At 45.1% G+C, this 72,089-nt stretch overlaps 1 protein-coding gene across 1 annotated transcript; it reads right to left on the reverse strand.

Moving 5' to 3' along the window:
- Nucleotides 1–3,252: 3,252 nt before the first annotated feature.
- Nucleotides 3,253–47,445, reverse strand: IGFBP5 (insulin like growth factor binding protein 5). Its single transcript, XM_068246094.1, has 4 exons — nucleotides 46,355–47,445; nucleotides 13,078–13,283; nucleotides 11,292–11,411; nucleotides 3,253–8,284 (listed from the first exon to the last, which is right to left on the reverse strand). The coding sequence occupies exons 1-4, from the start codon at nucleotides 46,683–46,685 to the stop codon at nucleotides 8,153–8,155; spliced, it is 789 nt and encodes a 262-aa protein (XP_068102195.1). The 5' UTR covers nucleotides 46,686–47,445; the 3' UTR covers nucleotides 3,253–8,152.
- Nucleotides 47,446–72,089: the final 24,644 nt, after the last annotated feature.

Here is a 72,089-nt window from a genome sequence, read left to right on the forward strand (position 1 = left end):
CATGCTCAGTGATGTTGGAGGAGGAGGTCTCCCCTCCTCCTCCACAGCCAGCCACATGGCTAATTAATATTCACTGCACTGTGGAGACTCATGGTGGGACTGTAGTGTTGTCCAGATCATGAACAAATCGTTCATTTGATCCGGATCTTTTTTGTGAGTTGAACCACCTGGATCATCACAATGAAAGATTCGGATCACAGTGGATGTCTGTCTGGAAGAAACAGGAACATACAGAATGTACAGTGCAGGGAAAGCCCTGTCCTGCTAGTCATGTCACCCAGTCTGCTTCCCTAGTAAAATGATTCAAATGATTCGGTTCAAAGATCCGGATCTTTTCAATGATCCGATTCAAATGATCCGATTCCATAAAAAGTTCCTGACTTCCTATCACTAACCTGGAGCTGCTGCTTTGAGAGCCGCATAATGCAGCTCAATCTGACGTCCAACTTCAACACCACCATGCGTTGTGTTAGGGGCACGTTATGCGACCATAACATCCCCTAAAACGCAACGTCTTGGTGGGAAAGTAGCCTAAATCTGTCTTACTTTAGCAACAAGGGTCATTAAAAACATTAATTAAAAAAATGGTATACATAACTTTATTAAATAAATGCTTTGTCATGACAAAAAAAAAGGAGACAAAGATCGGATGAGTAACATAAATTATAAGATGAATAAATAGCATACAGCAATCTTCACTTTTTTTTTGTAATAAAATGTGAGATTTTTTTTCTTATTTTATTAAGTACAAAATGTTAAACAGAGAACTTACAGTTTCCATCGTGTTCAGATATTCCACAAACTTTTTTTTAAAACTATATATATAATTTTTTTTTGTTTTTGTTTTTGTACACCGGTTAAGATTATGAATAACTGTAATGTAAAGATGAATTTAAAAAAAAAAAAAAAAACCCAAACTAAAAAACAGAAATACAGGGTCCTGAAAAATGTACACAATGAAAGGTTAAACTGCAAATAGTTTAAAAAATAAAGGCGGAGTTAAAAAGATGGGTTATGGTGTTTTTCGAAATACTGTGTTATTGCGTAGGACTTTGGGTATCTGACACAGTTAAAGTGATTGAGTATAAAGAAGACAATTCAAAATCTGTCAAGTGGATGGCAAACTGATTTGATATGAAGTCCATTGGCTGAAGAATCGTGAACATTTATTTAAAAAAATAGTGCAAAAAAGTACTCCTGAAGTAGTGGTTAAAATAAAAAGGACCAACATGTCTATATTGCTGCATAAAAAAATGTGTACCAACTGGACATATTATTCAGCAAGGATAAACACATTTGGAATTTAAATTAAACATTTTTATATACAGTTTTTAAATTAGTGACATCAGCCCCGTCTTCTAAATTTTCTTTTTCTGTTAAACTTGCCAAAGTACAAGGAATACGGACATTTTGCATCCAGAATTTAACAACAAAACAGTCACACATTTTGATAACCCTGAAGTACTTGAAATTGTTATCTGACTGAAAACTATTTTGTTTATCATGGCAGAAAATGACAGTGCCCATTGAAAACAAGGTACTGTGTTCCCTTTTTAAAAGATACCATTCAGAATGGCATACAGCAGGCGTGCCGAATAGGTCGATCGCGATCTACCAGTAGATTTTGACCGCCTCCTGAGTAGATCGCGGCCGCGTGGTCGCGTCCTGTAAAATTTTGCTGTCAGGCAGCGGCGGCTGTCAAAATATTCAACCTAGCAGCCGTGGCTATTGTCATTTGTTGCCTAGCCGCACCGAGGAGAGGCGCGGCTGAAGTGGAGAGGAGCAAATGGTGAGGCAGCATCTCCTCCCCCTTCACGCTGTAAGACATGTACATCGATGTGGCCACACCCCCCACAGGCCCTGCACTTACTTGAGACTCCGGAGAGAAAACTGAGACTGAACGGGAGGATTTCCTGGCAGGCACATATTTTTGGTCTTGGTGGGGGGTCCAGGAGAGGGGAAGGGGGAGATTTGTTGACTTTGTATGCCAATATCTATGGTTGTGGTGCAATTCAAATTGCAGAGTCCAAGAGATCTACCAACATTTCAAATGTTAAACTTAGCATTTATAATAGAATACAATACAATAACATTTCTATAGCGCTTTTCTCCCATAGGACTCAAAGCGCTTAGGCTCTCTCAGATTCAGTAATGTTGGTATATTACTATATAAGACTTACAGTATATAGTAATATACCAGCATTTTAAATGCTAAGTTTAGCATTTGAAATGTTGGTAGATCTCTTGGACTCGGCAATTTTCAAAGTAGCTCGCGAGCTGAAAAAGTGTGGGCACCGATGGCATACAGCATCTGTTGTTTGAAATGGCCTAACAAATCAAGGTTAGTTTAAATTGTAAAGTTTTACATTTATATATATTTATTTGGTATTGATTTTTAACTGGGGCTTTGTTGTTGTATATGACAGTCACAGATCAGACATCTCTAAGCTCTTTTACATACACTTACAGGTAACCAACTAAACTAGAACAAGAAAAATATAGTAAATATTCGGTTTTTATTTGGGTGTTTGGAAGTATAAAATTAACATTTTAAAACATGACATTCTGTTTTTACTGGCCATCATAGTTCTCCCAAGCTAGTACTAAATCAACTGGGCTATGGGTTAAGAGTTGGATGTCAATGTGTGCACACTACTGAAAAGTAACAACCTGAAACGTAACATTTTACACCCATTATATAATTTTTGGTACTCTAGATTATAAAAACTGCTCCATTCAGCTATAGGACAGTTTATCAAAGATACTGTCCCATGATAAAGTTAAAATATGAATGCAGAAAAACCATCATGTAAATGTGACTGTATTAAAGGGACTCCGAGCACCTCTCATGGGCATGCCTTTAAGAAAGACGACTACCAACAAAGTCGTGCTATGACCACTCTGGAGGAGCCTCTTGCAATGGCCATGCGTGTCACTTCCTCTTCCTGCTTCATTCAGTGATGCACTTCTCTAACAGAGAAGACAGGGGTGACCCGGAAGTTATAACATATCCAAAGTAGCAGCCGTGATTTTTAAATTGAAATAGAACGAAAACTAATTGGTGTAGAACGGCAGGCATCAAATGAAAGAGGAAAGCACAAGCTACAGAAAGGTATGCATCTTTAAGTACTTTGCAGTACTGGTCGGAGTCTTAAAGGGAGCAAGAGACGAAGCACCCTCGTGTATTTTACCATATATATCAGTAGGAACATTAGAGAAAACACCTACCTTGCTTTCTGTTTTATTCTGCACTGCACAGCCTGCTTCTAATCAGCCCTGATAAAATCTCTGACTGAGCATGCAGTCTGGCTTTGCTCAGGAATCCTTATAGCTGAGTCTGTGTTCTCTCATGTCTTTTCAAGTCCAAGCCTGCCCCCTTGTGGCTCTGCTCAGGAATCATTATAGCTGAGTCATTATAACAAAGACAGACTGAATGCTCAGTCGGGGATTTTATCAGGGCTGATTAGAAGCAAGCTGAACAGTGCAGAATGAAACTGAAAACATGGTAGGTGTTTTCTCTAATGTTCCCACTGATCTATATGGTAAAATACATGAGGGTGCTTCGCCTCTGGTTCACTTTAACCTCCTTAGCGGTAACCCCGTGTGTGACACGGGGTAAGCCGCCGGAGGGTGCCGCTCAGGCCCTGCTGGGCCGATTTACTTAATTTTTTTTTTGCTGGACGCAGCTAGCACTTTGCTAGCTGCGCCAGTACCCCGATCGCTGCTGCCGCGCGCCCGATCGCCGCTATCCGGTGCGGCGCGCGGCCCCCCCCCCAGACCCCGAGCACTGCCTGGCCAATCAGTGCCAGGCAGCGCCGAGGGGTGGATCGGGTCTCCCAATGACGTCCCGACGTCGCTGACGTCATTCCGCCCCGTCGCCATGGCGACGGGGGAAGCCCTCCAGGAAATCCCGTTCTTTGAACGGGATTTCCTGATCGCCTATCGCCGGAGGCGATCGGCGGGGCTGGGGGGATGCCGCTGAGCAGCGGCTATCATGTAGCGAGCCCTCGGCTCGCTACATGATTTAAAAAAAAAAATAATTAAAAAAAAACTGTTGCGCTGCCCCCTGGCGGTATTTTTCATACCGCCAAGGGGGTTAAAGGCATACCCATGAGAAGTGCTCAGAGTTTGTTATATAAAATTTTAAAAGGACAATGAAACACAAGTAGGGCCAGGAGCAAGGTTTTTCAGTGTCTGTATAAAATGTATATTATTTTCAATAACTGGATTGTAAAGTATATCAACCAGACCATATTACTTATTAACATTCATCCTTGTGACTCACAAACATTATATGGCCTACAGGGAATAAAACCCTTAACATACATTTCCTTTCGACAAACCTATATGACTGCTACCATCATGGGTGAATAAGGGCAAAAAATACTATTCTAATGCAAGATGTTGTTGATCAGTTTTATAACAGATAAAATTCAATAAATATTCAGGCAGAGGAATTTATACTACATTCAAAAAAATGCACAAAAATTCTTATTTTGATAGACACTTTCCAAAACGTATCTATAATTTCTTTTTACTGTGCGGAGACAGAATTCTATGTGCGCATCCAACTAACAGTATCAAGTAAGAATCAGTTTTCATGTTGTTTTTTTTAAAACATTGTAACTGCAGTTTTCTTGCAGTTTTAGTTTATTTATCAAAAATATTTCCACAGTACAAAAAAATAAATAAAAAAAATATAGAAAACATGTTGGAAGAGAACAGTAGCAATCCTCACCAACAACAAAAGAACTAGGCAGAATCTTTGAAAACACAACCACAACTGTATCTCTTGTCCCAACGGATTGCTTTAAAGATGTGATTTAACTTTTATGTTTTTGTTAGGAAGGGGAGGGGGGCTGGGGGTGGAGAGGAGGCGGGGTTTGAGTTGTGCTTTGCATAAAACCAGACGCTAAATTTCTAGTACTTCAGGAGCTTTAATAGGTTTTCCACAATGGCATGACTTGTCAAGTTTTTATTTATGCTCGTTTAGCTTATCTAAAAAAAAAACCCCAAAAACAGATATATTTTTTTTTAGACAATTTTAGATTTTGTTCTAGCATCTCAGTCACATGGTGACAAAAGGTGTTTTTGTCAACTGTAAAAAAAGCTGTAAAACTGTAAAAAGCAAAGCGGAGTTGGATTATATTCTAGGGTAACTTTTTTTTTTGCATATATACCAGCTAGAACATAAAAATGTACCTGCAGAATATCATAAAAAAGTCATTATTTAAAGGGAACCAGAGAGGAACGTTCCTAAAAAATAGAAAAAAGCTTCTATACATACTTGGGATTCTTCCAGCCCCATAAGCCTGGATCGCTCCTACGCCACCATCCTCCGCTTCCTGTATCGGCGGTAGCGGGTCCCGTCACTTCAGGCGGACGCGGCCAATTGTCCGCATCACAGGGGCTCCCTCCATACACTTACGAATGCGGCTGCGCAGTAGGCAGCCTCACGCATACGTATAATGGAGGGAGCCCTGTGTGATGCGGACAATTGGCCGCGTGTGCCGGGCGACTGGCAGTAATGATGGGACCCGGTACCGGCGGATCCAGCCAGCAGAGGACAGCTGCGTGGGAGCAATCCGTGCGCATAGGGCTGGAGGAAGCCCCAGGTATATATAAAAGCTTTCTCCCAACGTCTCTGGTTCCCTTTAATAGGAAAAAAAATTACACAATACAAAGCTATTTAAGTCATGCTAAGGTGGAAAACTCTTTTATCGTAGAATTCTCAACAGGACTCTATATAATTACCATATTTTGTGATTATTTTTAAAAAAGTGTGAAACACCTTTGACCTTCCAGCTGTTCATGTCCCAGTATGCCAGTACCAAGACTTGAAGGGCTAGTTTCCAAGACTAATTTAGAATGATGAACTTTCAAAGGAGCCATGCCACTGGTCACTAGCAATAACACAATCAGCAATATAAACTTTGACCAAAAACAAAAGAAAAAAAAAAAAGTTTTTGTTTTTCTTGTTACAGGAGTAGCAATAACAAAGCTTTCAAGAAATGTGTCACATATAGCAAAGAACATTCAGATAATGGCCAAGCTCAAAGAAAAATAACATTACAAGTCCACTGAACAATCCGACCACACAGTCTTGCAGAGTCAAGTTCGGTCAGCGTTTTTACTTTTTGCAAAGTCCACGTGCTAACTCTTTGTCTTGTGTATTTCCATAAAGAGGCTGAAAGGCAGCAAAGGAAGGAATGCCAAGCATAACCATCAGCAACGCAAGGCTAAAAGAGAATACAGCTGGTCGTCCACTGTGGCCTTCATGGTAGCAAGGACCTTCTGTCCACGTTATCATTGTCATTCCAACTGCTCAATACGTTTTGAAGTCAACAAACCAAAGACAGTTATCTTTATACCTTCAAGGTGTTGGGTTTTGAAAATGAATGAGTTTTATTATTTTGCTGTTTTTCTCATTCAACTAAATTATACAGCGTCTTGGAGCGTCCGGTTTTATTCTTCAAAAATAGTGTTGACTGTAGTCAACATATTTGCCCAAAAAAATATACCTTTCTGCTCTTTGCCAATCTACCAAATTGTGCCTGAACTTTGGAGGGCTCAGTCTAAACATTTTGCAACTTAAGCATAAAAAAAGTGTGAGAAAAGTTCCCCTGTGGCTTTGTAAGACTTAGAAAAGTGGTATCTAAAGCATTCAGTTGTTCAAAGCCTGAGTCATCCAACCTCTTTTTGCTCAAAAGCCAGAAGCTTAAGTTCTGACTCGATGAAGAAATAAGAGATCAACTCCATCATTTTCTGATGCTTAAAAAAGCAATTTTCAACTCATCCTTGTAGCTTATATTTTTCAACGAGCTATTGAAACGTCATCAAGAAAAAAAAAAAGCACCAAAATAATCTGGGGAAAAAACAAAAAAGGCATATGGGTGAGCAGATTCCAAACCCAACTACTAAAGTGCCGTGTAGGCTTCGAGTATTGAAAATGGAGATTAACCAACAGGTTATGCCACAGAAAATGTGCAGGCAATGATTTTGGCAGCAAAATGGGAGGGGAGGGGGAGGAAATGATATAATATTCTGCAAAGGCAGAATATTGAAACTAAAGAAGAAAAATTAATTAACATGAAAAAATTAAAATAAAATCACAGCTTCTCAGCAAATAAGTCAGAACTCTTTGCTATAAGATAAAACAATCAAGAGCTTTATTAGTGAATCTACACACCCACCTTTGACCAAATAATTAGGCAAAATGGTGCCACGGTTCGGGCTGAGAACTTAATTAGCACAGTCAAGTGTCAAGTGTAATAAACCATGTCCTTATCGACATGGAGTCAATAAAAAAAAAAATAAGAACTTGAATCAGGATTGCAGAAAACTCACCCATTACTATCAAAAATACTTATTTCTGGAGTGCATTATTACAAGTGTCCTATGCCCCCCCCCCCAATAGGTGAAGATTTAAAGTGACAGGTAGGCCATTCCTGAAGGTACAATCAGTTGGTGAAAATTGAAACAAGATGGTTCCTCTTGGTTCCTTTTCACCAACATCATTCAGACTCTGTTGGCACGAACTAGCATTCGTTAACCTGTTTATTTTAGAAGTCAAGTGTTACATTTAGCTTTTTTCCCCCTTGTTCTTGAGGGAGGAATGGGGATGGATGGACTGAAATTTAGGGACCACTAAGTTGCTACTTTAAGGTTTTTCTTCCCAACAAAACATACGTTTCTGCCAAATATTAGACGAGAGCTGCATCCTTTCTCAGTCAGTGGATACCAGAACAGGAACAGCATGAAGCCTATCGAAGCTTATTGGGACTTCCCATTGTCGAAAAAAGACAAAAAAAAAATCATCGAAATGCAACAGATTTTCCGATTCTCCAAGAGAGAAATCTCAGCTTTTTTGTTTTACTTCACGTTTCTGTTGCATCGAGCTTCACTCTTTTTTGTTAAATCAAATTCAACAGACGTTCACCTTTTCTCAACTTGTTCAGCATAGTCTTTTTTATATAATGTGTTACTTTCTCAAGCTTTCGATCATTTTTCCATTGCCGATGAGATGAGGAAAAATATAATAATAGGATAAGGAGAAAAATAATTCCCTCTAGATATCCCAGAAAACGTAACAAAAACAGAGAGTGATCGTGTCCATCTGGCTGTCGCAGGTTCACCGAGATAGGAGGTGGGATCATTCGATGTTGCTGCTGTCAAAGCTGTGACACTGCAGGTCACTAGTGGTGTAATCGATGTTAGGAAGTTTGAGTCCGTATTTGTCTACGCACCAACAGATTCCACGCTTGCGACCTTTGGAAGGTTTGCACTGTGAAAAAAAAAATATCACTTTCAGAAAACAGCTAAAAAATGTAGCTACGTAAAAGTACATGAAAACTTGGACTACATTTTGCTATTGTTGTAAAGAAAACCGAAACAATATGGACTATCCATCATGGAATGAGATTTATATCTACTTTATTATGCACATGCATAATTTGCTTCCAATAGGTAATGTCTGGTTTCTATGAGTTAAAGAGAAGCTGAGGAAAAAAAAAACTCAAAAGATTTGTAGAGGGAAATGACCTCCTCAACCCCACCGATGCTTGGCTGGACCATCTTCTTCCCGCCACGCTCTTGTCCATGTACAAGCGTGGTCGAACTGTGCAGGTATGAGTACGGTCCGCGCCTGCACAGTAGCACAAAGCCACTCGTGCACAGGGGGAAAAGCCATGTACAAATGACTCTGTGCTACAATACAGGTGGGGACTGTACTGACACATGTGCAGTGAGGCCGTACTCGCACACAGACAGGAGCGTAGCCATGAGATCAGATCCACCAAGCTCGTCAGGTATGCTTAGAGGGACGGGATTGGTAGGGTCCAGGAGGACAGGGGAGGCCTCTGGACTATCCAGAGATTTCCCTCTACTGAGGTAGGTATCTCTCTTTTGGTTTTTTTTTGCTCCACAGGCTTTTGCATGGGCTGGAGAATCCTTGGCTGAAACAAGTACTTTTGAGGGATTTCGGCCAAGAATCTGGCACATGCTCAGCTGCTCTCTGTTGTCTTTTACAAATCTACCAGGGATGAGCAGAAACTTCGCCAGTGCGAATTTACGCATCGTAGTTCGCATCTAAGCATCGTAGTTCGTAGGCGAAGTTTCAAATCTACGCGTACGAATTTACGCATAGCGAAGTAACGCTGCGAGTAGCTTACGCCCACTACGCGTAGTTAACATGTGTACTGCGTAGTGAACTACGAATGCATTACTCGCGTCTATTTTTCCCGTGTACAATTGTATGCTTACAAATTTACGCATTGGAAAGTGAAATGTAGGCATAGAAGGGGTCCTGGTATAGGCATTTGGAGAGGAATTAATGCGGAAAATTTTACGCACATGGGGATAAGCATCAGCATACACTACGCTTCGCACTACGCGTAATTGCGTATTTTAACGCGTAGACATGCATACGAAGCAAATATTTGATTTCGAAGCCGTAGTTTGGTGAAGCGTAATTGCGTAGTTCCAGCGTAGCGAAGTTGGCTCACTACGGCCATCGCTGAAATCTACCATGGTAGATCACTAGATTAACTCCCATCATAGCTCCTCCCCTCTCAATAGGACTTAATTTTCTGCGGAGGAAAGCTACGTTCACGTATACACGGTGTGTTGCGCATCCTGAAAAACAGGACAGACAAAGTCGCATTGCGCATCGTAAAGTGAAGCATACAGTACGTAGAAACGCAACTGTGAACGTGCACGCCATCTGGTAAATGCACAAGGGTGCTGCGCTTTATTTCCGATGGAAACCGCCCAACCACATAACTTTAAACGTACTACTGAGATATCATTGTGTTGTGTGGCGATTATATTGGAAGTTGAAACGCAATGTGCATAGTTCAAAAGAACCTTTATAGCTGAAAAGAATGTCTCTTCAGCAGGGCTTCCCAACTGTGTCCTCAAGTGCCACCAGCAGTACATGTTTTGAAGAATACACAGGTGAGGTAATTAGTGTCTCAGCAGAGCTGATAAACTACATCTGAATGTCCACAAAACATGCACTGTTGGTGGTACCTGAGGACAGGGTTGCTGCTCCTCAGCAGTGATGGGCCGAAATTTCGCATATACGAAATTTCGTATCGAAATTTGCATCGTAATCGCAATGCAAAATTTTAGGGAAAATCGTAATTGATTTCGTATGTCATAGTAGTATTTCATAATTTCGTGTAATTTCTTGCGTAATTTTTGTGCAATTTTGCAAAATGTGCCGACTCTGGCAGTTAATTGCAAATCCCCCATACATGCTATTGCTACCAAAATTGGTACATATGTTAAGGAGCATATTGAGTACAAATCAAAAAAAGAATTTTTCAAAAAGACAAGTTATTGAGAAAATCTATTTTAAAAATGCAAAGAAAAAAGTTTTTTAAACTGTGATTTTTCGAAGTTTAAAAACCATTTTTCTTTGCTTTTTTTAAATCGGTTTTCTCAAAAACTATATGTTTTTTTTGAAAAATTATTTTTTTCCATTGTACCCGCTATTCCCTTTAACATAGGCAGCAATTTTGGTGTTAGTAGCATGTATGGGGGATTTGCTATTGACCTCTAAAGTCGGCACAAAATTATGCGAAATTTCGCTAATTTTTATACGTAATTACAAATGACTATGAATTCTATTTAGTTTGCAAATCGTACCGGTAATTACATATTGGTGTAATTGCGAACATTTCCGCGAAATTTTGCGAAATCTGAATTTTGCTGATTACGCTCATCGCTGCTCTACAGTACTCTTTCTAAATCGGGGGGAACAATCTCAAAATACGGTTTTGGACAACAACGTATTTCTGGTGAAGTATCAAACACTATCCCTAAGTATATTCAGTTGACTTTTTTCCTAAGTTTACTCCTAGGAGATATTTTCAAACCTTGACGATACTTTTTGATCACTTTTAAATTTTGCGAAAAAGTAATTTTAAATAGAAGATGAAAAATGATCTAGGAGAAAACCAAGGAGACAAATTGAATAAGGGCCTGCAGGCCCTTATCCAATTAACTTTTCTCTTGAGTTAACTTAGGAGGTAATTTTTCATCTTATCTAAACAACAACTTTTCAGTACTTTCGATTGAAAAAATACTAAAAAGTAGGCAAAAACCTAAATATCAAACTTATTTTCAGTAACCTCTTGCTCGATGGGCGCTTATAAGGTATTTTATTGGTAAGGTTCGGAAATATCTCCTTGGAGAAAACTCAGGAGTGAAGGCAATAGTATAGGGGCAGTAGACATCTGCTAATCTGGCCTGCAAGGTGCTGTCCACTTTTCTGAGATTTTTCTTACTTGTTTCCTTTTGAAGAATCCTTTGCGGTCACAGTTGGGAATATAGAATGCCTTTGGGTACACACGATGGGACATCTTCATGTCCTGCATGATAGTCTCCATCTGCCTACGGCAAGGACCCTGGAAATGAAGGAGGTGAAAGTCAGACAGTGCTATAGATTGATTCATTCTTAATGTAACTGGCTTTAAACATCACACTGGATTCACAACAAATGTTACGCTGACGTTATTGTTTAAAAACGGGAGAACCTCCTCATTCTTCACTGTGAAACCAAAGAGCTCCAACCTTATTCTTCACCGTGCGTCCAAGTAGCTCCACCCTGCTTCTTAACCATGCACCCAAAAAATGTCACCCTTATTCTTCACTGTACAACCAAAGAGCTCCACCGTTATTCTTCACCGCGCACCCAAGGAGCTCCACCCTTATTCTTTGCACAAAAGGAGCTCTACAACCTTGGGTGGATATTAAACTGAAGCCCTATCTTCTCTGACTTGGACCTCTGCCCCGCCTTTTCCTGTTCCCATCTTCTCTGATTTGGACATCTGCCCCCACCTCTTCCTGTTCACAAACCAATAAAAGCACCAGAACTGTCAACGGAAGTGCTTTAACTTTCTTATTGAGGTCAAGAAGGGAAAACAGAGGACAAGGTCATTGACGTCAAGACCTCTATTTCGTGCTCTTGCATGCAGAGGAGCATGGTTGCAATCACAAATCCGACAAGCATCAGCTCTTGTTGGATATCTTTCGGGGGTCCGCATGCAGCAATGGTGGGGGCCAGGAGGTCGTGGAAAACCACAGTTGGATCCAGAGGCTTCCCTTTTCTTATGGTAAGTAAGTATCTGTCTTTTTACATTAGGCTCTGCTGAGGTACAATTTAACCCTCTCTGCCACAGTCTGTGTCCCCTGCCAGGAATGTAAAAATACAAAAAACTGTCCTTGCCCATTCCTATCCCCGTTATCCAGGTATATATTTTCTATAACAAATGACAAATACAAACAACAATTGCATATCCAGCCTGTTCCCACCCACTTCTTAAGCCACCCACTAGATCATACTCTATGCCCCTTTATGTCCCCGCCCACTTCACAAGTCACCCACCAGATCAGACTCTAAGCTTCTCTATGTCCCCGCCCACTTCACAAGCCACCCATCAGATCAGAATCTATGCCCCTCTATGTCCCCGCCCACTTCTCAAGCCACCCATTAGATCAGACTTTTTGCCCCTCTATGTCCTGCCCACTTCTCAAGCCAACCCACCAGATCAGAATCTATGCCCCTCTATGTCCCCGCCCTCTTTTCAAGCCACCCACCAGATCAGACTTTTTGCCCCTCTATGTCCTGCCCACTTCTCAAGCCACCCACCAGATCAGAATCTATGCCCCTCTGTGTCCCCGCCCACTTCTCAAGCCACCCACCAGATCAGACTTTTTGCCCCTCTATGTCCTGCCCACTTCTCAAGCCAACCCACCAGATCAGACTCTATGCCCCTCTATGTCCCTGCCCACTTCTCAAGCCACCCACCAGATCAGACTCTATGCCCCTCTATGTCCCCACCCATTTCTCAAGCCACCCACCAGATCAGACTCTATGCCCCTCTATGTCCTGCCCACTTCTCAAGCCACCCACCAGATCAGACTCGATGCCCCTCTATGTCCCCGCCCACTTCCCAAGCCACCCACCAGATCAGACTCTATGCCCCTCTATGTCCTGCCCACTTCTCAAGCCACCCACCAGATCAGACTTTTTGCCCCTCTATGTCCCCGCCCACTTCACAAGCCACCCACCAGATCAGACTCGATGCTGTACTCCGGGGAAGCGCTCTGTGCTTTGCTCTCCACGGACACGATCCTCGACGCCGACTGCTTCTTTTTCTGGTAGATGTTCAGCGCTATGGCTTTGTGCTCAGGGACCCGATTCCCCTTTCGTGGCTTTGGGGGGTAGTTTTCGTCTGTGTCAGAGGTGGTGGGGTCTTCCTCTCTGGATTCTCTCTCTAGAAAAATATTGGAACTTTTGAGTCCTCACAGAATACAACGCTACACAAACTAAAACAAGCTGATCAATTAAAACCAATACTGAACTGTCCATGCTGGAAAACACGGCAGACATATGGAGCAGAGAGATATTATTCCACAACTAGTTGGGATTGGGCCAATCCGATTCAGTCAGGAAACGCGATTGGCCCAATTTCAAGCTCCATACAATTTGCATTACAATTTCATTAGTATAGAAGTATGACAGCGCTCCTCCACTTGCAGTGTTCTCCCCAGAATTTTTTTCCAGCCGGGTGGCATGAAATAGTAGCCGGGTGGCTTGAAAAGGTAGCCGGGTGGGGCGAGATGAAAATGCAGGGCAACTCTGCTTGCAGCATAGGAGGAGGTGAAAATGTGAGCCGATGACAGCCGGGTGGTCACCAAATCTAGCCGGGTGGAGCACCCGCCTAAAAGAGCCTGGGGAGAACACTGACTTGTATATTCAGATATCTATAAAATGCTCCACATAGTGCATTACTGTTATAGCAGTTCACCACCAGTGCTCCACACAGAATCAGAATCAGAATCAATTTATTTTTTGCCAAGTAAGTTTGCACCTACAAGGATTTTGTCTTGGCAGTTGCTTAACAAACACAAACAAAAAACAATACAAGGACAGACCGTGTGTATATTACAAGTTAAGGACATTATAAGTATAGTGGCAGTAAGCAATGTGAGAATTGTTCATTTACAGTTCTGTGCTGATTACTTTCAGTCCTAGCAGCTCTAACGTGGTTCAGCATTAAGTATGGCTACCGCTTGAGGGAAAAAGCTGTTCCTGTGTCTGGAGGTTTTGGTAGCGATTGACCGGAATCTTACTCCTGAAGGCATGCGCTGGAAGATGGAGTGAGCTGGGTGAGAGGGGTCAGAGGCAATTTTGGATGCTCTCTTTCTGCACCTGCTAGTGTAAAGATCCTGCAGGGAAGGTAAGCTACAGCCAACTATCCTTTCCGCTGATCGGATGATGCGCTGCAGCCTCCCCTTTTCTAATGCTGAGCAGGAGCTGAACCATACAGTCATAGATGATGTTATGGTGGATTCGATGATTGCAGTGTAGAACTGCACCATTAGATTTTGAGGTAGGCCAAACTTTTTCAGCTGCCGCAGATGGTACATTCTCTGTTGTGCTTTCTTGACAATAGTGGCAGTGTTGTTGTCCCATTTTAAGTCGTTTGAGATCGTGGACCCAAGAAACTTGAATGACTCTACTTGGGTTATTGTGGATCCATTTATGGTTAAGGGGAGGTGCTGGGGGGGAGATCTCCTAAAGTCTATTATCATCTCCATGGTTTTGAGAGCATTTAGTTCTAAGTTGTTGCTGCTGCACCAGGAGGAAAGCTGTCCCACCACATGCCTGTATGCAGACTCATCCCCGTTTTGAATGAGACCAACAACTGTTGTGTCGTCTGCAAACTTCAGAACCTTAACAGATGGATCTGTGGAGATGCAGTCATTGGTGTAAAGTGAGTACAGCAGTGGGGAAAGCACACAGCCCTGGGGTGCACCAGTACTGACTGTCAGAGAGCTTGATGTGAGTTTACCAAGTCTAACACGCTGTCTTCTGTCGGTTAAGAAGTCGGTTATCCATTTGCAGAGGGATTCAGGTATGTGTAGCTGGGAGAGCTTGCTGTGCAGCAGTGATGGAATTATGGTATTAAATGCAGAGCTGAAATCTATAAATAAAATCCTGGTGTAGGTTCCTGGGTTATCTAAATGCTGTAGTACATAATGCATACACATGTTCATGTAGTCCACACACTAAAGGTGGCCACACACCATACAATTACCAGATCCAATTTTTCACCAATTCGATTACTTTGATCGGTTGTCTCAAAAAATCAAGAGCTTTTCTTTGTATTTTATCGATTAATCCGATCAAATTTCCCATTTTTTTTTCAATTTTTGGAGATTTAACATGTTGGAAATTGCAGACCAACTTTGTCAAGAATTGTATGGTGTGTGATGGACTGTCAATTACTTGATGTACAGTTCCAATCAATTTTTTTCTGATCTTTTAATTATTTTATTCATGATTGAGGAAAATTTTTACATAGGTGTGTGGTACATTGGTCAGATTTTTGAATTGTTACAATCAGTCAGAAAAAATTGATTGCTATTCTTGAATTGAACAAATATTAAGAAAATTGTCTGGTGTGTGGCCACCTTAAAGGGACTCCGAGCAGTGCAGAAACTATGGAAAGATGCATATCATTTTAAAGCTCTCTTTCTCCTCTTTCCAATGATATATAAACCGCCACCCTACGCCTGTTAGTTTTCGCTATTTTCGCGATTGAAATTGCCGGGGCCGCGATTTCAATCGCGAAAATAAAGAAAACTAAAAGGCGTAGGGCGACGATTTAGGTGTCGTCAGAAAGAGGAGAAAGAGAGCTTTAAAATGATATCCATCCTTCCATAGTTACTTGTATTTTACTGGACGACACTTTCCCCAGTGTCAGCAGCTCCATTCAGCAGAATGGAGCTGCTGACTTTAGGAAAAAGTCGCCCTGTGTAATACAATGTAACTATGGAAAGATGGATATCATTTTAAAGCTCTCTTTCTCCTCTTTCTGACGACACCTAAATCGTCGCCCTACGCCTTTTAGTTTTCTCTATTTTCGCGATCGAAATCGCGGCCACGGCAATTTCAATCGTGAAAACTAAAAGGCGTAGGGCGGCGGTTTATATATCATTGGAAAGAGGAGAAAGAGAGCTTTAAAATGATATGCATCTTTCCATAGTTTCTGCACTGCTCGGAGTCCCTTTAAAGAGAACCAGAGACGAAGCACCCTCATGTATTTTACCATATAGATCAGTGGGAACATTAGAGAAAACACCTACCCTGCTTTCTGTTTCATTCTGCACTGTTCAGCTTGCTTCTTATCAACCCTGATAAAATCCCCGACTGAGCATTCAGTCTGGCTTTGCTCAGGAATATTTATAGCTCAGTCTGACTTCTTTCATGTCTTTTCAAGCCCAAGCCTGCCCCCTGATGGCTCTGCTCAGGAATCATTATAGCTGAGTCATTATAGTAAAGCCAGATTGAATGCTCAGTCGGGGATTATATCAGGGCTGATAACAAGCAGGCTGTGCAGTGCAGAATGAAACAAAGCAGGGTAGGTGTTTTCTCTAATGTTCCCACTGATATATATGGTAAAATACATGAGGGTGCTTCATCTCTGGTTCACTTTAAGTCCCTTCAAGCATAGGAGCTCACCAGATATTACCCACCTCAATTGTCAGGTGGGTCTAGCGGACTGATGGTTAACCTTGGCACTCCAGCTGTGACAAAACTACAAATCCCATCATGCCTCTGCCTCCCCGAGTTATGCTTAGAGCTGTCAGAGTATTGCAATGCCTCATGGGACTTGTAGTTCCACCACAGCTGGAGTGCCAAGGTTAGCCAACACTGGTGTAGCGTTTTTTGACTCATACAAGGAAGTTGCTCCACAGTGCATAAACATTTCTGTAATCCAGCTCTCTCTGGACATAAAAACATCACAGCGTAAAATGATAAAAAATACCAAAAAGCTCCTTGCGTTCATCAGCGAAGTCACATGGACAGAAGACTCAAAGCGCAACATCCAAATAGGCCCAGTGATGTTCGCTCTGCTATCATGGGTCAGATTACGGCACGGGAGTTCCTTTAACACGATCCAACACCGGCCGGTTCCCGGTTAGCAGAGCAGACACTACTGGGCATATTCTGACTGCAGTTTTTGGTATCTTTTTTCGTTCCTGAGATATACCCAGGAGAAATATATGCAAAATAGCTATTTTGCTAGGAGTGTCAGAAGAAAGTCCCCAAATGTCAGGAGCAAATTCTTCCTCTTTAATTTGAAAGTGGCCTTTGACATGATAGCTGCAACCAATAGCAAAGCTCAGCTCTATCGACCAGTGTTAGCGGTGGATCGCCACAATGCAGTATAATGTCGTGCATCTGCTCTGCTCTCTGGAACAACAGGAAATGGACATCAGCTGATTTCACTGTAGGAATCCTCATCTGATGTACATGAGGGTCACTTTCAGGGATGCTTATGCAGCTATACAAGGGTGCGTGGATGTTAGACTGAGGCCACATACACACATCAGACCATAGTCTTTTGAAAATGAAAGATCACAGACCAATTTTACCCCCTTCCATGTAGTATGAGAGCCATACCTTCAGTGTCTTTTCTATGGAGTTGAACTCCCCATCAGAAAAAAATCTTTGCAAGATGCTGCACACACAGATGCTGTACAGACACAAAAGATCAGAATCTGCAAAAGATCTGTTCCTGCCAAAGATCCGTTCCTGCAAATTGCATTCATAGTCTATGAGATCTGCAGATCATCATACACACCTTGTTTAACTGACATTCATCTGCAGATCAGACAATCATCTGCAGATCTGAAAATCCATCCTGGTGGATCTGATCTGCAGATGAATGTCTGTTAAACAAGGTGTGTATGATGATCTGCAGATATCATAGACTATGAATGCATTTTGCAGGAACGGATCTTTGGCAGGGACAGATCTTTTGCAGATACTGATCTTTTGAATGTCTACAGCATCTTTGTGTGCAGCATCTTGCAAAGATTTCTGTCTGATGGGGAGTTCAGCTCCATAGAATAGACTGTGTAGGTATGGCTCCCATACTACATGGAAGGGGGTAAAATTGGTCTGTGATCTTTCATTTTCCAAAGACTATGGTCTGATGTGTGTATGAGCCTTGAGGCCTGGAACCCACTAGCAGCCCTTTTTAAGCACAAGTGATTTTATAAGCGCTTTCTAATGTAATGCTATGGGGGAATTTTTTTTTATTATTCACATCCCTCAAGTGGGATCACACCCATTGCCTTAGCAAGAGCTTTTCAAATCACAAGCGCTTGGGCTATATTCACATTATAAATCGCCAGCGCTATCGCAATCGCTGGGCGATTTTTTGAGAGTTTATTTAAGCGCTTTTCCCTGCGTTTTGCGCTTAGAAAAGCGCTTTTGCGGAGCGATTCGTTTTTTTCACTTCCTGACGTCAGTCAAGAAGTTAACTATTTCACCCGGAATTTAAGAAATACAATGTATTTATTCATAGAAGCGCTGGGGAAATCGATATACAAAGCGCTTTTTCACGCGCTTTGCGATTGCCCTATACCTTCCATTAAGCCAAAGCGCTCAGAAAATGGTACATGTATCGCGTTTGCGATTTCAATTATATCGAATCGCTTACATGTTAACACTCTCACAGGGAATCATTGCACAAGCGCTTTTGAGACGATTTCTAAAATCGCCAGCGCTTAAAAAAAACCCGCAAATGCTCATAGTGTGAATGAGCAAAAGGCTTACAAAAGGCTTAAGCTACATACACACAGGGCACAATTGTCCCCCGTTGCATGCGTGCACGTGAACAGGGAGCGACAGCTGTCCACACGTCTCGCCAGAAAGGCAGAGACGCGGCGGAAGCTGTTTGTGAATGGAGCATAGCCCGGCCAGATGCTCCATTCACTTGCGTAGGTCTCCTGTCGCTAGCCTGCGTACTCACGCGGGACTAGCGACAGTTCCGGTGAAGTTGCGGCGACAGCTGTAGCCGGCGATTGAACATGTCAGCTCCGACGGGCGACGGTTCGGGGCGCGCGTTATACACACGGGCGACCTGTCGCCGCAACACGTGCGTGCCACGTGGTTGCGGCGACGGCCGTACCCTGTGTGTATGGGCCATTAGAAAAGTGCTGCTAGTCGGTTCCAGGGCTTTTGGTAGCAAGCATGATGTCAATAGGCTGTGTGCTCTATAAAGTCCTGGCGCTCTAAATAAACAGCCCCGGTGTCCAATTACACCTTGAGGCCAGAAACCTTGTACTTCTACTAGCACTAGGGGGAGTATGACCCAACGCTTCTGACATTTAAAAATCATTTTGAGCACAATAGGGCCTAACTTGGAGAATAGGTTTGCTATTGAGAAATCCAATGCTGGTTAGGAGACAAGTACAGGCAGCTATTACTGCCAAGGGCATGCTGGACCTTGCAGTGCTCCAACTGGTTTGGTTGGCTGATGACTGTCCTGGAGCCATTTGTAATAACAACACAGGGGTTTCTGTGTCACTGAGCTGCAATTACGGCAGGTCACTGTGTGGGTGTCGATAGCAGTGGCCTGTAGGTGACCTCCAGCTGGACAAGGATGAACTTTAACCTCTGCCCCAACAAAACTGCTCTTACTTGCACAAGAGAACCAATTCACCCTCCCCCCTCACTAAAGACCCCGAAACAGAGAAGGGACTGGTTAAGTACCGTTAGACACAAACTCATAACCGCGTTCTGTATGCCATGGCATGGTAAAGTAACTGAACACAAAGCATTAATAGTTTGTTTTTTGTTTTTTTTGCTAATTTAAAAACAAGAAAATAGACTCTTAACCACATGATCAGCAGAATCAATTTCTTGTAAGTGAGAGCCAATATCTGCAAACCACAAGCTCTGTGCATGCTGCTAATGTTTCAGCATGGCATGCAGTATATACATTTTGTATAGGAAAACTACCAGTGTTTCCCCCCAAAATAAGACACCCTCTGAAAATAAGCCCTAGCACATCTTTTGGAGCAAAAATTAATATAAGACAGTGTCTTATTTTCGAGGAAACACGGTACCATGTAAAATGCCACAACAGGGTGTGAGTTCCACTCTAAAAGGACAATTGCACAATAGTGGATGACCTATTTCTGTCCTCCTCAGTTATATTGGCAGCTACTGAACTACACAATTCAGCAAACACTGTAGCACTTGTGCTAACACTAAAGTTCCAATGGGCAACCTGAAAGTTGTGCTATAATGGGAATGTATCCTTCGAGCTGTAGTGTTACCATGGCTACAGTGTACTAAGCAGGCACCCTTGAAGCTGTAGTGTTACCATGGCTACAGCGTACTAAGCTGGCACCCTCAAAGCTGTAGTGTTACTATGGCTACAGTGTACAAATTAGGGACCCTTCAAGCTGTAGTGTTACCATGGCTACAGTGTACTAAGCACCCTTCAAGCTGTAGTGTTACCATGACAACAGTATACTAAGCATGGACCCTTCAAGCTGTAGTGTTACCATGGCTACTGCGTACTAAGCTGGCACCCTCAAAGCTGTAGTGTTACCATGTCTACAGTATACTAAGCATGGACCCTTCAAGCTGTAGTGTTACCATGGCTACAGCATACTAAGCTGGCACCCTCAAAGCTGTAGTGTTACCATGTCTACAGTGTACTAAGCAGGCATCCTTCAAGCTGTAGTGTTACCATGGCTTCAGTGTACTAAGCTGGCACCCTCAAAGCTGTAGTGTTACCATGTCTACAGTGTACTAAGCAGGGACCCTTCAAGCTGTAGTGTTACTATGGCTACAGTGTACAAATTAGGGACCCTTCAAGCTGTAGTGTTGCCATGGCTACAGTGTACTAAGCAGGCACCCTTCAAGCTGTAGTGTTGCCATGGCTACAGTGTACTAAGCAGGCACCCTTCAAGCTGTAGTGTTACCATGACTACAGTATACTAAGCAGGGACCCTTCAAGCTGTAGTGTTACCATGACTGCAGTGTACTAAGCAGGGACCCTTTAAGCTGTAGTGTTACCATGGCTATAGTGTACTAGGCAGGTACCCTTGTACCTGTGTTGTTACCATGGCTACAGTATGCTCTATGTCCCAGGATAAACACTAGGAGATACAGATCACCATCACTAGACAATACTACACCGTCCTATCAGCACCGTGGGAGTTGTAGTGCCGCCATGGCGGTAGTATATTACAAGTCCCAACAGCATGCTGGGAGCTGTAGTGTCACCACAGCTGTAGTATATTTCAAGTGAAAGAAGCATGCTGGGAGTTGTAGTGCAGCCATGGTGTAAAATTTAACAAGTGACAGCAGCATGCTGGGAGTTGCAGTGCCACTATGGCTGTAGTATATTACAGCATGCTGGGAATTGTAGTGCCGCTATGGCTGTAGTGTATAACTGCATGCTGGGAGTTGTAGTGCAGCTATAGCTGTAGTATATTACAGCATGCTGGGAGTTGTAGTGCCACTATGGCTGTAGTATATTTCAGCATGCTGGGAGTTGTAGTGCTGCTATGACTGTAGTATATTACAGCATGCTGGGAGTTGTAGTGCCACTATGGCTGTAGTATATTACAGCATGCTGGGAGTTGTAGTGCTGCTATGACTGTAGTATATTACATGTCCTAGAAGCATGCTGGGAGTTGTAGTGCCCCCTGTAGAATCCTGCTTGGCGTTCCTGGCGCTCGCGTCTGGAAATGTGAACGCTGGTAACATGGGCCTTCCTGCAGAGCCGGCAGCTCAGGTTCCAGTCACTTTGTACCGGAGACTATTTCTGTTTGAACATAATCCAGAGGCATTAGCTGCATCCTGATGTCCTCTCCTCTCCCACCTCTGTTCCAGGGCACAGAGATATTCTCATCCAGGTCAGGCCAGGTCCACCCAGTCATGAGCTCATCCGCAACAGATCCCATGTCGTGTTGTGTTCAAAACAATCAGAATTAACAAGATGACCAGAACAATATTTATACCATCCTCCCCTCCGCCCTTTCCATAGAGCAGCTGTCTGATCACCCCTCCTCTCCCTGTACTTCAGCCACCCTCTTTCCCGCCGTGCAACCTCCTGGAGGACAACCGATAACGCTCCATTTCCAGTCTCAAGATTCACACACAAGGACAACCCAGGCGGAAAAAAAACGAATGAAATAAACGATTGTATCTATCTTCCTTCTCCTAAAAATGACTTTTTAAGATATCCCACCGCTTTATTTTATGTTTAAATCGACTTTTTAAGTGATAACTGTTTTATTGTTTTTGCTCAATGACACAGTCATTCATTTATGCTAGAGCTAAAATCTATGAACTATTGACCCTTTTTATCTCTTTCCTGCTTTCAGACGCCATTTTCTGCTAGGAAAGTGTTTTATAGTTAGAATTCCTTATCAGTAAGGGTCACACTGTAGTCACTTCCTGTCTGAGTCGGGACTGAGTCAGCCACTTACATACCTGATATTTAACTCTTTCAGGCAGAGAAAGAAAAAAAGGAACACAGCGTAGTTATTTGCGTGCTAGGCACTGTACATACACGTCTATCTCATCATGTCACATGTCACCTTGGATATCCTTTAAACTTGGACAAAATGATCATTTGTGATCTGATCACACAACAGGGGTAAAGAGGCACCCAAGTATGGATAAAAGTAGGTTAAAAAAACAACAACAATATAGATATAGATAAATATAGATACGTGAGGTGGCTTACCTTACTAACAACAGTCACATGTGACAAACAAGGTTTATTATTGCACAGGCAACGTGTTTCGCCAGTGCAATCCCACTTCCTCAAGGCCAATACAAGTGCCAGGACAGCTGTAGCCAATTGTATCCTTATTTATGGTACTTTTTCAATTGCAGAGTGCTGAAAAGTTGTTTTAAAAGAAGATGAAATATCTCTAGGACAGTGATCTGCAATCTTGGCTCGCCAGCTGTTAAGGAACTACAAGTCCCACAATGCATTTGCCTTTATGAACCATGACTGTGGCTGTCAGACTCCCACAATGCATTGTGGAACTTGTAGTTCCGTAACAGCTGGAGATCCAAGTTTGCAGATCACTGTCCTAGGAGAAAACTTAGGGGAAAAAAAGTGAATTGAATAAGAGCCTGGTACACACTTTCAATTATGATTGGCCAATCACTGACCAATTTTACCATCTCCATGTAGTATGAGTGCCAACAGATACTGAATGCTATGAACAGATTGTATAGGTAACCTTTCATACTACATGGAGGTGATAAAATTCACCAATCAAAATTGATCCCTTAAAGTGAACCTGAGGTGAGAGTGATATGGCGGCTGCCATATTTGTTTCCTATTAAACAATACCTGTTGCCTGGCAGGCCTGACAATTTATCTGGCTGCAGTAGTGTCTGAATAACACCAGAAACAAGCATGCAGCTAATCGTATCAGATCTAACAATAATGTCAGAAACACCTGATCTGCTGCATGCTTGTTCAGGGGCTATGGCTAAAAGTATTAGAGGCAGAGGATAAGCAGGACAGCCAGGCAAATGGTATTGCGTAAAAAGGAAATAAATATGGCAGCCTCCATATACTTCTCACTACAGTTATCCTTTAACCAGTATACTATCCAGAATCAGAAGCGGCATGTAATACAGTTATTTTCATTAATGTATTGGTGTAACTATGCATTTTAAAGAGACACTGAAGCAAAAAAAAATTATGGTATAATGATTTGTATGTGTAGTACAGCTAAGAAATAAAACATTAGGAGCAGAGACATACGTCTGATATTGTTTTCAGTACGGGAAGAGTTAAGAAACTCCAGTTATCTATGCAAAAAAGCCATTGAGCTCCACAACTTCCAAAGAAGCTTGCTATCTCAACTGTCAGTCACTGTAATTTATTTTTCTTTCCAGAGGACAGGTCAACACTTCACTGGGCTGCTCTGTAAAATCATTTAGAATGCTGAGTAGTGTGTACACTGCAAATATTAGAGAATAATGCAATGTTATAAAAAACACTATATAACTGAAAATAACAACATGAGAATATTTTCTTTGCTACTAATGCTCTAGTAATTATCTGTACCACACAACCAATTCATTATATCATTATTATTTTTTTCGCTTCAGTGTCTCTTTAACAGAACATAATTGTCTTTACATTGCAGCATGGGGCAGACACATGCTACTCAATGTGCGCAAAAACGCGCACAGAAATGCACTGAGCGTTGCTACAGAACCGGTGAGAACGAGTCTGTACCGCCCTGAACCACTCTCCACCTCAACTATCAGTTTCTACCAGTAACTCGATTACCAGCCCTCTCCCCCCCTCCCCTCCGAAAAAACCCAAAATACAATTACGCCGCACTCACAATAGACCTCCCCTCTACAGCTGTGCAGATCCAACAATGCTGTCTACAGCTGGGATTAAGAAGTTCAATAATGCAGTAAAAGGAGGAGATGGAACTCAGACAGCACAAATCACTCTGCACAGAAACAGGCTGTAACCCAGAAGGCACTTTAGAGGAGGACGGTTGAGTAAACAGAGTCATTCCTAGTGGCCACCTGGCTGCACCCAGTAGAGAGAGAGAGAGAGAGAGAGAGAGGGCAGCAGCTGCAGGTTCTGGCCAGCTGGACACTCAGAAATGCGTTCCAGAAAACAGGAGATGTTCACTTGTCACGGCTATCAGCACCAGGCCAAAAACAGAACCGAGAACGCAAATGCCACGCATATACAGGGTTTCCGCTTTCCTTAACGTGTACCCAAGGCGGGGTAAGAAAACCGAGATACTTACCTAAGAAGGGGGAAGTCTCTGGATCGTTCAGAGGGTTCCTGTGTCCTCCTGGCCCACACCATTTATGTATGCAGACCCCCAGAACATTTCCAACACGAGCTTGTCAAGTATTTTGGCGTGGCCACGCTCCTGCTGTGTATAGGCGTGGCCACACTGCACCTGCGCCAGTACAGCTGTGCATGCACATAACACTGAAGCTTTGGCTTAGAGCTCAGACACAGGTGCACTCGTGCAGGTACAGAACGGCTCCATTGCGCAATGGAGGCGCAAGGTTGCAATTTTTAAGAGGGTCCCAGGCGGGCAGTAGCAGCGGTGGTCCGGAGGAGGATGTGGGACGCTTCTAGAGTATTTAGAGCAGTGGTCCTCAAACTAAGGCCCGCGGGCCGAATGTGGCCCCCTGTGTCATTTTTATCGGCCCCCCACACACAAAATGTATTACTTATAGATGCGGTCAGCTACATCTTTAAATATTGGTGGTCCACATATATAATAGCAGTGCTGGCACTACCCATCCACATGGAAGCCAGAAAGCAGTCATTTGCTGGTTTCCAATCAAATTCCACATTAGGACGGCGACACTGCTATCCAATTGGACTGCACGTTGTCGCCTGGGTTTACTTCACTGTCTGGCCCGCAAAGACTTCTACATCATTTTATGTATACTCCAGCCCCCCAGCAGTCTGAAGTACGTTGACCCGGCCCTCAACCCAAAACGTTTGGGGACCCCTGATTTAGAGGCTTTCCTCTTCTCAAGCTAAATACCCACCGGCAGATATGGCCAGATCGGGGATCGCCGCAGACGAATGAGCGGGTACCCTAATCCATCTGGCGGAATCGGCAGAGGCGGAAGCGAACAATGATGTAAATGATCATTTACACAATGGCGTGAAAATAGCCATTTTCTAAATCCTACCATAGTTATATCTCTATGTATGTATCGTGTGGTGTATGTATTGTGCTAATTTAGGGGGAAGCCAATTAACTTATCTGTATGTTTTTGGGATGTGGGAGATAACCGGGGTGCCTGGAGGAAACCCACGCAGACACGGGGAGAACATGCAATCTCTGTGCAGGTAGTGCCCTGGCTGGTATTCAAACTGAGGACCCAGTGCTGCAAAGCAAGATCGCTACTAACTACTACACCACCGAGCTGCCCAAAGAAATGGCGGACCAGTGATTGGACAGTTTGATCTGGCATCCCTGCGTTGCCACGACAGCCACTCAATCGATTGTCAAACTGCCTTCAGCTTAGATTCTGATTGGGTGAGTATTGCAAGCTGGTTAATGGTTTGCTACTCCCGATTCAATGTCCGACAGGGGATTAAACAAACGTTTGGCGAATTAGGACACTACGGACCCTTGCACAGCCCTCCGTCACTTGCTGTGTCTTGTCGTGGATGGAGGACTTGGACAGCATTCTCCATCGGAGCTCTAATCAATATGGCATGCATGCTGCATAGCCGACCAGGCCCACATCTGAAGCCCACTTAACTAGAAGCACACTAACGCTTTAACTAAAAGGCCAGGCGTTTTCTGCGAGACACACAGGGCTTGTCTGGTATTATAAGTGTCTGCAATAGGACCATGGTGCTCAACACGTAATTGCGGATACAGGCCAGGTCCACTAACAAGAGAGGATTGTGTGCCTTGTGGCTGCGCGTGGAACAATGTGACTTTTCTCCAACGGGATTGGCCTCGCGGATAGGAGGCGTAGGGGTTGGGGGGGGACCATGCTGGGTCTCACCCCACTTTCTCCCACAGGGACCGTAAATCTGAGCACAGCAGGGCAACTGACAGCCAGAGAGAGTTCAGGACTGCAGGGGGAAAAACTCTGGAGTGATTTAAAATCTAAAACAGAAGCTGCCTGCCTCTGCAGTACAAAGTGAGCTGAGGGGCTGGGGAGACCCGTCTTATCCAGAGGGGTGTCCCACCGTGCTGTGCCAAATCCATTCAGAGACTTTATAGAGGAACTCTGCAGTGCAATCAACTCATAAAAAGATAGATCCCTTGCCGGAGGGAATTTTTGGCAAATCCTTTTCTTTTCTTTTTTTTTTAAATACTCTCTTTTTCTCTTGTTTACTAAAATCAGCCTGTCCTGCTCCCGCAGCAGATCTGCACTGGGCCCTGATTTTGAAGGATGCTTAAAGGACACCTGAAGTGAGAGGTATATGGAGGCTGCCATATTTTTTCCCTTTGAAGCAATGCCAGTTGCCTGGCTGTCCTGTTGATCCTCTGTCTCTAATACTTTTAGCCATAGACCCTGAACAAGCATGCACGAGAAGGTGTTTCTGACATTATTGTCAGATCTGAATGGATTAGCTGCATGCTTGTTTCTGGTGTGATTCAGACACTACTGTAGCCAAACAGATCAGCAGGGCTGCCAGGCAACTTATTATTGTTTAAAAGGAAATGAATATGGCAGCCACCTGATCGCCTCTCACCTCAGGTGTTCTTTAAAGGGAAGTTTACTCATGCAATCTTGATTGGTCAATTTTACCATCCAATTTGATAGGCCAGTCACTGCCTAATTTTGCCACTTGCATCGAGTATGAGGACCAACAGATTTTGAATACTATGAACAGATTGTGTAGGTACGCTCACATACTTTGTGGAAGTGATTCAACCATTGGCCAATCAAAACTGGATGTGTGTACAAAACCTAAAACTTGCTACATACCTTCAATTTTGACTGGCCAATCAGTGACCAGTTTTACCACCTCCATGTAGTTTGAGAGCGTTCCTGCATAATCTGTTCATAGTATCCAAAATCTATTGACCCTCATGCTACACAGAGGTGGTAGAAGTGTGTGTGTGTGTGTGGTGTGAGTGTGTGTGTATGGGGTGGGTGTGTGTATGGGTTGGGTGTGTGTGTGTTTGGTGGGTGTGCGGTGTGTGTGTCTGTGTGTGGTGTGTTTGTGAGGTGGGTGTGTGAGTGTGTTTGGTGTGTGTTGGGTGGATGTGTGTAGTGTGTGTGTGGTGTGTGTGTGCGTGTGTAGTGTTTGTATCTGTGTGTGTGTGAGTGTGTGTTTGGTGTGTGTGTGGGGTGGGTGTGCGTAGTGTGTGTGTGCGTGGTGTGTGTGTGAGTGTCTGTGTGTGGTGTGTGTCTGTGTGTGGTGTGTGTCTGTGTGTGTGTGGGGTGTGTGTGTGTCTATGTGTGGTGTGTGTGTAGTGTGTGTGAGAGTGCCTGTGTGGTGTGTGTGTGAGAGTGTGTGTGTGTGTGTGTCTGTCTGTGTGTGTGTGTGTGTGTGGGGGGGAGGGTAGCCGCCAGGCCATAAACTACTCACTTGGTTCTAGGCATCTCCCTAGGTTGTGTTGCAGATGATTCAGCTCTGGTCAGCGGTGGAGGTGAGCAGCTAGGAAGGTGCTACAACTCCATTCATGGGTTTCCACCGTCATCCTTGACATGAAACATACTTGGGGGAGAAGTTTCCTTTAATGACTTGTTTTTTTACCTGGTAGATAACGTACCCCAGTCCTATAGGGGTCTTCGAGGTCTCTGTTGTTGATCAGCATCAGAAGATCAGAACTGTGTTTACAAACAACTATTTTAAGTTATTCTCCTGTCTGGCGTTTCTATATATACAAGGCTAAATTTGGGAGCGAGAAGGTCGGACGTCCTTCCGCTCCGCTTACTGCTTTTAGCGAGCAAAGGGATCGGAAGCAGAAGTCTGTATTGAAGGGGTTGGGGGGGCACAATTCATGCAAAACGAGGTGACAATGACCTGAAGAAACTGAAGGATTGTCCTCTACCATCCCAATAGCTTTGGGGGCCACCAACTCCACCCAGCAGCGAGCTGTTAAACGGAGACTGGGACATCACATACAGTGGGGATAAAGCAAAAAAGGATTAAAGTGTAGCTGTCGGGCATAAAATAAAAAATCAATTCTTTATTTTTATCTGGCAAACAAGTAATAAGGATGATAACTAGGCAACCCAAAAGTTAAAATCTCTATCACTTTTCTTGTTGATAAATGATCATTCCCCAGTTTACCTGACTCTTATTTGGTACACACAAAATTTGGTACACAAAAAGGAAGCTGCAGGGCATGCTGGGTTGTCCTTTTTTGCTTCTGTACATTAGTTAAGTCTGAGGGGAAATAAAGAAGCAAAAAAAAAAAAAAAAAAAAAAAGGACAACCCAACCTTTGTGAATCAACACCATAATTTGTACCCTCTGATCACATGCCTGCCCATTAACTACTTGATTTTCCTGTACGATCGACCATTCAATTTCATCATTTTATCAGATTGAGGGATTCCAGTCTGCTCACTCTAAATGACCAATATCTGATTGAATCAACCAATTTACTCGATTGGAATATTGGTTTATCGTAAAGGAATCGGCTACAGTTTACATGATTTCGATCGACACGGAATTAATTTTTGGTTTCGGAGCATAAAAGCACAACATCGGTCAGCTGGACTACTGATGGAGAATCGCCTAGGATCTCGCTTGCAGTGTATAGGACACTAGTCGATCAGCTTTCAATCAACCACACTGTGGTTGATCGCTCAAAGGAGTTGATCACTCAAATCACTGGATGGAAAATATGCACAGGAATGACTTCTCATTTCATTCTGGAGGCCACCATCCTGGGTTTAGAGCTTTTCCGCTACTCTACTTTTAGTGCTGATCGGCCAAAAAGTGGGAATCAACGGGAATCAAGAAATGCCCGACAATTGTAAAAATGGTCATCTTTTGACCTTATGGGGACTTTTATAAACTTGGCAAGAGTAGGAAAGCCAATATTTTCCACCATACGCTGCTCACTATGGATGGTCAGTAATGTCCATTTCTGATTCCGCGGGAATTCCGATTTCCGCTAATGCCAATTTTCTAGTTCTGTTTTTCAATGTCCAAGGAGTATTTTTTGCATCAGGAATGCAAAAAATGCAAAAAAATAAAAATCGGAAAGGGAAAAACGGAAACTTGCAATTGATTTAAAATGACCACGGTAATCCTATTTTTTTTGCCAAAAATTCTGCACTCTCCGATTGGTCCAACGCTTCCGAGTTCTGATTGGGCTAAAATTACCCAGTTGCGGTAAACTGGACGTTCACGGAATTTCGAATTCCGATCGGAAATGCGGAAATTTCAAATCGTAATGAACATCCCTGCTGCTCACGTGCGGACCACACCCCCGCAGTCCAATTTTAACGTTCGAAAGTTCTGAGCCACTAAAAACGAGGAAATGTATTGGGTTACGTTGCTACGGGTTATGATCCCTCCTATCTGCGAGCTGCAAGGATGGCCCTGTGGCTGTGCAGACAGGGGGACTCAGTGAATCCTCTATGTGTTACTCTATCAGCAAGTTTTAAATAGCTTCCTTGACACCCGGCGGGTCGGGTCACCGAGAGAGAATGGTGAAGGCCCATTCCGCTGTGGATATCAGCTGTGGAAACATGACCTCTGCAGCATTCTCAAACAAAACTGCCCCCCTTCCCAATTGTCTTTCCTCTGCACACACACACCTGCTGCTTGCCCCTTCCCCCTGAGGACACCCCACACTCCATCCTCATCCTGCAACACCAGCACTACAGGGATGATCTATTTATTCTCCAGAAAAAGGGGGAGGGGGGTGGGAGAGAGAGTTCAGTGAAAGCAGAGAACCAGGTGCCGGCAACCTGTATCTCCCCAATCTGCTGCTCACACGAGCCTACGTCACAGTGCGCTCGCCCCACAGTATCCAGTGACTCGTCTACATACAGAAATACTCCTCCAACACGGCCGGGGAAAGGGGATTCTAAGTATTCCGTGGTCTTTGTACCATTTGGAATCAAATATGGTGTTTTTAATTACGCTATACGCAGCGTCCCAAATGTTGGAGGAAATGGGTTTGCAATAAGTGTATTAGTGATATACAGTAGGTAGGCTCTATATAGTATAGAACTTTGTTTTGAAAAAAGAAGTGGTGGGACTACTCTAAATATAGATGGGAAACTGGGGGTGGGTGTGGACTCCATTGAGTAGAGGACCAATGAAAACTCTCCCTGGTGCTCAAGAAGGCTTCCCATTGGTCTTTTGCAAACCAGTTGTAGCCTGATGCTTGTGATGAAGCTCTGGGGTCTGTATATTGGCGTTTGTTCGGCACAAAGGACATGAAGGGCAGTGCCGACGGGGAACCCCGAATCTGATGGTGGCAGGTGCCGAGTGGGTGGGCGGCAACGTCAAAATGGAATGTACAGACCATATGAAAAACTTAAAAATCTGATCCATACAAACAGAAAACAGATCCGTTTTTCATCCGGTGAAGTATGAATTAGGGCCTAACGAGTCCCCTCTCCTTCCTCACTGCCAAGCACCGCCGCTCAATGATAGAAACACATGATAGAAGGATAAAGGCGCACTATTTATAGATGCTGCAGGCAGGCCTGTCTAAGTACAAGTTCCCTTAAAGAGAAACCGTGACCAAGAATTGAACTTCATCCCAATCAGTTGCCGATTACCTTTTTACATGAGAAATCTTTTCCTTTTCACAAATGGATCATCAGGGGGTGCTGTATGGCTGATGTTGTGGTGAAACCCCTCCCACAGGAAACTGTGAGGACCATGGTCCTGGCAGTTTCCTGTCTGTGCACCTCATTGCATTCTGGGAAATAGCGGTTTACAGCTGTTTCCAACTGCCAAAAAAGCAAGCAGCAGCTACTTCCAGTGACATCACCAGCCAGCAGTAAAAATGTCACCATGTGATAAATGTTCGAATGTAAATCAGGGAGAGGAAAGATTTTAGAATAGGCAAACACTGACTAAATCATTTATACACAATTATTGTAAAAAATGAAGCAATTTTTTTTTATTACATTATTTTCACTGGAGTTTCTCTTCACTATCGCAAACAATGTAGGCAGTTAAAATCTGACAGAACCGACAGGTTTCAGGCCAGTCCATCTCCTCATGGGGGATTCTCTGGGTTTTCTTTGTTTTCAACAGCATTTCCTGAACAGCAGTTGCAAAGTCTATCAAAATAGTGTGCCAGTGAGTAGGGAGGCTGGCTGGTATCTTACTACTTTGGCAGTCAAACTGCTGTTCTGGAAATGCTGTTGAAAGCAAAGAAAACCCTGAGAATCCCCCATGAGGAGATGTACTGGCCCAAAACCTGTCGGTTATGTCAGATTTTAACTTCCTACTTTTTTCTCTCTATAATGGTCCTTTAAAGAGACACTGTAATTTTAAAAAAACAAAACTTGGGGTGATGTCGGCTGTGGTGCAGATGCAGTAGCGCCTATATTATTTATCCCTGGCTCCAGCACAGACCCAGTAGCAGCTTTACGATCAGGCAGAAATAGTCGAGCCTGATCGGCAGAGTCGCCTGCACAGTAGAGCGGACCTGATTGGGTTTGGCTGTTTCCGCTTGAGTATGATCGTAAAGACGCTACTAGGTTGCGCTGGATCGCGGTAGGTAAATATTTACCTTGCTGGTGTTCGGGGACGACATAACTAAATCGGAGGGACGGAGAAGGAAAGCCTTATTAGGATCCATAGGCTTCCCCCTCCCAAGTTAAGTACCCACCATGGAACGTTTGGGTTATTACAGATTTTCTTAAAGGGAACCAGAGACGAAGCACCCTTGTGTATTTTACCATATATATCAGTGGGAACATTAGAGAAAACACTTACCATGCTCTCGGTTTCATCCTCACTGCTAAAAAAGTGTCTGTTATCAGCTGTGATAAGAATCCCAGACTGAGCATTCAGTCTGGCTTTGCAGGGAATAATTATAGCTGAGTCATTATAGCAGAGCCACAAGGGGGCAGGCTTGGGCTTGAAAAAACACCAGAGAAGACAGACTCAGCTATAATCTTTCCGTAGCAAAGCCAGACTGAGTGCTCAGTCGGGGATTCTTATCAGAGGTGATAACAGTCAGATTAAACAGAGAACAATGAAACAAAGAGCAGATTAGGTGTTTACTGTCATGTTCCCACTGATTTATAAGGTAAAATACAAGAGGGTGCTTCATCTCTGGTTCTCTTTAAAGGTGGAAAATTCCCTGCTTCCCATAACACCAAACTTGATTTTACAGAGCCACACCAATCCAACATACATACATCCAGCCCATTTTGGACTTTCTAGTCCTCATCAGTGCACGGCATGGATTACTATAGTTGTCATAAATCCTGATTAGTATTTACTTCTGCACAGGGCCTTGACTAATGTTAATATAAACTTTAGTGTATTCAGTGTGCTATCTTTTTTTTTTTTTTTTTTTTTTTTTTTACACCCTCTTATTTTATATGGTTACTTAATAAACTTCCAGGTCTGCAGAATGGCGTTCAAGGGATCTCCTGCAGTTATTTTTCTTTTTACAAGGCATCAGACAAAGAGAGTGACAGGCCTGCTGAGTGGGCTGGGGGACGCTGGGACTGGGAGGGACAGACATAAAATTCAGCTCTGGTTTTTCGGAGGTGGCTTTTATGCAAAGTCCTCAGTTTAGGTTGCAGAGTAGCAGCCCTGGCAACAATGAAGGCACATTCTGCCATATTTGCCTCAGGATTAAAATTCCCGACAGCGCCGCCCTTTTTCAGCCGGCCCAGAGCCCATCAGGCAAGGGGTTAAACAAACGGTGGGGTTTCTCTTACAAATCCTTGTCTCTCCTCCTGATCTTCAGTCTCTCTCATTTTCTTCGGCCTGACACAGCACTTTTCTTACCCTCCCCCCTCACCTTCCTCCCCTCACTCTGCGCCTTCTTCCAGTGAGACCAAAAAAAAAAAAACAAAAAAAAAAAAAGAGGTCTAGCTAAGAACTTGCCACAGTTCTCAACTTTCTGCTACAACTTGTTTTACTGTTCACTTTGCGACAAAACGAGTACAAAATACAAGCTTTGATAGCAAAGCATAAACATGCAAAGCCTTTTTCTACATGTTGCCACTCGGTACAATTATCCAACAACATGGCCTGACTTACCATTGCTACGCCGATGGCTCACAGCTATACCTGTCCTTCAAACCTGGTGGAACAGACCCTACTCCAAAAATAAATTCTTGCTTAGCCGAGCTACAGGCATGGATGAATGATAACTGGTTAAAACTAAATGCTGACAAAACTGAGGTCCTTGTTGTCCAAAGCCAGTGCTTCCCATCAAAACAGCTCTATCCTAAAGCTACACCAATCAGGATTGGGAAGTCAGACATAAATAGCTCCAACCTTGTGCGCAGCCTTGGCGTACTAATCGATGGGGAATTGAGTTTCAGAAACCAAATTTCCTCCGTAGTCAAATCTTCCTACTTTCATCTGAAGAACATTGGAAAGATTAAACATCTGATTCTCTCAGAGGATCTCCCAACCTTAGTTCATGCAATTATCACATCACGGCTGGACTACTGCAATGCCCTTCATGCTGGCCTCCCCAAAAAGGACCTGCTCCGCCTGCAACTAGTGCAGAATGCTGCTGCCAGATTGCTAACAAACCAGCCTCGCCACTGTCACATTACACCGATCCTTCGCTCACTGCACTGGCAACCAGTAGAATGGAGAATACTCTTCAAGATTGGACTGCTGACATTCAAATCCCTGCACAATCTGGGCCCTGGGTACATGAAGGACTTGCTGAAGCTGCACCACACCTCTCACAACCTCAGATCAGCAAGTTCTATAAACTTGGTCACTCCCAGAGTGCACCTCAAAAAATCTGGAGACAGAGCATTCTGTCATGCTGCCCCTACTCTTTGGAACTCCCTGCCACACCCAGTAAAGACAGCACCATCCCTGGAGCTATTCAAATCCAGACTGAAAAGCCACCTGTTTAGCCTGGCTTTTCCGGTCTGAGCCATGCTTATGCGCTTTGAGTCCTACGGGAGAAAAGCCCTTTACAAATGTTATTTGTTGTTGTTTTTCTAGGAAATGTTTTTCACACTATAGTTTACCACCTACCTTAAAGTAGAGTGACCAGACGTCCCGGATTGCCCGGGACACGTCCCGGATTCGGGGTCCGCTGTCCCAGGCTTAATGAGGTCCCGGGAAACGTCCCGCTTTCAGCAGCGGGACGTCCCGGCCTCGGGACTCTGGCCACTCTCTCCTCAATGAACTGGCAGCGGCGTCTATAGACGCCGTGCCAGTTCATTGCCCGCAGCCCCGCTCCAGCCTCCTCTTCCGGTGTCTGTTTCCGACACCAGCAGGCGAGCAGGGCTACGGCAAGATGGCTGCCGGAGCCCTGTACTGGAGACCTATTTGTGTCACTAGTACAGGGCTTCGGGCGCCATCTTGCCGTAGCCCTGTCAGCGCGGGAGACCAGAGCAGGAGGAACAAGACAGTCCCGGGACGGAGCAGCGCGCCAGAGGCCGGACACTTCTGCCAGGTGAGTAAATGCTTTCTTTTCCAGGTGAAATGTTTGCCCGCATTGTTTCTTTTCTGGTGAAATGTTTGCCCGCATTGTTTCTTTTCCAGGTGAAATGTTTGCCCGCATTGTTTCTTTTCCAGGTGAAATGTTTGCCCGCATTGTTTCTTTTCCAGGTGAAATGTTTGCCCGCATTGTTTCTTTTCCAGGTGAAATGTTTGCCCGCATTGTTTCTTTTCTGGTGAAATGTTTGCCCGCATTGTTTCTTTTCCAGGTGAAATGTTTGCCCGCATTGTTTCTTTTCTGGTGAAATGTTTGCCCGCATTGTTTCTTTTCTGGTGAAATGTTTGCCCGCATTGTTTCTTTTCTGGTGAAATGTTATTGTTTGCCCGCATTGTTTCTTTTCTGGCGAAATGTTTGCCTGCAGTGCGTTTCTTTTCTGGCGAAATGTTTGCCCGCAGTGCGTTTCTTTTCTGGCGAAATGTTTGCCGCATTGCGTTTCTTTTCTGGTGAAATGTTTGGCCGCAGTGCGTTTCTTTTCTGGTGAAATGTTTGCCCGCAGTGCGTTTCTTTTCTGGCGAAATGTTTGCCCGCATTGCGTTTCTTTTCTGGCGAAATGTTTGCCCGCATTGCGTTTCTTTTCTGGCGAAATGTTTGCCCGCAGTGCGTTTCTTTTCTGGTGAAATGTTTGCCCGCAGTGCGTTTCTTTTCTGGTGAAATGTTTGCCCGCAGTGCGTTTATTTTGTACTGACATGTTGCCCGCATTGCGTTTATTTTGTACTGACATGTTTGCCCGCATTGCGTTTATTGTCTGGTGAAATGTTTGCCCGCATTGCGTTTATTTTGTACTAACATGTTGCCCGCATTGCGTTTATTTTGTACTGACATGTTTGCCCGCATTGCGTTTATTTTCTGGTGAAATGTTTGCCTGCATTGTGTTTATTTTCTGGTGAAATGTTTGCCCGCATTGCGTTTATTTTGTACTGACATGTTTGCCCGCATTGCATTTATTTTATACTGACATGTTGCCTATTGCGTTTATTTTCTGGTGTCCGGGGTAACTGTTACTGCATTTATTATTTAATGGTCATAGATGGCTATGTTTGCTGCTTTGTGGTTACGGTATACTATTAGCATCACACAATTTCTGCACACCCATGATACAAAGTCTCGTTTGTCCACATCATGGCGTAAACACCGCTTTCTTATGCCTCGCTGTTACATCATTACGTTAGCTCCGCCCATACAATGTCATGGCCACGCCCATTTTTTCAGCGCGGCGCGCTGCGCGCGCCGCAGCCCCCCTCCCCCAGTCTTCGCCGCTGCGTGCTCCTCACTCCTTCCCACTTTTCACCGCGGCGCGCTGCGCGCGCCGCCCCCCCCCCCCCCACGCCCCCCCCCCAGGTTGGACCCACAAAAATATGGTCACTCTACTTAAAGTGCACCCGAGCTGAAGCTCGGGTACAAAATAAGATACTTATCAAAAGAGAGGGAAGCCTCAGGATCCTATTGAGGCTTCCCTCGGTCCTCAGATGTCACCCGTTGCTGAGTGCGGCCCCCCCGAAGATTAGCGACGTGCAGCTGCTCTTCCTGCAAGCGTGGCCGCGCAGTAGCCGTGGGAACCTACCTGCATACAGTGAGTCAGAGCCGCGGGCTACTGCACAGCGAAGCTTTCAGGAAGAGGAGCAGAGCGGCCCCCGATGGGACCGCACCCAGCAACGGGGGACACCGGACCACCAAGGCAAGCCTCAATAGGATTCTGAGGCTACCCTCTCTTCAAGTCGGTGTCTTATTTTGAACCCGAGATTTGGCCTGTCAAAAAAAAAAAAAAACACTTAAAAACTTACCTGGGGCTTTTTACAGCCCCATGCAGTCATGCTGTGCCCACGTCATCCTTTCTCATCGCGTCCCCACTCACGGCAGCGTTCTGCGCATGCACAGTATGAAAAAAATCACTGCTGCACATGCGCAGAAAGCTCCCGACTACAGGAGCGCGATCAGGGTGCATGTGCAGTGGCCTCCGCCTGGCTGCGACCGGCTATCTTTGAGGGGGTCGCCTCTGGAAGTAGACACACTGCAGGTTTATTGCAGGATTTGTATCAGCTGTAACAAAGAAAAGTTTTTCTGTAAAGGTTATTATGCTGTTGCTGATCTTTTAGATCAGAGAGGAAGTTCTGAGTTCAGGTCCGCTTTAAAAGATCACATACCTCCTCCCCCCATCCCCCCCGATCGCTTGTTCTTTAGCGGGATCTTATAATCCGGCACTGACTGAGTTAACAGACACCGCCGTAATTTTCCCATCAAATCTTTTGAGTTTTTGGCAAGCTTCTGACTAATCCTTGATTACCGATACGGAGTGGGAGCCTGAGGCTCTGTGGTGTGTTATTCAATCGCTGCTCACACCACCGCAAGAATATGACAAGGAAAGGGAAGCCGCGGTGGGAAACACAAGGGACGGGTTCTGGGCAAGGAGCTGGAGGCGACACCGGTCCGGCATTACCTGTAATCCAGGACTGGGTGGGGGGGGGTCAGAACGGCTACCTGACCTTGTAATCGGCACCGCCAGTTGGCAACCCGTTAAGGAAATCCTTACATTAAACAGAACTATGGATAAGGAGAACCTGGGAATTGGCCGGCCGCAGATATCCTTGAAACCTGCCCCGTGGGTGACCCCTGCGAAAAAACGACCTAAACCGGTGCTGTGTCCGACCCTACGGCCCTAACATTTTAAGAGGATCTGTAATAAAGAAAACTTCCCCTGGGGGGTACTTACCTCGGGAGGAGGAAGCCTCGGGATCCTAATTTTACCCTGTCCTCTTAGCCCTCCGGGATCCGGCACTGGCAGTCCGCAAGCAAAAGCGATGTCAATATTTACCGTCCCAACTCCAGCGCAGGCACAGGTGCAACATTCCCGTGGGCTCTGCGGAAATAACTGAGCCCGATTGGGTCTGCTCTACTGCACAGATGCCAGTCGTATGCACCTGCGCCATGGACTGGATCGGGCTCAGCTATTTCCCACTGGAGCCCATCGGAAAGCCGGTACTGCGCCTGCGCTGGAGCCGAGAAGGTGAATATTTCAGGCGCTACGGTGCCTGCGCTACAACCGACATGCTTTTCGACTGATTTTTCGGGAGCTGAACCCCAACTCAACATTTAGGGAGTGTAGGTGGCTGTAGAGATATTTGGGGTGGTTATATTAAAATTCCCACTGAGCATGCCTGTTACTCAGTGAGTAAGGCAGCACTAGGTCAGCACAATCAGACACTGTGGCAACACTGAAGTAACAGGCATGTGGAAGCAAATACCTCTCTATTTCCTGTTTCCTGTCACACCAGAAATAGGCATGCAGAGAGTGCAGTCACAACACCTGATCTGCATACTGGTTCCGGGTCAGTGACTCAGGAAATATTAGAGGCATCTGTCTGAAGGGCTACCCACAAGGAAATTCAAAAGTGTATTTAGGTGTTTTGTGAGTAGTAGCGGGTGGAGCCAATATGGAGATCGGCACAAAGAGGAACAGCAGATGAGGAGTGGGAGGGAGGAGCCAGTGTAATGATGTACAAAGAGGTGCAGCACGTGAGGACCAGTTGGAAGAGTCAGTGTAAAGATGTGTACAGAAAACCAGCAGATGAAGAGTGGTGGGAGGAGTCAGTGTAAGGATTTAGAGAGGAGCCACAGATGAGTGGGCGAGGGAGGAGCTAGTGTAGGGGTTTACAGAGAGGAGCAGCAGATGAGAAGCGGTGAGAGAGGCCAGTGTTTGCAGTGAAGACTAGAAACAGCAGATGAGGGGTGGTGGGAGGAGCTAGTTTAGAGGTTTACAGGGAGGAGCCAAAGATGAGTAAGAGGAGCCAGTGTAAGGGTTTACAAAGAGCAGCAGATGAGGAGGGGTGGGAGGAGCCAGTGTGTGTAGTTTACAATGATGAGCAACAGATAAGGATTGGTGGGAGGAGCCAGTGTAGAAATTTGCAGAGAGAAGTAGCACACAGAGTGGTAGGAGGAGCCAGTGTAGGAGTTTGCAGACAGAAGTAGCAGATCAGGGGTGGTGGGAGGAGCTAGTAAAGGGAGTTGTAGAGAGAATTAGCAGATGAGGGGTGGGAGGAGCCAGTTTAGGGGTTTGCAAAGAGGGGCAGCACATGAAGTGTGGAGGGAGGGGGCCAGTGAAGAGATTTATACTGAGAAGCATGACCACGAGGACTAGAGGAAGGAATGAGTGTAGAGGAGCAGCAAATGAGGATTGTTGATAGGAGCCAGTGTAGGGATTTGCAGAGAGGAGCAGCAGATGAGGTGTGGAGGGAGGAGCCAGTGTAGAGGTTTGCAGAGAGGAGCAGCAGATGAGGATTGGTGGGAGGAGCCATTATAGTAATCTACATCATTATGGATAAAACAGCAAACTTTCCCTACAGTGCCAGATGTGCAGTATGTGACTGCTGACTCTTTGGGAGTAAAACAATCAAAATAAATACTGTAATACATTTTTTGCAATTAACTGCTATAAACTATAGTGCAGGTGTAGAGAGGCCCTTACATTGCTCAGTTTGTCCAAATTATGAAATTACATAGCATGATGCAGCATACACATGGTTAAAACCAATAGTAAAAGCAAATCTGCTTCTAGTGACTGCAGAATAAAATAAATAACATAAAATGCGAAAAAATACAAATATAATAAAATTTTAAAAAAAAAACCTTATTAAATGCAATTAGAAATTAGGATTAGAAAGCACTGCGTTTCTGGGCTGGGACTGCAGGGGGCGCCTGAGTACACAAGTTTGCAGAGACAGCGCATGAAAAGTTACAGCCGCAGAGCTGGGCTCGGAATGTACAGTAACTATGCCATATGCACAGAGAGAGCTGTCAGATTTTCCAAAGCACGCCATCAGCAGAAACAGAAGGAGAGCATTTATTGCTGACTACAAGCAACACAGACAGGTCTTACTGCAGAAATGTTTTAGCGAGAATCCATTAAGATTCGAAAAAAAACAAAAACGATTTGGACGGTATCGTAAGAGGGATATGACCACTTTCAGATTTTTACTGCTGTCCTATGTACTTATCTGTGAGAATTCCCATCACTTGCTCTCCAGCATAACCCCAAAAGTCCCCAATTGGAATAATATTTTAAAAAAAGGAACCCTATACTTACCTCTTCCGGTTCCGTCTGTGTAGCGCAGAATCCCCCATTTGAATCCCCCCCCGGTTACCGAGTACTCCTGAAGACAGGCGGGCGTGAGAGAGGACGCGAGTGCGCGAGAGAGGGCGCTCGCGTGTGCGCAGTATGGAGTGGCCCGTCTTCAGGAGTCCTTGGGCTCCCGAAGACTTTCCGATGTCACCTTCGCCTGGTAGAAGGAGCAATATTTGACCAAATTAGCCAAATACTGCTCCCGGGGACAGCACTGCACCAAGGGCACCAGGAGAGGAGAGCGAAGGCTCATTAGCGAAGGCTCCCTCTTGTTAGGTAAGTATCTGGATTTTTATTTTTTTTTTAACAGCGCGGTTCCCATTCACTTCAATAAACCAAGATAAAACTTTAATTTAGCTACAAGTGGTTTTATTAAAGAAACGGTTCAATGTAACTTTTTGAGCTGTCAGTTGAAGGTAAACTGGGTGTTCCAGTATCATGCTTGTTCTGCCTTAATTATAAACCCAACGCATTATCTATAACTTGCATGACCCAATCATTTGTTTACATTTTATTTAATTGTTTCCATTGTGGAGAGTGCAGCAACGGAAGAGAGACTCTCTGAAGGGGCAAACCATTGATGCTGAGGCCTACAGAAATAAAGAACTCCAACAGGTAAATCGGCATGAAGATCTACAAGGTCTGGATGCTAGGCAATGGCATCAACTCTTGACCCCACTTCAATCAAAGACCGGTATTCAATCTTCAAGACCCCCCCCCCCCCCCCCCCATCCTACCTCCACACGGGTGGCAGCAATGTTTACTAAACTGCTTCTTTGGGCCTCGGTAGTAAGTTCCTTTAGCTTCATTTACGAATATAGGACAAGACATGTATGTATTTCCTCCTACATTTAAACGTGGCTTTCAGAAAATCACGTACGGTCACACTAGCCCCTGAGGTCTCCGGTTAGAAGCAGGTAGGTCACCCTGAGTTGTGGCAGGAGCACACAAGGAAACATTCCATACCCCATCCACCTCCTACAAGAAGCCAGGAAGGTGAAAACTCACCAATTTGTCTACAGTCTGTTTAAAGCACCACAGCTGATGGAAACGTCAGCTACTGATGACTCAGCAAAGACGTCCGCAACGAGAGACAGAAAGTGAAACAAAGAGACCAGAGAGCTTCCTGTACGTAACATGACCAGAAACTGACACAGGGACCTCCCAAAAAAAGAGTTTACTCGAGGTCACAACTCTCACTAGATTAAAAAAAAAGTAAAGTTCTCAAGGCGGTCATTATATTTAGCTTATCTTTGGGTAAGAGAAACCAAGCAAGCTATGGAGAACCATCAAGTTGGTGGTTGACCATGGAGAATATTGAGGGTAATGCTGCTCACTGTGCCCTAATTTTTTGACAGATGTCTACACGCACCAAAACATACCAGGTCAGCTCGGGCGCTCCATGTAAAAAGGACCAGTTGAAGTTCAACTCCACCCAACATATTTTTATTTGGGGGGGTGTTGTTGGAACAAGAAAGAATTAGAACCCCTGCCACTTAGTGCCTGGGGTGCACACTAGGTGGCTGTCACAAAAAAAAGATAGACAGTGACTTAATCGTTAGTTTTAAATGGAGTGAGAAAGAGGGTAATACTGTTAGTACGGCTTGCTGTTTTGGCCTTGTTGGGGGTGCTTACCCCCAACAAGGCCAAAACAGCAAGCCGTACTAACAGTATTACCCTCTTTCTCACTCCATTTAAAACTAACGATTAAGTTTTGGGTGGAGTTAATATTTCACATTTTTTAAGGTTACCAGTGTTACCATAAAATCACAATACAAAAAAAACAAAACTTCATTATCTATGTTTGAAGGATACCTTAGCGGTCACAAACAGGGGAGCACACACGGCAGGGAGCGGTCCCCATGCCCACCGCTCCCCCTGTTCTCTTCTAAAGTTCTCGCAAAGTTACTTACTAGTTGGCGAGGTTGGTGACTATCACACAGGCACTGTACCGGCAGAGCACATCCTCGACCACGCACGCGAGAGAGATCTGCGCATGCGCACTACATAATCGTGATGTCGTGCACATGTGCAGAACGCTCCTGGCCACGCAGTCAAGGATGCGTTCCCCCAGGACAGCGCCTGACCACTAGTTACCGACCTCGCCAACAAGGCAGTAACTTTGCAGGTCTTTTAGAAGAGAACGAAGGGGAACAGAAGAAAATGGGGGAGCGGTGGGCTACTTGCACTTGCCTGCTCCCCCGTTATTCAAATTTGTGACCGCTAAGGTATCTTTGAAAAAGATTAGAAATAGTGCTCAAATGCAGTCACTAAGAAATTCATATGTAAATGACATGAAGTTTCTTAGAGCGAAAGTCAATGAAATTTCCACAAATCACATATGGGGCCATATGCAATTCACTTATTTTGGGGAGTTTTCTCCAAGGTGATATTTTCACAACTTAGCAAAGAAATACTCAAAATAATTTTGACAGGACTTTTTCATCTACTTTTTTGTACTTTTTCCATTGCAAAGTGCTAAAAAGATAACTTAAATTCAATATGAAAAATGAACTCCTAGGAGAAAACTCTGGTGAAAAAGTGAATTGTATATGGCCCATGATGTGCCATATTTTCCTAGTACCTTCAGTCCATCCCCGCCCTCTGATTCCACATCAAAAAAAATCAAGTCATGAAAGCAGTTCTTTTATATGAATTAAATAGAACATTCAAATGTAATTACAGTTTTTTGTTTTTTAAAAAAAAAAAAAGAAAAGAAAAAAAAAAACAATTACAACACCTTATCTCAGCCTCAGTAACCTACACCTGCCTTCTTTACTCCAAGTTAGTCTGAACTCCTCCCTCTTTTATTTACATGGGCATGTAGGGGGGGGGGGGGGGTGACCGCTCTGTCAACAGAAGCCACACCCTCCTTTCCTGGGGACTGATAGCCTATCCTGGCTGTGGGTCTCTAGCAGGGAGGTGTGGCTTAAAGCTGACAGGGAGGGAGAAAGATCACGGGGAGGGGGGGGGGGGGGGGGGGGGGGGTTTCACTGGATGTAGAATAAGCCTATCAAAGTTCCCCATTACAGTTGATCTGTAGCTTTCTAGTTACAGCAGGGACTGTTGTCAGATGTGTTAGCGACTGTTAGACTTCCTGTTTTATCTGATACAGTTGAATGTTGCATAAGTGATTCTGTGCCAGTCATACATCCCTGGGTCTAGGAGGGCAAGCTGCCAGGAATAGCGTAGGTGGAGCTGTGGGCCACAGTAAAAACTTAACCCCTTCGTCAATGTCAGAGTCCACCGCCTACCCCATGCCCGTATGCCAAGATACATCAGACAATCCTGAACTATAAGTCTAAGGATACCTTGCAGGGTGGTATCCTGAACTTTGTAGTTCAAAAAAAGTTGGTGAGATTTCAGTTTTGCCCGAAACCTGATGCAGAACCCATCAGTGATGTACAAGAACGAGACTAGGCAAGCAGAAGGCGTTGAAGCACCACAAATATCTGCATGGCTTGCCTGCCTAACTGCAGGAGTGTGCTAGATTGCCCAGGTTTAGTATGACTCCTAAAACTATCAGCTTAATTACATTTAAAAAAATGTCTGCAACAAACCCCTAAAAACATATGTTGAGTGGGAAAAATAAACCTAGCTGTCTGGCTGGGCCTGTACTCTGGTACTTGCAGTACTTCTATAGAATGAAGGTTGGCGTCTGCAATACGACATGGAAAAAGGAAAGAATTTAGAACTCAAGTCAGAGCTACACAAAAATAAACAGAGGATTGTAAAATATGTTGGCACGCTGTCAAGCCTCCGCTACGGCATTTCAATTTTCTTAAAACCTTTACGTTCAGGCGCCGCCTGGCCGGTTCATTTTTGAGTTCCTTGACTTCAGGCCTTCTTCTCAAACCAACACAGTGGCTGCAAGCACAGGTGCAGTAATTGGCCTCATTTTTAAGAGGCATGTTGATTGCCTCACCTGTGATGCTGTAAAGGGAGCCGGATAGCTGTTGGGGTCAGGAACCTAAACGGCAGATATTCAGGGGGAAAAAATTCCCTGCCTAGCGCAGGTGGTCATAAGAACACTTAAAAAAAGTCTCTTGTTTTATGGTGGGGGGAGCTAATAAACCCTGACTTTCAGCAAGTGAAAGCCAAGAAAGCATCATGGGCAGGACTGAAAGGGGCGTGGTCCCACATGGGATTGGTTGATGGGAGTCTTATAGGACAGTGTCACACGTGCACGAGAAGCTTTTGGCAGTAGAACCTCAGAGAGCTTCTGCCTCTCAAAGAACTACTAGAAGCTCTCTAGATATACTCATTTGTTACTGGTACAGTACTCTGCAAAAAAAAGTCCTTCACAAGTACCTATAGAAAGTCATAAGGTATAATAATATGGGGAATCCAGTTGTTTCTGCAGAATGTGCCTCAAAAGAACTTACAGAGGCTCAGCAGGTATACTTCTGTGGATTATTGTGGAGCTTTTACAGAAATATACCTCAGAAGGGCTTACAGGAGCTTGGTAGGTTATTGTGGAACTTCTATAGATCTGTACTTCAGAAGAGTTTACAGAAGCTCAGTAGATAGGCTACAATTATGTTCCTTCAGGAAGTCCCTCACAATAACTCATTAAAGCTATTTAGGTATAGTTCTGTAGGGTACCATGATGATTCTGCAGATATTCCCTAACAACTCACTCTGTAGAGTACAATGGTGTTCTTATAAGAGAACCCCCACAGAGACTTCCAGTAGACATAATTCTGCAGGAGACAATGATGTCTACACAGAAGAAACCTCTGAAGAACATACAGAATACCAGTAGATCTACCTCATCTGGGAGCACAGCTGTCCCTCACACTTTGCCATGATAGAGGCACCAAAAAAGCTCTCTAAATGCAGCATTATTAGAGAGCTGAAGAACAGCTCTGTGGCCCCGTCTCACTCCATCCATGACAAGTACCTACATGTGACAGGACCGCAGAGCTCACACTTGTCAACGCTTCCTAAAAACTTCCACTAACTCCCCCCCCCCCCCACTTTGTAAGTGCTGTTTTCCAAGAAGCTGTCTGGCATGAGCCAAAGAACATTTTAGGGTGGACCTCCACAATCCACTGCACAGCCCAGTTATGCACTTTCTCAAATTAGCAGGTTCTTATCCAATCCTTCTCTCCACAGCTCAGCAACTTGCAATTTTCTGCTGGGTTCTGCTATCAGCTTTCAGCCTGACAATGACCCTTGGGTCAGCGGCGAGAGGGCGGTGGAATGTACACATTGCCAGGTCATTATAACTGGGCTACAGGTGACGGCAACGAGGAGGCAAACAAACTGGGAGAAAAAAAACAAAAACATCTAACGACCTTATATAAAAATATCTGCTCTGCTAAAGGTGGACAGAAGACCCTTCCAAGTTCCACCATGCCTTCCACCTCACTCATCCCTCTAGTTCCTACTTCAGTCGTCTGAGAATCGCTAGCCTCCAGACACCCGCCTGCCTCCTCGCTCAGCTAAGCACTGCAAGGACAGGCAAGCAAGAGTTAAACTTGACTTTGCAAAAAGTTAACTCCAGTGTCCCCAGAGGCGCCCTTCAATCATCTGCAGAGGAGGCTGCATGCCACAGAGCAGAAAAATGATGATGCAACCCTCTCTCTTCAGAATACTTTTCTCCTAACCCAAGTCACAACACAAGAGGGGGCTGGAACTGTGCAAGTAAACACAGCTCATCGGTGGACATGTGCAAACCCCAAAACTAATCTGAGAATCAGCTGCAAGATGGGATTGTTCCATGTGCAAAAAAAAAAAAAAAGTTATAGCTGAAAACTTTAAAACTTCTAGCTTCAAATATGACCCCCCTGGCCCCCTCCATGATCCCACAGCATTGCCTGACTTCCATGAATTATTATAAATGGGCAATATTTATTAACCCCTTCATTCTTGGCTAGCAGTGGCTCTCCTTAGCAACAAGCACAGTATATGCAGCTGAGCAACTTGCCAGATCACCATTTTTTTTACAAGTAAAAATTAGCATCGATCTCCACTGACTCATCCACTTGACACCTCAGATTGTGCCTTGACATGAACTTGGAGACAGTAGAGAAGAAGAAAAAGAAAAGGGTGTGATAAGTTTCCAAACTTAATCTGTGCAGGGAGCTGATTCACTATGTATGAAAAACTGCAGAAAGAAAGAAAAAAAAGCTTGCTTAGCTGGGATTGGCACAAATTCCGACCCTATGCCTAGTGGACGGGTCGGTCGACTTGGCAGAAACCTATGGTGGAGGTGAAACAGCATTTAAAATAGTAATATAATGTGATAAAAAGGGGGGCTTACCTATTTTGACCTGATCCCTGTAGACCTTCTCGTTGAGGCAGACCCCTCTCCCGTGCAGCAGGGCGTACAGTGGCTTTTCTTCGCCTTGCTTGGGCAGGCAGCGCAGCGCGCCGGAGCAGCGCTCTGTGTACACACCGCACGACTGCCCCTCCGCCAGCGCGCAGGTCATGCAGCAGCCGCAGCCCGGCTCCTTCACCAGCTCACAGCCGACGGGCGTCGGGGGACACATGGACATGGCTTTCTCATCGCAGGGCTCGCAGTGCACGAATGAGCCCAGGCACTGGCACACCCCCAGGCACAGGGTGAGCAGGAAGCAGGCAGGCAGGAGCATGGCTTACAAAAAAATAAAATTACAGCTAAAAAAAATAGCCCCAAAAACTATAGAACAAAAAAGGGGCACTAAAAATCCCCCCAAAAATTGCACTTACCCTGCTCCACGTGCAATGTGGCTATCAGTTGCAAAGGCAGTGAGGGGGGAGGAGGTGGTACTGCGCTCCGGCTACTGCAGGCGTCAGTCACCAACAGACCCAGCAAGGTGCTGCTGCTGCTGTCCCTTTACTGTCACCAGCAACTGCTTGTCTGCTTTGCTCAGGACCTGTTGCTGTCTCTACAGTCTAAGAACACGCAGATCTCAGCAACAGGTTGGAGATATATAAACAATTTAAAAAAAATTACAAAAATAAAATGTCTATTTTACTACAATCTTCCTTCTTGTGAGAATCAGTAATCCAGCAAACAATAAGTCTTGCAAAGGGTTAATTCCTCACGCAGGGCAAAAGTGTTGCAAAAATAGGAAACAGCAAAAAAAAATAACAAAAATCACCTCTGCAGCTTTTTATGTATATATATATTTTGTTTTCTTAAAATAGGGGACACTGCTTGTTCTGCCCTTTAAAAAAATGGATGCGTTTAGAAGAAGTAGAGGCAAAGCAGAGAGTTAAAAAAAAGCCTGACTTTTGTATAATCTCCCAACAGTCGTAGTCTGCAGAAGAGTTGGTGGAGAGACTGGTGAGTGTAGAGCAAGCTCTTTCTTTTTAAATAGGCTTCCTCCTGGCTGCCTGCCAGGCTTTAACTGCAATACGATATCACACGACAGCTAGATTGAAAAGCTGCCAGATGCAAGGCAATATAGAGAGCGAGCTCGATACGACCAGGTCTCTCCCTCTCGCTCTCTCTCTCGCTTTGTGAGTTAACCAGTTTTGTCCCACAGCTGAGCAAAAAAACCAACAATGGAAAAAAAAAAGTAAAGGGTGACTTTTAACTTTTAAAAATGCCCTCTGCAGCCCCTCCCAGAGTCTCTCTCCTCTCTCTCTCCCCTTCCCTCTGTGTGGAAGGAACTTTTACAGACGTTTCTTAGAAGTCAGTGACTGTTGTAAAAGCCCCCTAGGAAAAAAAAAAGTTTTCATTCACTTTTTAAAAAGTTTTGGGACTTTGCTGGTTTGTTTGTTGGGAGTTGGGAGAAAAGTAGGCATAGAAGGAGGGGGTTGAGGGAGGGTGTGCTGGGAGCAATGCTGTAGATAGGGATATATATTAAAAAAAACAAAAAACAATTTAGGAACTGGACTGAAATAGATAATAATAGTAAAAAAGTTTACTGTAGTTAGTGAGTATGTTTTTACTTTTGCACTGTGAGGCTGAATAAGCCTATCAGGGGCTCTATGGCAGCCAATGAGAAATCAGCTCTTAATGCCACGCCCACTGCGTGCTGCAGAAAGAAAAAGTCTGATTGGTTGTGGAGGGGGCACTGGGCGCTGTGGATGGGGCTTATTGAGGTTGGAGGTCGCAGAGGATCCAATAAAGGCACGCTGGGCTTATTAAAATTACTTTTTTTCCTCGCCGTGGACAGTGCAATCACCGCTATGCTTTTACCAACCCTCACTATGGTATGATATGTCCCAAGTAAAAAAGTTGCTCCAGTAGCAGAAACCTTAACCACAAATGCAGACGAGGTTTGCAGCATCAGTAGTGCTTTCCCCATGACTTCCAGCCCTGAAGAACCCTAAAGCCAAATCCTAAATGACTGAGTAGCTACTTTGGGAGGAAGGGGTTAAGCGCAGATGGAGAACGGGGCAGCAGTGAGATCCGGGCAGTAATGAGTTTGGGGTTTGTATAAACTTTTGATTGGCAGCTGCTGAGCTCTGCTCTTATGGTCTGCCAGCTGTGAAGACTCCAATGCCTAGACGCACTATCCCCCGAAAAAAGTCCTCATCCTTCTCTCTCTCCCTGTTCATTACAGCAGCTAACGTGTCAATTTCCATGATGCCTCCCTGACATCTTTCCCATGGCCGCCGGGCATCTGAAAATAGTGCCTTTAATATTGCATTATTGGCAGCCGCGAAAAGTACTCAGCTGGCACAGGAGATAGTGCGCAGAGCCCCGTGCCAACTTTTAGATGGCAGAATTAAGCAGGTCCCTGTAGGTGGGTCTGTATACATTTCAATAAACAAGGATTTCAATGTCTGAAGCCCAGATTAAAGTTCCCCTCGGCTCCCATTCCCATGCATTGCCGACGGTTTTGTGTGCTCTGGTTGTTAGCAATGTGAAATCTCTACTGAGAACTCATTAGAATTCTATTATGATCATGTCCAGGTGCCAGGGCATGCGAGGGGCGTAGCCTCTCCTATGTCTTTATCTGGTGTAATAGCATGACTGTTCTAATGTCAAGCTGTGAAGTCTTGTCGGGGGGAAAAGGGGGGGGGGGGTGCTGCTTTCTGTACAGAGCCTGATAGAAAAGTGTGTCAAGTACAGTAGTTTTATGTCACTACATAGTGCAGCATTTGTATTACAGTCATGTTGTGGGTGTATTGTTCTGTGTAGAAAGTCTTATAGAATTGGACTAAAATCATGGTTAGTATGGTCATGGTCGGGTCTTCGGGCTATGGTCATGTCATTGGACTATGGTCATGGTCGAGTCATTGGACTATGGTCATGGTCGGGTCATTGGGCTATGGTCATGGTCGCGTCATTGGACTATGGTCATGTTCAGCTCATTGGACTATGGTCATGGTCGGGTCATTGGGCTATGGTCATGGTCGCGTCATTGGACTATGGTCATGGTCGGGTCATTGGGCTATGGTCATGGTCGGGTCATACATAGTGCTCTACATATAGAGTGCAGGAGACATATATTATGGCCATGTCCAGTGGTCGGGCCATACTATGTTTATACAGTAGTTTTAGGTCACTACATAGTGCAGCTTTTGTATTACAGTCATGTTGTGGGTGTAATTTTCTGTGTAGAAAGTCTTAAGGAATTGGATTATGGTCATTGAGCTATGGTCATGTTCAGCTCATTGGACTATGGTCATGTTTGGGTCATTGGACTATGGTCATGGTCGGGTTATTGGACTATGGTCATGTTCGGGTCATTGGACTATGGTCATGTTCGGGTCATTGGACTATGGTCATGGTCGGGTCATTAGACTATGGTCGTGGTAGGTTCATTGGACTATGGTCATGGACGGGTCATTGGACCATGATCATGGTTGGGTCATTGGACTATGGTCATGGTCGGGTCATTGGGCTATGGTTATGGTCGGGTCATACATAGTGCTCTACGTATGGAGTGCAGGAGAAGTATATTATGACCGTGTCCATTGGTTGGGCCAAACTATCCATAAAGGGTGATAGAACTGTATGACAATCATATCTAGTGGTCAAGTCATAAGTGGTGTTTTATGTATAGAATGTAATCTAACTGTATCACAATGATGTCCAGTGGTTGGGTCATACACAGTGTTCTATGTAAAAAGCAAAGTAGAAATATTGGGTGATCATGACCAATGGCCAGATCATACATACTGTTTTATAAATTATAGTAAGTCTGAAGCATTTTTAAATAATAAAAAAAAGATACTTACCTAAGTATCTCTCCCTTGCACATGTGCAGTACAGAGCCACCTGTCTTCGAAGCCTCCTGCAGTGGGAGATTTGAATTGGAGAGACAGCACTGCAATGAGGGGACCAGTAGAGGAACAGGAATGCGCTATAGGCCCTAAAACCTTCCCTCTCCATAGGTAAGTATCTGTTTTTTATTTCAAAAACGCTTCAGGTTTGCTTTAAGCGTAATAGAGCTTTATTATGGCTTTGTTATGGTTGGGTTATACGTGGTGTAATTGCATTGTATTATGCTCGTGAAGCTACCGGAACTAGATACAGTAGGAATATCAGTAACTAAAACTCCCAGTGCCCACACCTCATCGAGGGGTCCAGAAATCCAGTTTGATTCCACTTTGGTGATCCCCTCTTACTTTTATTGGAGAGTGACTGGCCAACCGCAACCCACCTGAGACATCGCCTGAGAGGCATCGGGGCTGAGCGCAAAATACTAGTTACCTTAGTGGTGACCCTTTCTTGAGAGTACATTTCACCCATTTCCTCAATCTTTTACACCATACTAAACTAAATTGTCTCTTTGTCTAATCCTCGTGGTTTTTTTAGGGTTTATCTTTCCAGTGTATTACAACCATGTCCAGGGGTCTGGTCATACAATGTTCTAACTATAATTTAATGTGAGATTTGCAATTCCACAATTTAGATACTTAGCTCAGGAGGGGGTAGCACCCCCCCCCCCCCCACCCACCACAGCCTCCTCCGCTTGAAAATAACAATACTGACATCCCCGGAAATGTAGAATTTAACAGACTTGTATTATGATAAGGTCTAGAACAGGGGTCCCCAAATGTTTGTGGTCGAGAGCCGGGTCAACATACTTCAGACTGCTGGGGGGCCGGAGTATACATAAGATGATGTAGAAGTCTTTGTGGGCCAGACAGTGAACCATACCCAGGTGACAACCTGCAGTCCAAGTGGACAGCAGAGTCACCTGATGTGGAATTTGATTGGAAACCAGCGAAATTACTGCTTTCTGGCTTCCATGTGGATGGGTGGTGCCAGCACTGCTATTCCATATGCGGACCACCAATATTTAAAGATGGAGCTGACCGCATCTATAACTAATACATTTTCTGTGTGGGGGGGCCGGTAAAAAAGCCTCAAGGGGCCACATTCTGCCTGCGGGCCTTAGTTTCAGGACCACTGGTCTAGAGGTTGGATTATATAGACTGAAATAGAATTGTGTTATGCTGATGTCCAGTGGCCGGAACATACATTCTTCGAGAGTGTAATAGAACTGTATTAAAGTCATGTGCAGTTGTTGGGTCACACCTAGAGCTATACATAACGTGTAATAAAATTACATTGCAGTCATATGAACTGGTCGGTCATGTTGGAGGTGTAGATCTTTATACAGAGTGTCATAGGATCATGTTATGATTGTGTCTGGAGTTAGATCAGTGCCTTCCCGTATTGTGGTAGGTTGGGTAATGCCGTGGATTCAGTGCTAGCGTCTGCATTGGCCACAGTGGGGTGCATGGATTTGGTGCTGTCATTGGAGATATTATTGGCAGGCACCTGGAATCAGTGCCATCATCTGAAGAAGAAGTTCATCAGAGGAACGTTCAGTATTGGTTAGGTTTATTGGTTATGGTTATGTGTAGATTAGAAGTAATAGGGTAGGGAGAGCTTTGCTTTAGTAATTGGAGTTAGAAGGTTAAGCTTGGCCATCAGGAAGGTGATCCTTACTTGATAACACTGGTTAGCATTTAGGTGGGAGGTTAGGATTAAATGACGGGAAGGCATTGACGGGAAGGTTCGGGTTGGAAAACAGGAAGTCATCAGCATTCAGAGAGGAGGCTACAGGTAGACAACAGGAAGGTACTCATGATGATAGGGCAGGTTGGGGTTAGACAACAGTAAAGCGCTGATGTTGGGGGGGCTTATGGATTCTGAACAGGAAGATGCAGATGTTGAGGGTGGTTAGAGTTAGGCGATAGGAAAGCGTTGATATTGGGTGTGGCTGCAGTAGGCAAAGGGAAGGTGATGATAAGTTGATGTTGGGGGTGGTGAGGGTTAGACGATAGGAAGGTGCTGATGTTGTGGGTGGTTAGTGTTAGACAATAGGAAGGTGGTGAAGATGGGGTGGTTGCGGTTAGACAATAGGAAGGGGCTGATATTGGGGGTGGTGAGGGTTAGACGATAGGAAAGTGCTGATGTTGGGGGGTAGTTAGGGTGGGACGATAGGAAGGTGCTGATGATGGGGTTGGTTAGGGTGGGACAATCAGAGGGGAGGGCGCTGATGGGGATGGTTAGGGTTAGACAAGAGTAAGACACCGATATTGGAGTTGGTTAGGGTTGGATGACAGGAGGATGATGAGCCAACAGAGCCCAGAAAAACCCCCAAAAACAATTACAAGGCAATGTTCCGAGGAAAATGTGGTTGGTCCTACGTACCCTGTTGGTGGTATAGTGCCCCTTGTATAGAGTTGGTGTGGCTGGAGATAGCTTAGGCAAAAATGAGGAGCTAAGATTTAGCAGACGAGAAATTTTACTTTTCTAGTCGCAATCCTTTAACAAAATCTTTGTTGCGCATCATTCATTAATGTAATGCATGCATGTAATTAAAGAAAAACTTTGCATGAAGGTGGTTTTTAAGTCTTCCTCAATCTTGTAAGAACAGCAACATGGAATTGATAGGGTTGTGACAAGAGGTGGTCAATGAGATGCAAAAAAGTTCATACAATTTTTTTTTCATTTTGTTGAGGTTAAATGGAAACGTTCTTTGTTTTTTTTTGTATTTTTCAGTTCAGTTGAGAGGTTCTTTGTTGTTTTGTTTTGTTTTTTCAGTTCAGTCGGAGAGGGTTAGCGGTTAAGTCTTCTTTCGGGCTTTTAAGGCTGTTGTGTCCTTGTTGCTGTGTTTTCCTTCCACTTCTTTTCACACAGATGCAACAAGGCTGAAAGTACCCCAAATGGAGACGGAATCCAGTCTTTGGCCGCTGGCGCTAGAACAAGTTCTCCACTAATAGGGATTTTCCCAAACAACACGTTTGGGTGACCAGGGCTGTGGAGTCAGTACAAAAATCTTCCGACTCCAACTCAGACTCCGACTCCTCAGTTTATGAAATCACGACTCCGACTCCAACTCCGACTCCGGGTACCCAAAATGGCTCCGACTCCGACTCCTCGACTCCGACTCCTTAGTCTAATACTTAACAGAGATGTGGATTTTGTACAAAAATCTGCCAAATCCGACTCCTCAGTTTATGAAATCTCCGACTCCAACTCCGACTCCGGGTGCCCAAAATTGCCCCGACTCCGACTCCTCGACTCCGACTCCAACTCCGACTCCACAGCCCTGGATAGATCCACTTCCCCTTTCCTTTTTTATACATAGGGGGTGCATGTCTACTGGAGAACTTTAAAGTACCTCCAAAGTAGGTTTAAAGTACCTCCATCCAAAGTGTGTCTAAACTTCCCCTAGCCCCCCCCCGAAGTATCTCCCAGCTTCCCAGTGCCTACTTCTCTCCCCCCCCCCACTTCCACCTGCAAGTTGTGTACCAACTTCCCATTGTCCCCCCACAGCTTGTCCCAGCTGCCCAGTGCCACCTCCCTCAGAGTGTGCCTTAGCTCCTCAGTACTACTCCACACCCAAGTGTGCCTCAGCTTCCCACTGCTCCGGGTTCTCAGAGCCCTAAAGTGTATGCCTGCATTCTATCACCCCTATCTCCTGAGTGTCCTCAGTTTTGTAGGGCTCCACATAATGGGGTTGATTCACTATAACAAATAGCGTGCCTTATCAGAGTAGCACAGCGAGCGCTACAAACTTATGCCTACTAATTGGCAATGACGAGAGCTCCACTCGTCCTGCCCTGAGCCCCTGCAGATCCAATCACTTTAAAGGACATTATCCCCGCACTTTGATTGGCCCAATAGGCTGCCTGTCAAGTTTCCTGTCAAGTGACAGGCAGTTTATTGGGCCAATCACAGTGCAGGGATAATATCCTTTAAAGTGATTGGACCCGCAGGGGCTCAGGGTAGGACAAGTGTAGCTCTCGCCATTGCCAGTTAGCAGGCATAACTTTGTAGTGCTCGCTGTGCTACTCTGATAAGGCATGCCAACCCTGACAAGGTGTGTTAACTCTGATAAGGCATGCTATTTGTCTTAGTGAATCAAGCCTGATGTGTGCCCCACATTCCAGTGCACTCTGTAGTATAACATAAGCTTTGCAGTGCAATGCAGTGGTACCCGTCCCATGTACAACACCCAGCTTATCACTCACCTGCAGAGTTTGGCAGGAAGGAGTCCTCCTCCATCGGGAGCCAGAGAATTACTTCTTGCCCCGGGCATCTTACAGAGGTGAAGTCACAGTTGTATGACAGAAGCTAAGAGGGTGACTGGGAGGCACCAATGTGAAATAGGAAAGTAGTTCCCGGCCGGATTCCTCAGCACACTTCCATGCTAAACTCTGCAGAAAGCGGAGGTGTTGACTTTATGGTGATGCCCAGAATTTGGAGATGTTATGGGAATCTCAGCTTTAGGAGTATGTTTAGGTTGTCTCGGAGGTCATCGGTATTCATAGCATGGATGGGTTAGCTGAATCATGCTTATTCGATCTTAAAGAGAAACTCCAGTGAAAATAATGTAATTAAAAAAAAGTGCTTAATTTTTGCAATAATTATTTATAAATGATTTAGTCAGTGTTTTTCCTTTGTAAAATCTTTCCTCTCCCTGATTTACATTCTGACATTTATCACATGGTGACATTTTTACTGCTGGCAGGTGATGTCAGTGGAAGTAGATGCTGCTTGCTTTTTTGGCAGTTACACCCAGAAATAACACCCAGCTGTTATTTCCCACAATGCAATGAGGTTCACAGACCAGAAACTGTCAGGACCATGGTCCTGACATCACTCTGTGGGAGGGGTTTCACCACAATATTAGCCATACAGAGCCCCTGATGATCCGTTTGTGAAAAGGAAAAGATTTCTCATGGGAAAGGGGGCATCAGCTACTGATTGGGAGGAAGTTCAATTCTTGGTTTCGGGTTTCTCTTTAAGACGCACATATACTGAGACAAGCATATGCCTTATACCGTTATAGTCACATGATTGCTGCAACATTAACTTGCAGGTCTGTGCCCAACGTATCTGACTGTGTTTCCATTTTCACCTATCTCAGTGGGTAAGACTCCTCCTGGCTCCATACTAACAAAGCACCACAGTACAAGCCAGTGGTGTAGTTTGCGATTGGAGGCAGTTTAAGCCAGTGATGTAATGCCACTTTGGACCCGCCTCCAGAGGCGAAACAAGGCTAAAGAGAAGGTGCAACTGGTGGTCAAATAACCACAACTTTATTTAGTGTTAGATAGTGGAACTTGTTGGCAGCATCAACAGAATTAACTAAACTGCAGTCTAGTAAAACAACCACAAGATGTCACTGTCTGTAAAATGTGATGATGATCTCTATGGCATAGTTATTTCCGGTATTCACTCTGTGTTCCTCTCTGTCCTAAGTAAGCTTATCTGATGGTGGTGTATTTTTTATCCCTGTATGTTTTTCTTTAGTAAAGAGCTCTAACTTGTTATACTGGGTGCCTATCTGCATGTACAGAACACTCTGCCCTCAGAACTCAACTTTGTTATTTCTTTGTTTAGTTTTGGCCAGGACAGGTTTGTCATCTCGGCTGAAGATGAGCCAAAGCTACTACCTTGCTTAGGGCCCCATTTCACCTAATCCAATATTGATGGAAGCTGACATATTTATTTCCTTTTAAACAATACAGGTTGTCCTGCTGATCCTCTGCTTCTCATAATTAGCCACAGCCCCTGAACAAGCATGCAGCAGATCAGGTGCTCTGACAGAAGTCTGACTGGATTAGCTGCATGCTTGTTTCTAGTGTGATTCAGACATTATTGCAGCCAAATGGATCAGCAGGACTGCCAGGTAACCGGTGTTGTTTATCAATAAATATATATGGCCGCCTCCTTATCCCTCTCACTTCACTTTCCCTTTAAGATGCAAATTCTTCATCATAAAGCCACTGCAGATAGGATTTGAAGAACCGCGACTTGTACAAACCAATCAGGTGTGACCTGGGCATTGCAGTAATTGGTAGTGAGAAACATTGCAGCTGCAATGTTTGAGCTTGCATTCAAATTTAATGCATATTGTATTTGTGACAAAAAAAAAACTTCAGACAGACTGGGAGTGAGCAAACGGCGGAGGTGGCCTTGTTTGTTTTTACAATTTTTTTTTAATAACTCATTTAAGATAAGGTTCTGTGAAATGGCTTTCTGGGTGGGACTGCAGCCTCTTGTCACTTGATCTCATGCCCTTTTAGAAATGGAGGCGGAATTCGGACCTTTTGGAAAGCAGCAGCTGATCGTTTAGTCATTTTCAGAGAAGGCACAGGATAGGTTATCCAGGCACAAATACTGGGGCACTTCCTGCTGTAAAGAAGATACACACGAAAACATGAAAATCAGTTTACCAGGATGCACCCAGACCAAGATCACAAACCTCCGCTTGCTGCACTGCAAGAACCAGCATTTCCTGCAATCTTATTCCCGAGTTTGAAGTGTACCTGCGGGCACAGTAAGTGTACGTTTACAGTATACGCGCTGCATTATAACGCAAACGATGATCGCAAATCGACGCCCTGCAATCACTGCGCAATGGGCACAGTCGCACCAGTCCATTGCCACGGCGGTGTGTCGCATTTAATTCTATTAACCCGAGCCGCGCATTACTGGACACTGTGTGCATTATGCCCACATTACGAGTAAAAGGCAAAATGGCGCTGTGCGCTGTAACGTGGGCAAGAAGCGCCTGTTTTTAAAGAGAGTCTGAAGCCTAAAAAAACCTCTTTTTACTGGGCAGTCCTCTTCAGCAATAAGACCATAGCTGAAACACCGCAATCCCGCATTCAATATCCCCAAAATCCCCGGCACCTTCTGGGTAGAGGCAGAGCTTTGTGCAGTAGCTCTGCTTGCGTCAATCTTCTTGCACTTGCGTCAGTCTACTTTCACTGAGAGGGGCGGGGGAGAGTGGGAGCTCCGCCGAGATTGACGCGACTGGAGGCAGAGCTACTGCACAAAGCTCTGCCTCCCCCGGGCAGCAAAATGCACGACCTGGAAAGTCCAGGAATTTTGCCTCGGGATTTGGGGGGTATAAATACACCGTTCTGCCGTGGTAATGCGGCGTTTCAGCTATGGTCTTATTGCTGTAGAGGACTGCCCAGTAAAAAGAGGTATTTTTTAGGCTTCAGACTCTCTTTAAATATGTTGAAATGAGCCGCATGCGTAGTATTTCTCATGGGGCCAGGCTGACCCGTGAACAGCCTATAGAAGCTATTTTCATCATACTGTGAAGATCTTATCCTCACATTGCTGCATGGGCATCCTCTCTCCCTTTGTGCGACGCCAGTTTCTGCTTTCCCTTCTTCTGAAAAGATTGGGGTCAGAGGGATGCAGCTAGCTGCTAACCTGAACAACTGTCTGTGCCTCTCATCTGCTGTGTCTGACGTAAACCCCCTGAGCTCCAGGGCTGGATGTCTGGATAGGCAGAAAAGGCCCTGGCCTTGGGTAGCTGCAGCCCAATGGGGCACCTGGTCATGAAAAAGTATAACTCCGGCCTTGCTGAGCTCACATGGTTCAAAAAGCAGCAGGTAGTTGTGAGGGTGAGAAAATGGAACACTTCCAAACAGAAGGTCCCTAGAGGCTGCTTTTATACTTGTGCTGTGATCCCACGACAGGGGAGTCAGCCACGGGATCACCGCAGTAATCTGCACTTCATACGGCCCTGCAGCAGAGTGCACCAGCAGGGTTATATTCATAGGCCCACCCCCGTTCAGTGACTTACTTCCTGCTGCACAGGAAGTACATCACCAGGATTCCGGTTGGTCCACGCATGCGCGCTACATCGCACAATGCTCCGCCGTTTACACTTACCGCATTGCCAGGGACTTGCATTGCTGCATAATCCATGACGTGGTAACGCACGGATGACTTTGCGGCGCGTAACAGCTATTTAACTACTTCCATTGCAGCACGTTGCATCGCATCCTATGCAATAAACCCCCTGTGTCCCTGCGTCCTCTCCTGTCCCTGTGTTTGTGCCTTTGCGTTTTTGCACATGTATGGCACGCGGGCGGCCGTTGGGATAGGAGGAGGAAGGGGCCGGGGGGTGGGCGTGTAAGCGCGCGGGCGTGAGGAGGTGACAGGGGCGGGAGGGGAGGGGGGTTGTGAGAGAGGCCTAGAGCCCGTTATTGTAACTGGCTTAGGCCTACTAGTTAAGTATAAAAGTTTCCATAATCTTTCATTGACTTAGCGGCCTTTTTAAAAAAGAAAGAAAGCTTACCGCATCGCCACAGTGTAAAAGGGCCCTAAAGCTAACTTGAGGCAACAAACACAAAAAAAGATAGATACCACTGTAGAGGGAAGCCTTTGGGTGTTCCAAAACGATCCCCCTATCCTCCACATCCTCGCTGCTACTGGCCGAGAGTCTCTTCTTCTTTGTGGCTGTGCTCCCCTCCGTGTACAAATACGCCCGCACGGCACAGGCGCCAGTAGGGTTGCTACTGCACAGACGTAAGCCGTACTTTGGGCCGTGAGCAATATTCAACATTAACCACTTAAGCATTTTGGACGTAGCTGCTACGTCCAAAATGCTACACTTGCTGCCGCTGGCGGCCGTGTGCGCTCCCGCTGCCGCCGATTAGCCTAGAGATCAATGAATGGGAATGTACTTCCCATTCATTGATCTAAGTCCCCGTATGAAAGACCCGACGCCGTCTATGAGATGGCTCCATCATTCATAAAGCCCGTCCACACATTGCTTTCGTTTTACCTAGTAATACTACGCATACGGAAGATAGATGTGAGGACATCTTGTGGCCAAATAGTAAATCTACATCTGGCAACATTATCCCCTTACCTCCCACACTCCCAATAGTTACACAAACATTTTTTTTGTAGACAAAAATGAAAAATAAAAATATACAATAAAAAAATACATAGGCACGTGCCTACAGGCGCCTGATGATGGGAAGGCAGCACGCCTGATGATGGGAAGGCAGAGCGCCTCCCTCCCTCCTTCCCTATGCAGAGTCCTGATAAGTGTGTAAATTAGGGTTTACTCACCCTGATCTCAGCATTCCGCTGACGAGACCTGCCTTCAGTCAGGGCACTAGCTACTTAGTACTGAGGTTCCTCTAGCTACCTAATACTTGGGGGTACCTCTAGCTACTTAGCATTAGGTGCTCAATATGAAGGGACACCTGTAACTATGACAGTCAAGGGAAGTAAGGGAAAAGTGACCGCTGGGACAGCCAGCACACTTGCAGTACAGTTTGGTGGGGGTTTGTAGGTTCATGGAGGGCGGAGTCTAATGTGCTAGGACATCTGTGCCTATAGGCTCCTGCGAGGTAAATCCGGGCCTGGACATGAGTATCTACCTTTTTTCGCTTCAGCGGTATTGTCACCATAAAAATCAAATTTCAACAGCAACTGGTCTGAGTGTATTAAGTGATAAAGATGCTAATCCTGTATTCAAAACTTTTTCTGCTGTTATGGTTTGTAGTTATCACATACTTTAGGAGCACTGGCCCTAGTGCCAAACAGTGCCAAAGAGTTGCATGCTGGGAGTTCTTTTTAACTATAATATATTCCTCCTCTTCCATTTATTTCCCTGCCTAGCTGCTTATCAGAAACACCCTCTGATTACTTGTGTTTACAAGCAAAGCTGAGGTGACTCAGCGATTGGAGGATAAGACAGTGCAGTTCCTAGTATACACCTCAGTGGGAGTGTCTGAAGACTCTGGGAGGAGGGCAGCTAATGAATACACAATGAGGAAGAGAAGGGAGGGGGGAAACAAGAGTCAGGGAGGATATGATGTCAGCATTAGCTTGGCAAGATGGCCACTGCCTAGAATAGGATTTTCTGCTTTTCCTTTATAAAATTCACAGGAATCATAACGTGGATAGCACAATACATCTGTTATGTAAGTAGAAGTAGTATTTATCTACTTATATATGTGTTTTTTATTTCTAGGTTAGCATGGGTGTCGCTTGTTCTTTAAAGCGGACCTGAACTCAGAACTCCCCCTCTGCTCTAAAAGATAAGCAACAGCATAATAACCTTTACAGGAAAAAACATTTCTTTGTTACAGCTGATACAAATCCTGCAATAGATGTGCAGTGTGTCTACTTCCTGCTTACACGGAAGCAGACATTTTGCCAAGGCAGCCAGCTGAAACAACTGAGAGGCCAAATTATCGATGTGATTAGTCACAGTTAAGGGGGAATGAGGCTGAACTCTCTAAATACATACAGGGCACATTTCTCTATGTTTTCCTTCTGTCCTGTGCAAGAGTTCAGGTCCCCTTTATGGGTAAGTTTACACTCCATAGTGGTGTGTATGCAGCACATCGCAATGAAATAAAAAATGTGTGGCTTTCGGTAATGCACGCCTCCCAATGCACGGTACCTTAAAGGATACCCGAAGTGACATGTGAGATGATGAGATAGACATGTGTATGTACAGTGCCTAGCACACAAATACCTATGCTGTGTTCCTTTTTTTCTTTCTCTGCCTGAAAGAGTTAAATATCAGGTATGTAAGTGGCTGTCTCAGTCCTGACTCAGACAGGAAGTGACTACAGTGTGACCCTCACTGATAAGAAATTCCAACTATAAAACACTTTCCCAGCAGAAAATGGCTTCTGAGAGCAAGAAAGAGGTAAAAGGGGGAATTTCTTATCAGTGAGGGTCACACTGTAGTCACTTCCTGTCTGGAGTCAGGATTGAGTCAGCCACTTACATACCTGATTAACTCTTTCAAGCAGAGAAAGAAAAAAAAGGAACCCAGCCTAGTTAGTTGTGCGCTAGGCACTGTACATACCCATGTCTATCTCATCATCTCACATGTCACTTTGGGTATCCTTTAATCGCTATTCCTTCGTAAACTGTGCGTTGTTCGGCAGCGCACAGCTTGCTTTGCGTTATTACAACTGTACCTGAAAGTACCGGTTCCAGCGTGTTGTTGTGTGATTATAACTCAAGGTGCAACGGGCATAGTGTGAACACACCCTCTGCTGTGATCATACACTTGTGATTTTAGGGGATGAGAACAGAAACAAAGAAGACAGAAAGGGGTTGATTCACTATAACAAACAGCGTGCCTTATCAGAGTTAGCATGCCTTACCAGAGTTAGCGCGCCTTATAAGAGTAGCATAGAGAGCGCTACAAAATTATGCCTGCTAATTGGCAATGATGAGAGCTCCACTCGTCCTGCCCTGAGCCCCTGCGGGTCCAATCACTATAAAGGACATTATCCCCGCACTTTGATTGGCCCAATAGGCTGCTTGTCACTTGACAGGAAACTTGACAGGCAGCCTATTGGGCCAATTAAAGTGCGGGGATAATGTCCTTTAAAGTGATTGGAACCGCAGGGACAGGACGAGTGGAGCTTCGTCATTGCCAATTAGCAGGAATAAGTTCATAGCACTCGTTATGCTACTCTGATAAGACATGTAAACTCTGATAAGGTATGTTGACTCCGATAAGGCATGTTAACTCTGATAAGGCACGCTACTTCTGATAAGGCACCTTATTTTTTGTAGTGAATCAAGCCCAATATAGTTTATTTGCTTTAGGCAGTGGCTGAAGTAAGTGGAGGTAGAAAAATATGAAAACTATCAGTTCAAATGTATTTGTCTCATCGTCAAGACTGGCCATACACCACACAATCCTGATTGTTCAACCGTACAACTTTCATGTAGTATTAGAGCTTATCAAAGTAATCTTTTTACATCATTTTGAATCTGTTGTCCCTAATGCCTGGTACACACCATACAATTTCCCATCAGATTGCTGAGTTGAATCGATAATTTATGACTGGTCTGATCTGATTTCCAATCGTTTTTCTGATCGATTTTCCAATCACTTTTAATCAACAATCAATTGGAATATCATTGAGGCCGGGTGCACACATAACATAACATGAAAGGCTGCGTTTTAGGTCATGTGCATATTTTTTTGTGTGTGCGTTTTTTATAGCGTTGCATTGTATCTAATGGTGCAATAATGCATTTAGATCGATTTCCAATAGATTTCATTCTGAAATGTATTGGAAATTTGTTCCTAGTGTGTGGCACACATCAGATAGATTCCTGTCAGATTCGACTTGACAGGCATCTGACAGAAATCTATCTGATGGTAGAATCTACTGCAAATATATAAGTGTATGGCCACCTTAAAGAGAAACTCCGACCAAGAATTGAACTTTATCCCAATCAGTAGCTGATACCCCCTTTTACATGAGAAATCTATTCCTTTTCACAAACAGACCATCAGGGGGCGCTGTATGGCTGATATTGTGGTGAAACCCCTCCCACAAGAAACTCTGAGGACCATGGTACTCCTGGCAGTTTCCGGTCTGTGAACCCTGATGCATTATGGGAAATAACTGTTTACAGCTGTTTCCAACTGCCAAAACAGCATGCAGCAGCTACATCACCTGCCAACAGTAAAAATGTCACCATGTAATAAATGACAGAATGTAAATCAGGGATTTAAAAGATTTTACAATGGGCAAACACTGACTAAATCATTTATACATAATTATTGTAAAAATGAAGCACTTTTTTATTACATTATTTTCACTGGAGTTTCTCTTTAAGCCTTGCTGTGCCGTTCTGAAGATGGCCATACATTGCCAGTAGGAATGGTTGGAAATGTCGATTTCCGATTTCGCAGAAATTCCGATTTCCGCCTATGCTGATTACCGATTCCACGGATTTCCGTTCGGTTTCCGATTTCCGAGTAGTGTTTTTTGGATCATTTTTTGCATTCTCTGATTGGTCCAATGCTTCCAAGTTCTGTGATTGGCCTAAAATTACCACAGAAATCCGATTTACGAGTTCCATTTTCCGATTTCTGATTGGAAATTTGGAAATTTCAATTCCGAAATACCCGAATGAGCATCCCTAATTGCCAGATGGCCGACAGATTTGACCATGAGATGGAATCTGATCAGAGTGTATTACCTGCCACTGTACTGCACTCCAATTTCCAGTAGATTATAGGTTGTTTCCATTGCTACCAGGTGTGCTTTTACCCCGTGACATGTATGTGACGTCAGTACATGTGGCAGGGTCACGTGGTACAGACGACCTTGGCAGCAGAGCAGGATTATCCACCAGGCAACCTAGGCAGGTGCTTGGGGCGTAGTGGGTGTCAAGGGGCTCACCTGCCACCTTCTCTGACCTCTCTCCACTTCAGCTTACCAAAAGGGCCACAAGGGACCCCCAAATCTACTACCTTGCCTAGTGCCCCATTATATCTAAAGGTACCCATACACTATGATTTCCCGTCGCAATACAGCAGATTCGATCACTGTGATCAAATCTGCTGTGAAATCGTTAACGCAAATGTTGACCGTTGAATCGATCAATTTTGGGTGGAAATCGATTGATTCAGTCGATCTGTCCAGGCGGAAAATTTAACTCTATCGCCGGCGGGTCGGGAGTGTGTTGTTAGCGGCCTTCGATAAGGCGACGACCGACGCAGCAATGCATCACTTGTACGCCGACGCAAGTCCCCAGGTCCCCGCAGTCTCTAGCTTCTTCCTGCACTTCTCCGTCTTCTCTTTACTTCCTGTCCCATTCAGTGAGAAGGGGAAGTTCAAACAGCAGAGGGCACTCTACAGTTTGAGCTTTCTGCTTGTCACAGGACGGGACAGGAAGTGAAGTGAAGATGGAGGACGGCGCTCTACTGTTTGAACTTCCTTGTCACAGGACGGGACAGGAAGTGAAGTGAAGATGGAGGAGGACGCTCTACTGTTTAGGACGGGACAGGAAGTGAAGCGAAGATGGAGGACGGCGCTCTGCTGTTTGAACTTCCTTGTCACAGGACGGGACAGGAAGTGAAGCGAAGATGGAGGAGGGCGCTCTACTGTTTGAACTTTCTGCTTGTCCCCGGACGGGACAGGAAGTGAAGCGTTGATGGAGGAGAACGCTCTACTGTTTGAGCTTTCTGCTTCTCACAAGACGGGACAGGAAGTGAAGCGTTGATGGAGGACGGCGCTCTACTGTTTGAACTTCCTTGTCACAGGACGGGACAGGAAGTGAAGCGAAGATGGAAGAGGATGCTGGAAGAAGTGTGAGACTGCAGGGACCTGGGGTCTCGCCCCGGCCGGACAGGTGATGTATTGCGGCTGGCCGGAGGAGCAGGGGCAGAGAGGCAGCGGCAGCTCCACAGGTTGTGAATCTATTTCATGCTGAAATCGATTCAAAATCTGTGTGCAGTGTATGGGCAGCCTTAATCCATCTCTGCTTGGCGGCAATGTAGAAAGAGGCGGGACATAGGAGGAGGCGTCCATGCGGACACATGGGAGGAGACCAGCTGAGGGGGGGTCAGCGGTCAGGAAATCGAACGAGAGCCCTTTCGAGCAAGATCTTTCCAGCATGCTGCACTGATTGATTTTGTTGGGAAATCAATCACAATGATGATTGGGGCGGCCACGTCAACGCATCAATCTCTGCCAGATTTGACTATTAAGATATCGATGACGGAAATCGAGAAACGTATACCTTTATTGACTTCCCAGCGTAGATGTCTGTTAGGTTTGCATTGTGTTTCGCACAGAGCAGGCTGGTTTGCACGGTTAGCCTGCAGCCGGCTGCATTTCCCCGGTTTTGGCACTAGACGGCAGCCTTATCTACCGTAAAAAGTTTGATTTTAATAAAGACTTCTCATCGAAAGCCTGTAACTTTTTCTGCAAGCTGGAGTCACGGCCAGCGAGCGCAGCTCTGCTGGCGTGTTAACCCTTTCCTCCCCGCAGCTCAGAGGGTCCGGATGGCGTGGCTCGGCGTCCGGTCCGCAGCGGGGGTCTCTCGGAGGTAATTGTGCCCTCCGGGCGACTTCTGGAAAGTTCAGGGGTTGCTTCTGCCTGTAAAATTAAATTGGGAATAATGGCGCAAAGACCCCAGGCCAGGCATAAAAAGCCCCACTTTAAATAGTTATGTATTCATTAAAGACATTATTATTTTGTTTTAATACTCAGCTGGTGGAACAACAGAATCTGTTTCCTATATTTCCCTGCACAGCAGGCCTCAGACTGGGGGAGGGGCGCTGCAGATAGGAAGGACTGGCTGATGACACGCTAATAATTTGGAGTTGATGACAATTTTATGCTAATGTCATGCAACGTTAGTACGCGGCAATCCCCGCCTGGCAGCCAGCGGAGCAGGAAGTGACGCCCACTTCCTGTGGCCGACGCAATCATGTGCGTGGAAGAGTATTGCAAAAAATACGCTTCCGTGCATGCGCGATGCGTAAAACCTGCGACGGGTTTTTACACTGATGTGTGTCGCCATGGATTTACACGACTTCTGGTCTAGCGCGCATCGATGCAGAAACGCACGGTAACGCAGATCTGTCCAAGTGTCGGATGTGGCGAAAACGGCACTTCTATTGCATTACACCATACTGCAGCAGTATGAAAGTCTCCAGGGGCGTCGCTAGTCCCAAAGATCAGTGGCACGTGCCCCGGATCTATTCTGGCGTGCCCCCCTTGTCCCCCAGGGAGTCAGCTGTGGTGCCTCAATGTCGGGCATGCTGGGAGCTGTGGTATATCAACTGGAGTTGTGCTGGGTGCTGTGGTACCTCTATGTTGGCATACTGGGTGCTGTAGTGCCATGCTGGGCACTGTGATGCCATAATGGGTGCATGCAGGGAGTTGTGGTGCCTCAATGGGAGGCCCATGGGAGCATGGGAGGGGGCCCACTAGAAGGTCAGGGAATGCTATGGGGGGACTGCCAGATAACCTGGCGGCAGGCCAGCCCACTCAGCAGAAAGCCAGACCAGCCAGCACAGAAGCCAGGTAACTCTGCCTAGTCATGTTTAAGTGACACTGCCTATTTATCTGGTATGCTGCATTTTTTTAAAAATTATTTTGCTGGGCACGCCTACTTAGACTGCTGTTAAAGAGAAACTCCAACCAAGAATTGAACTTTATTAATCAGTAGCTGATACCCCCTTTTGCATGAGAAATCTTTTCCTTTTCACAAACCGACCATCAGGGGGTGCTGTATGACTGATATTGTGGTGAAACCCCTCCCACAAGAAACTCTGAGGACCATGGTACTCCTGGCAGTTTCCTGTCTGTAAACCTTGTTGCATTGTGGGAAATAGCTGTTTACAGCTGTTTCCAACTGCCAAAAAAGCATGCAGCAGCTACATCACTTGCCAGCAGTAAAAATGTCACCATGTAATAAATGTCAGAATGTAAATTAGAGATTTAAAATATTTTACAATGGGCAAACACTGACTAAATCATATACATAATTATTGTAAAAATGAAGGACTTTTTTTATTACATTATTTTCACTGGATTTCCTCTTTAAGTTCATGTAAATATGGCTCCACCCATGACAACACACACACTCTGCTGCGTGGTCACACCCATTTTCCATCTAGCGTGCCGAAAAGTGCAGCAAAAAAAAAATTAAGCAAACCGGCCCAGCAGGGCCTGAGAAAACCTCCTGCGCGGCTTACCCCGAACTACGTTCGGGGTTATCGCCAGGAAGGTTAAAGTGGATCTGAACTCTTGCATAGGACAGAAGGAAAACAGAGAGGAATGCACCCTGTATGTAATTAGAGTGTTTAGCCTGCCTAATGCCCCATCATTGAAATGAGATGAAAACCCTATATCTGCTTCCATGAAAGCAGGAAGTAGACACCCTGCAGATTTATTGCAGGATTTGTATCAGATGTAACAAAGAAATGTTTTTGTTTAAAAGTCATTATGCTGTTGCTTATCTTTTAGAGCAGAGAGGAAGATCTCATGAATGTCATCTAGCATCGCACACGCGATAACGACTGTCATGGCAGATTGGATCTTTAAGATCCCAGATGACTCCTCGCAAAGTACCGCGATCGTTTGACTTCCCGCTCGTGTGACGACGTTCGCGCTTACCCGCTGCCTGGAAGATGGATCGTGGGATGCTCGTGGTCAGCAAGGCCGTAATTTAGGCCAAGGCCACCTAGGCCATGGCCTAGGGCACCACAGGAGCAAGGGCACCAAAGCAGCAGGATAAACTAGTGCTGCATTTGCAAGCTTGCAAATGCTGCAATGTAGGGAGATCAGGCAAGTGCCTGACTGCAGTACTCTGCTGCCAGCCGCCTGTGCAGCAGCCACCTTGCTCTCTGTGCACGTTTGCATTGTGGCCGGCGGCTATGGGCTTGGGCAGCATTGGAGACGGAAAGGAAGAGGGAGCTTCTGCACTGGAGATGAGCGGAGAAATGAGTTACACTGATGGCTGCTGCGGTGTGAAGGCGAGCTGGCTACCTGTACTGATAGTTGGGGAGGAGAGATTAAGGGAGACATCCGGCTCCTTATACTGGAGGGAAAGGGGGGAGGGGTCATCTGGCTACCTATACTGGAGGAAAGGGGGAGGGGTCATCTGGCTACCTATACTGAAGGGGGGCGGCTGGTGACAGTGGCCATGGGCGGTAAAGAGACCCTGGTTGTCAGGGAGACGTCGCTGGATCCATCTTCCTCCGTGGTCTGGTGAGTATATAGCTTTAGTAAATGAAAGGCACTGTGTGTAAGTTCAGTAGACCATGAGTGGGATGAGATGATTGCTTGCAGAGGAGGATGTACGTTACGTGTGTATTGATACGTAGAGGTCACCGTGCGCTCTGCATGTGCTGCTTGTCACGTTACACTCTGTTCTGCCTCCCATCTCCCTCCTTATCTCTTCAACACACTGCTCTAGCTCTGCGTATTCTCCTGCGATCTATAGGATTTTATGACCCAAATACCATCTCCTAGATTGCAGCTTGCGTCCGCCAGTGCGGTCACCGGCCTCCTCGTTTTACGTTGTGTTGTATCGAGTTCGGGTTGTGGCAGCGACGCTTATTGCTCAGAACAGATCGTTCCCATTACTCTATTTTGAAATAATATATGTTAGGGATGGTCTTCTTTCTCTGCCTGAAAGAGTTAAATATCAGGAATGCAAGCGGCTGACTCAGTCCTGACTCAGACAGGAAGTGACTACAGTGTGACCCTCACTGATAAGAAATTCCCCTTTTTACCTCTTTCTTGCTCTCAGAGGCCATTTTCTGCTAGGAAAGTGTTTTATAGTTGGAATTTCTTATTGGTGAGGGTCACACTGTAGTCACTTCCTGTCTGAGTCAGGACTGAGTCAGCCACTTACATAACTGATATTTAACTCTTTCAGGCAGAGAAAGAAAAAAAGGAACACAGCTTATTTATTTGTGTGCTAGGCACTGTACATACACATGTCTATCTCATCATGTCACATGTCACTTCGGGTATCCTTTAATAGATAGAGATCAATCAGAGAGTTTCAGGAAAGGCTAACAAGGCCCTAGTTTCGGGCGGCTGTGCCAAAGAGGGCGGCCGGACATGGAGGAGGGGATGCTGCAGATGGAAAAAGAAAATGTGGAGTAGCACATGGGAGAGGGGCTGCATATGAAGGGGGGGGGGGGGGGGGGCACGCTGCTGAAAATGGAAAGGGAGCAACACAAAAGTAGGCCTAGGGGTGGAAAAAGTATAAATCGGTACTTGATATCAATTGACAGTCACAATACATTGTATACAGCTAGATCGGGGGCGGGGGACACACTTTTTCGGCTCGGAAGCTACTTTGAAAATTGCTGAGATATCTACCAACACCCCCAACCTCCCGACCACCGCCATGTACAAGCATGCAAGCAGACAATTCATGCATACAACTTGAAATTAGGACTGGGAGCACCTGTCCTGACGAGTGCACTCCTCGGTCTGGCCATGGCTGCATGCTCCTCGTCTTCATGTACCACTGACTGCGCCTTCTCTGTGCCCCATAGCCAGGGGAGGTTCCAGACTTTTTGAGGCAAACTTGTGAGGATGCGCTCCAGCCCCCCTCCAGGAAAACACTGCAACGTACATTAATCATACCGCCCAACTTTTTGAGATGAGAAACAGGGACACTTAAGCCACGCCCCTGCCAAACTCCTAATCACGCCCCCGTCACACCCCTAGTCGCGCATACCATAAAGATTTCATAAGAAAAATATGTTGTTTTATAATTCACACCACACTGGTCCTTTCTATCCTGGGTCATTTTCCTCCATATTAACATTTTAAAATTAGTAATATATCAATCTAAAGGATGGGAATAAAGTTTAGAGGCAATCAAACACATTTTTAGTAGAGAAATATGTTTATTTACATAGAAAGAGGGACAAAGTCCTGAAAGAGGGACAAATGAGGAGGAAAGAGGAACAGGGCTCCCAAAGAGGGACTGTCCCTCCGAAAGAGGGACAGTTGGGAGCCATGCATTAATCTCTTTGGTAGAGCCCTTTTTACCTGTTTTGGGCTGGATGCTGATAGGCGAGTGAATGGGTGCTGATAGGTGTGCAGGTGGGTGGCCGGGTGCTGTCAGCTAAAGGTGGCTGGCTGAAGTGTTTTTGTGTAGCAGATTTCATATATTGTTACAGTAAAAGCTGTTACTGAACAGCTTCTGTAACAAAAACGCCTGGAAAACTGCTCTGATCTAGCGTTTTGCAGAGCGGTTTGAGCTTTTCCAATACTTTACATTGAGTCAGAAACGCTTCTGCAAACCGCAAAAGTGCAGCAGGACCCACGTTTGCGGTTTGCTAAAAACCTCAAATCGCTGGTGTGCTGTGCACCATCCTATTGAGATACATTAGCCAAGCGTTTTCACAGGAGGAAGCGGTTTGCAAAACGCTTCAAAAACCGCTCGGTGTGCACCAGGCCACATACAGCAATAAACTGTGCAGGGAAATCAGAGGGCAAAATGGCACATGGAGAGGAGGCGGTGCTAGCAAAGAGAAGTGCATATTTAAGTAAGGGGCGTGACAGCACACACAGAACAACAACAGGCAATCTCTGTGCTCCAAGAGTCGGGCAGAAGCAGGGAGAGGCTGAAAAGTAGAGTTGGGCGAACTCATGACGTCACACACATGCGCAGAGAGTGCCCGGCAACGGGAGCGCGATCTAGGATGCGCTCCGCCGGGCCAGCGCAGACGTACTACTCCGGGTCATTGCGACCCGGAAGTAGTAAGAGCCACAGCGACATGACAGGTTGGGCAGCCGAACAGTTCGGCTGCAGTTCAACTAACAGTTCGCCCAACTCTACTGAAAAGAAGAGTGTAGAGCTGATGCTGTCCCTACAGTCTGCTGCTGAGAATCACATGATTCAGTCTGCTTCCTGGTAGGGCCGGCCCTGCCCTTATCATGTTATTATGTACCATGTGCTGGATCATGGAGGCGAGGTAATTCTACGAGGATGATGATGGGGAGTGCAAGGAGCCAGGACTGCAGGTGGGACATTAAGTTGGAGGGTGACGGGGGGTTTGCCCCTCCGGTCATTACCCGGGTTGCCCCTCTGGTAGCGCCTGCCATGGATATTGGATAGAGGTCAGATAAGTCTATAGTGCATCCTCGGGATCTCGTGCTGGAAAAGCGACCACCGGAGCCAGGAAACACAGCGCCGCGGCCAAAACAATCACGATGACAACCACCGACATTGTTCACTGCTGATGGAAAGAGCACATGGCGCTCATGTTATGTTCCTTTACAACCCGCAAGCAGCCTTCAACTGCTCAAACCTGCCCATACATTACCCCGAATCCCCCCAGCTTCCCGCTGCGTCCATCCCGCCACTCTTATCCAACGTTTAGCCTCCCGTCGACACGAAAATACCAAATTAACTCCTGATGGGCTTTGCAAATGTTTTGTGATGGAACCTCAGAGAGGAGATAAACTCCATTTCATTTTATGCACTGGAAACAGCAGCCACCGGGGGACTTCAGTGGAAAGAACCCACAAAGACCGACTGTTGGGGCTTCAGTGGTAAAAGTCTGCGGGCAATCGGGAAGCCGTGTACCAGACGGGACAACTGGGAGGTGAACTCAGCTGACATCAGTTATTAGTTAAATAAAACACGCTGAACAAATATTGATTGTCTGAACTCCACGCTACTTTAAATAACACTCCTGTTTTGTACAGTACATACAATAGAGTAAAAACAAAACACAAATAAAACGCACCTCCGCTACGCGATAACATTTATTACGAAGGTACACACACAGATCGCACTTACTCCAATGAAGAGTGGAGTTTAACCACTTCGCATCCAGACCTTGTTTCCCCCTTATGGCGGATCAGTGAATAATGGCGCACAGCGTCTATGCATAAAAATGGCGCCGCATTAAAAAGATGCGCTTATCGCTATTTATCGTTAGTACTGCATAATAATGGCGCACAGGGAAAAAAAGAAGAAAAACGGCACACACTAACGTTATTTATCAATAGTGGCACACACTAACGTTATTTATCAATAGTGCCGTTCATTTGCCAAACAGCAGACGTTATTGTCCACAGTAACGTTATTTATCAATAGCGTCCTACATAAGCCAAACTGCAGACGTTATTTAACTGCAAAACGGTGAATGGATTTAATGTAACACTGTCAAGGTTAGGGTTAGGCACCATCAGGGGGGTCTTAGGGTTAGGCACCACCAGGGAGGTCTTAGGGTTAGGCACCACCAGGGGGGTCTTAGGGTTAGGCACCACCAGGGAGGTCTTAGGGTTAGGCACCACCAGGGGGGTCTTAGGGTTAGGCACCACCGGGGGGTGGTTAGGGTTAGGCACCACCAGGGGGAGGGGTTTAGGGGTTAGGGATAGGTAAAGAGAGGGTTCTGTGTGTTAACGCTAAATAACGATAAGGCTTTAATGCTAAATAACAATAGGGCTTTAACGTTAAATAACAATAAGGCTTTAATGCAAACGGATTAGCTGCAACACCGTGCGCCATTATTCTCAGGCACCATTTTCAGATGGATCCCCCTTATGGACCAGAG

The sequence above is a fragment of the Hyperolius riggenbachi genome, chromosome 7 (assembly GCF_040937935.1).
Source record: "Hyperolius riggenbachi isolate aHypRig1 chromosome 7, aHypRig1.pri, whole genome shotgun sequence".
In the NCBI taxonomy this organism is placed as follows: domain Eukaryota; kingdom Metazoa; phylum Chordata; class Amphibia; order Anura; family Hyperoliidae; genus Hyperolius; species Hyperolius riggenbachi.

Excerpts from the sequence above, each read along its gene's own strand:
- IGFBP5 (XM_068246094.1), bottom strand. The coding sequence starts at position 46,685 with ATGCTCCTGCCTGCCTGCTTCCTGCTCACCCTGTGCCTGGGGGTGTGC. Across the intron at positions 13,284-46,354 it reads CAGGGATCAGGTCAAAATAG|AGAGAGAATCCAGAGAGGAA; the intron begins GTAAGCCCCCCT and ends ATATTTTTCTAG. Across the intron at positions 11,412-13,077 it reads ACAGCATCGAGTCTGATCTG|GGTCCTTGCCGTAGGCAGAT; the intron begins GTGGGTGGCTTG and ends CTTCATTTCCAG.